Below are 72,089 nucleotides of genomic sequence, written 5' to 3'. Positions count from 1 at the left end.
TCTACTTGTACAAATGTACTTATTCATGGAGTGGGGTGTGGTTTTGTTTCTGTATCCCCATAATGCTTATTTAACCCGAGATTTGGTTACTGACCTTGTAACCGTTTAAAGGTATCCATTTACTGTTAGGAAATTACCTAGCTGGAGATAAGGTTTAGGTAAATCCACATGCTACTGACACACCTTGTTTAGATCAAAAACCAGATCCTTCTGAACAGGAAAGTCCTGACCTTTACCTTTCTTGTGCACATACCCGTTCTATGGCTAAGAAAGCCATTGAGAGTGAGCTTGTGTCAGACATAGATTTGTCTGATACTATTATCAATGAAACAGTTAATTCTGAGGCATATTATTCTGTTTCTTCAAATCTGTCTGATCAACAAACAGACTCTGACAACTTCACTGATCATTCCCTTTTCAATGACCTAGGACAATAATTGCTGTCAAGGTCACAGTTGATTCAGAAACAATAAACTGATCCTTAAATTTCGTTATTTCAAAAGGCTGTTAGTGAAGAAGAATCTTAACAGGTCCCTGTCTACTATTCTGTTAAACATTGGATTTCGGTGAAAAAACTAAGGCCACCATGCCCCATGTTCACAAAACGTTTTCAGTCTCAGCTGAGTTTGATACTGAAACTTTATTTGTCATGTTTGTTTAAATAGCATGATTAAAACTGAATTTTAAGTTAATAACTATTTTTAAGCGGTTGTTCAGTATTGATGGTCAGTCTCCATTGGAATTTAACCTTGACGTTTTAGTAAAATTGATATTAAAATTTCGAACTCGAACTCAGCTGAGACCGAAAAATGTTTTGTAAACACGGGGCCAGATGTCCCTGCTGATCATGAATGAACATTTTATTTACCAGATTGTGGTCCCAAAATCTTTTCAGGAAATTATATCCCTGGCTCATGAAACGCCTTTGTCGGGTCATTTTTGTGTAAATGAAACATACTACAAAATCTTGAATCATTTTTGTTGGCCTAATCTAAAATCTGATGTGTCCCAATTTTGTAGGTCTTGTCACACATGTCAATTTGTAGGCAGAAATAAATTGACAAAAGCGTGTGAACTGGCACTTCATATTTACAATCTGCTCAAAGCAAAATGAAATCAACATATTATAAATGTGCTGAAGAAAGAAATTTTAAACCAGGTGATAAGAATTTTTGCACTTTAACCTATGCCTGGTAAACCATTACAAGCTAGATATTATGGTCCATTGTTGACAAGAAGTCAAGTAATCTTAATTACATCATTGAAATACCTGGGAGGCGCATGCAAAAGCAGTTGTGTCATATAGATACGTTAAAAGCACACATTGATAGAGATAATCCAGCATCTAGTTAGTGAGAAAATTGAAAATTCAAATGAATGTGATTTTGAACAAAATAACAGCACTGTCCATGGTCAAATAAAACTTCAGATTTCAAACATTCTTCAACACCTGAATGAAAAACACCTGGATGAAAACCTTTCACATTTTAAGCCTTCTTAAGATTTATAACTCTAATTCAAAGATTGGTCTTTTGTATTTGCATCCAATCATTCCGTTCATTTGCAAATCAGTTTGACTGTGTGACAACATTAAAGAATACTTTTGTTAACCATACAAAATTTTGTAAGCAACTAAAATGCGATAAGAGAAAGTCATTCAGTTTTGTCAGTAAGACCGGAATTGTGATTGCAATGGCAACGGACAAAGTAAAACTGCTCAAAAATAGGGCTTCTTCAGAAGTCAAGAAGGACTGAGATATATCAGGTGCGTTAAAATATATATTTCGGCTAGCACTTAAGTAATTATAAGAATATCAATTGGGGTATGGCAAAATGTCCTTAAAATTACCGCGCAAAAACGAGTGTAGAATAACTTTTCCATGCGCTGGACGCTGTTGCTACATGGATCAATGTTTGAATCCCAGATGATGCACAGACATATTTCTCTATTATTGACTGGTGAGACAAAGAGACAGAACATGGCGCTGACGAAAGCTTATGTTGTAAGGAACTGTGAATAATTGTATCCAGATCCTAATTATAGAAAATGTACCTTATTTGGGGCATTAGTTTATTCATCCTTATTTTTTTTTGTATTTTGCTGCCATTTTTGTGGGTATATTTAAATCTAAATACATTTACATAATAAACATATTTTCATTTCTCGGGCAATTAAATTTTGTGTATTAAAATGTGTATTAGAGTATTATCATTTCTGATGCAAATAATAGCATAGGCTTTCCATTATAGTTATCGCAAAAATTTCCTCCGAATTTTCTATGAGAAAGTACATCAATTCCAGTATGCAGCTAAGCTCAGAATGATGTAGGGAAGATCCATTTCTATCCACAGTTAAAAAGTGTTTTGTTTGACCCACATGTGAATGTCTGTTATGCATAATACGTAACTGTAGAATCATTAATGATAAAAGAAGAAACAAGGTCGGCTTTCCACCAGACAAACGTTAAGCATCCTTGCCAATAGCAAATCCTTAATCTGTAAATCTAAATACATGCATGTTTTGACTGATAATGTTATCCCTTAAACTAAATACATGCTTTCTCCCATCTAAGATCATTTAAATTCAAACTGTAACAAACTTTAAATGCATATTTTCAATGCAAATAATTATATCATTAAAAATCACATGCTATTTTATAAACTTCTATCAATTACACAGAATTCTTCAAATTACATATAGAGCTAAACACCCCGGTCGCATTAAAGAAAATTTAACAATAAAAATACAATCAGTATTTTTTTCTAAAGGAACGGTACCACAACTTAACTAAAACCTGTAATCATAGATTTGATGGCGCAGTAAAAATGTAAATTCTGGAAATATCTAACTGTAAGTTGGAAGGTGTGCGTGGGGTAGAAACAATAAACAATCATGTTTAGAATTTACGGCAAAACTGAAAATAATTATGTGAATCAACTCACATGGCTTCTGATAGGTTAAAAATGCATAGAGAATTCCGAGGTTACAATAAAAAGTGGTTCCCCATTGGTTTAATATCTGTTGTATGTGCTTTTTTCCCCATAAATTGTAGATTTTACCAATGATTAACGGACAAAATAAAAATTAATGTTGCAATTTGAGGAAGACAAATGCATGTCTTATGAATTGAGAATTTTCATGATTGATAAATGTTATTGCTGAACTTGGGATCACCGGCTTTCGGGGCTGGGAGGGGGGGGGGTCTCAGAATTGACAGCCAACCGGTATATTTATTGATTTCTTGCTGTTTTCTGGTACGTCTTTGACATTTCTTTTATCCAAAACTTTTAAGAAAGGGCCTAAACCCAAGACATTACAGTGTAGACCTATGGAAAAATTTGTTTCCCTTGGACCTTCAGCTCGCACATCACCTTTCGTGACAAAGCGAAAAATATACAGATAACGCGTATGGAGAATGCTAATTATGCTGATCACATTTCCGCTTTTACAGATAAAACTAAAAATAAGTATTACATCAAAAGTTCTCCTAAAAAAGTATTTCCCTCTCCTATATGCGTTCACAGTCAATGAGGAACAATCTTATTTTTGGTGGTATTTCTGAATCGCCGAATGAGAAACCTCCAGACGCAGAAAACAAATTGCGCAAACATATGGTGGATAACTTGGGGCTTGCTCAAGATTTTGTTGACTCCCTAAGAATAGAGAGAGCACACAGAATGGGTAATAATCATACAGACCCATCGAAACAGTGGAATAGGAGGATAGTGTGCAAGTTCGCATACTTCAAAGATCGAGAGGTTGTTAGGAAACAACATTCAAGGCTTGATGGTACAAATTTTTACATGCATGAGCAGATTCCGCCAGAGGTCGTAGCGAAGCGTCGTAAATTGTTACCAAAATTACGTGCAGCAAGAGCAAGTAGTCAAACAGCTTGGATTTCTTACGACACACTGTTTATCAATGGGAAACCTGTAAATGATGACTAGGACATACCGGGGAATGGACCTAATATTTTAGTGTGGAACTGTAACGGGTTAACAGAAAGAAAACTTAACGATTCTGAGTTTATTGCTAAGCTTGCTGCAAATCAAATTATAATTTTGTCTGAAACATGGACTGATAAAGATTCCAACCTTAATTTAGATAATTATACATGTTTCAATTTTTATAGAAAATTCAAACACAGGAAGGCCAAACGTAACAGTGGAGACATGGTTATATACATTAAAAACGATATCAAGCCAGGCGTGTCCATTATGAAAAACCATTTTGATACAATAATATGGCTTAAACTTGATAAAGACTTTTTTAATTTTGCAGAGGATATGTTTTTAGCCGGGGTTTATATGTGGGGAGACGATTCCCCTGCTGCAAATTTAATTGATGCTGATCTGTTTAATCTACTCGAGCAAGACGTTTTTCATTATGAGCAATTGGGTAGTGTTTTACTTGCAGGAGACTGGAACTGTCGTGTGGGCAATAAATCTGATTTTATCAATTGTGACAAAAATATTGCTGATATTGACGGTGATGATTATTTTCCTGATGAACCCCTATATTGAACCTCAAGTGATAATTTATGTAACGCTCGAGGTGTGAGGTTATTAGATTTTTGTAAAGCTACATCTTTAAGATTAGCTAACGGACGATTAGGGGAGGATTTCTCAATTGGAGCTTATACTTATTACAGCCGGCAGGCATGTAGTACAATAGATTATTTGTTATTAAAAGAAAACGACTTTAACATGGTACAGTCTTTTACGATAAACCAATTTGACATTTTTAGTGACCATGCTTCATTACAATTTTCCGTGTTTGGTGTTAATCCGCCTTGCGGTGATTTAAACAATAAATCACATCATGTATATTATAAATGAAATGATAATTATAGAAGTTTATTTAGAAGAGCACTGTTGGGAAAATTAAATGATTTTAACAATATAATCAATGTTAACATAAATAATGTACAAGAAAAGCGTTCTATTGATGATTTGGTTGTAAATGTTTCTCAGTTAATCTGTGATGCAGCAGATCCTTTTTTCAAAAGAATATCCAGTAAACGTCGTTCGCAAATCTATGACAGCTCCTGGTTTGATAACGAATGCTTTGAAGCAAAACAGTTTTATAAGGAGAAGTTGCATATTTTTTATGTAAACAAAACATTTAAAAATAGAGCTTCTTTGTGTGATTCTAAGAAACTGTATACAACGATTTTGAAAAGAAAGAAGCGAGCCTTTATATACAAGAAATCGCAAGAACTAACAAGCTTAAAAAACCGTAAGCCGCGGGATTTTTGGCGCCATTTTAAAAAACGACACCAAATGACTGGAAGTGATATTTCGTGTGAAGAATTTCAAAAATATTTTTCTGAAATGTTTAACAATATTAAATCAACAGTGATTGATGAGGTAGAATCATTCAACCAAAATGGTGATTTCAATACAGAAAACCCTACTTTTGAAGATTTGAATATTCCAATTACAAATGAGGAGGTGAGAGCATCAGTCCGACGTTTAAATCGCAATAAGGCGTCTTCTCCTAGTGATAATCTGTTAAATGAATATTTCATTGAGTCTATTGATATATTAGTAGGACATATTACAGATTTATTCAACATTGTTTTTGATTCAGGGTATTTTCCTGAACTTTGGACACAAGGTTTTATTGTTCCGCTACATAAAAAGGGAGATGATAAAAATGTAAATAATTACAGAGGTATCACTTTACTCAGCAATTTTGGGAAATTATTTACCAGTATTCTTACGTCAAGAGTAGAAAAATGGTTTGAGGATAACAATTTTTTGTCAGATGCACAGTTTGGTTTTCGAAAGGGATGTAGCACAGTAGATGCAATTTTTGTTTTACACAATTTGATTGTACAAACGTTAACAGAGAAGCATAGACTTCCGTGTGCTTTTATTGATCTCAAAAAGGCATTTGATTCTGTGTACAGAAATGCCCTCTGGTTCAAATTATTTAATATGGGCCTTGATGGGAAAATACTAAGTATATTCAAAGCTATGTAATCAGTTGTGAAATCATGTGTTAAACATTGTAATTCCTACTCTGACATTTTTAATATATCAACTGGTTTAAGACAAGGACAAAATAATTTCTCCAGCACTATTCGCCTTATTTTTAGAAGACCTAGAATTGTTTTTACAAAATAGGTCAGACTGTGGTCTTACCCTTTATGAACTGTGTATTATTATTTTACTATTTGCGGATGATATGGTAATTGTTGGCAGATCCCATGAAGATTTACAACAGTCTTTAAATACATTATATGAATATTGTAATATGTGGGGGCTTGAAGTTAATACTGCAAAAACAAAAATTATTGTATTTCGTAAAAGGGGACCCGTCAGAGCGAGTGAAAAATGGTTTTATAATGGTGAACCTATTGAAGTTGTCAACGACTTCAATTACTTAGGCGTGGTTTTTAACTATACTGGATCTTTCGTCCTTAATAACCAATGCTTAGTAGGAAAAGGTTTAAAAGCTATGAACGTGTTATTAAGTAATATGAATAAATTTCATTTAGATCCTTACATAGCATTGCAGTTGTTTGATTCATTTGTTGGTTCAATATTGAATTATGCTTGTCCAGTGTGGGGTTTTACAAAGTCAAAAGACCTAGAAAGAGTTCACCTAAAGTTTTGTAAAACACTTTTGGGTGTTAAACAAAGTGCAAGCAATGCTGCTGTTTATGGTGAATTGGGTAGACACCCACTTTATATTAATAGGTATGTACAAATTGTTAAGTACTGGTTTAAGATATTGCAAACCGACAATGTTATATTAAGGGAAATATATCTAAATGCATTAGATAATAGTTCACGTAGTGTAATAAATTGGGCGCTAGATGTAAAAAATCTACTGAATGATTTTGGATTTTCTGACATTTGGGAGCACCCGTTTAATGTCAATAACAATACATTTATACCTGTTTTTAAGCAAAGAGTTATAGATTGTTTTAAACAAAAATGGTTTTCAGATTTAGAATCTAACCAAGTATTGAACACTTTGTATAAGTATATTAAACCACAATTTTGCATGGAATACTATCTTAGAACTATTGTTTGTAAATCTATCCGTAAGAATATTAGTAGAATACGAATATCAGCACATAGTCTACGCATAGAAACTGGTAGATACGGGCGTAATAGAATACATCGCCGTGAAAGACTTTGTCAGTTATGTAACTTAGAGGAGGTGGAAGATGAATATCACTTTATTTTAGTATGTTCTAGTTACAATGAACTTCGCCGAAAATTTATCCAACGTTATTATTATACCAGACCAAGTATGTACAAATTAGTTGAATTGTTACAGTCAAACAATAAATCTGTTCTTGTTAATTTAGGCAAATTTATTGGTTTAGCCGACAAACAGAGAAACGAATCGCTCCAGTTGGTACTGTGAAACGTTTGCCGAGTTGTCAACCATGGGGAAACTACACCTACGGTGGACACCGCCGTAGGGTAGGGGACACTCATGTGTTGCTCACTGCGCAACACAGGGTGTGCTGCCATGAAGATGGTCTGAATGCGATCCTCTCCTGGCGGCTTGGCACATCTGCATATGTGGTACATACGGTTCGTTTTACATTCTACTCAATTCATATGTCAATTAATTATTTCGACCGATATACTATTTATGTTTGATTCATCCTTAGTGTAATTGACTTTACAGTCAGTCTTATAAATGCATGTATAAGATATTTGTAATAAATTGGCCAGTGTGTTATATTGTACTGTACAACTTGTAAAATATTTACAACGTATGATAGCATGTCGTGCAGTTATAATAGAACAACATCTGTTAAATGTGAACGTCTATTCTCCATTTACAAACTGTGATTACAATTTGCTATATGTTTCTTTTCTTTACTTTTTTTCTTTACGTAAACATTGTATGTGTTAATCACGTGACCATGAAATAATTATATAAAATTGTATGTATGTAACGAGATACAATGTATGTATAAGTTACTGAAATAAATTATGTTCATGTTCATGTAAAATTGTTTTCACAGATAAAAAAGGAAAACCATATGATGACATGCTCTACACCATTTTCGAAACACCAGAGATAACACGTACTGATGATAATGATAACTACGAGGACGCTTATGATGATTATATTCGGGAAATTGTAAACAATGAATCAGACAATGTAAGATATTTTTCTGATGCCACGACAAAGACATTACCTGAAGGAAATATACAAATTGAAGACTCGTTAAATTGCCAGTCTATATAAACTGTATATGAACATATCTGCTGGAAATCATTTCTAAATAAATACGGTCTGAAACAAACGTTTTTTATTTTTTTAAGGTACTTTATGATGGAAAATATCCAGTGGCTAATATATCGCTGATACTGTCTTTGGATACCATGAGATTTTATGGACTGTCCATTGTCCAAAACCTCTGGAATGTATTAAGATTTTGGAAAACGCTTTCAAAGCCTATTGCAATTAGAGAAACCATTAGCGAACAGCATGGATCCTGACCAGAGTGCGCGCGCAGGCTGGTCTGGATCCATGCTGGTCGCAAAGCCACTCTGTTGGTTTCCTCATGACGCGGCTCATTTTATTTTCTGGAAATCTGTCTTTCTTTTTTTCTTAGATAATTTAAAAGAAAAATCAACAATTTCTTTGACGGTTATCTCATGGCGCGGCTCAAATCTACAATAAATACAATTAAAATTCGTAAAATATGTTACATGTACGTGAAATAATATAAGAATAAAATCAATGCCGATAACATTGCGTTATACTGAATTAAAATAAAATGTTCTACGGTAATTTGGAATTTCGTAAGCTAACGTAAACACCCGAAAATATCTGGCGAAGATTAATGAGGGCCAGGTAAATGCTTATTGATAACTGACTGAAAATTATTATACACGATATCTAATTGTGAATGTAGCTCTACAAACACAGTAATTTCATATATTTAGTCAAGTTTATTTCATAACATTCGACATTCGAATTAATATTTTAAAAGAAGCTAGGATTTTATCATAGTACGCAGTGGTAGGGTTAAGGTACCCTTCCCGGAAATTCCTTACAATGACAATAATTGTTTCATTTTAAAATGAAGCGTATATTCTTATTAAAGGCAAGTAACAAAATCTAGGTTTTATATAGAGCGTATACAGCATATATTTTACTACATACTTTCATGCATCTGCATGTAGGTTTAAGTGCAATTTTTTATAATTGATCATATTTTTCATAACATTCAATGGTACCGAGCCATTTTTAGCTCTATTCATATGCGTAAGATTCGCAACCGCGCAATTTTTGCGCCAGTGAAAGAGCAAACATTTGTCATAAAATATTCATTGCAAACGGAGATACATAAATACAAATATACATGCGGTGTTATTTCATTGGTCTTCACAAAACGGAACAAACGATGCACTGCTTGATACAATAACTTAGTCCACTGAGCTATAACGTTACTGTGAAATCAAACTAGATGATCTAGCTTATATACCTTTTATGCTGGTTTATTGATTTAAGACCCACCTACTTTTTCCTCCCAAATCATTCTTATAATTCTGGTATGATACTGCTATACTACAAAAAGTCAGGTGGACAATTTAGCCCTTGCCTTGATAAATGTGTTTTCACAACTTTATCAGCAAAAAACTCTGCACTATAGCTTTTAAAACACAGAAAAATAACTTTTTTACGTGTGATCTAAACTTGATTTGATACATCCAGTACTGTGCATACTGCTACATAAAATTAATAAACAAAATAATGTCACTTTCAATTTGTAACCTAATGCTTTTATTTCTCAAATAAATTTTGCAGGCAAATCATGAATAATTACCAAAGAATACAGTTATTCTGTGGCGCGTTTTTAAGATACACGTCATTAATCCATTACACTAATGGAAAAATCTTATGCCATAGTTTGTCATTATGAGTGATCTATACAAAACATGTATCACAAAGTCAAAAATACTATATGAAACCGGCTCTAAATTAAAAAAAATACAGTAAGTACTAATTGAATGGCATAAGATAACGGCCTTTTTATGTTGCGTACTTTTGTACACGCGCCATTTTATAGGGCGTACATCGCTTACTTTGGCACAAAGCTCCCCTAAAACATGAATTTACGCCATGATATATATGTTTAATTGTAACTTGTCATACTATTCTCGCGTTAATCAGGTGAAAAGTCAAAGGAATGATTCTGAGAGACAGAAAATGAACCTGAAAATGTGCGTCCAAGTCTGAAACCGACTTCACACGTCAGTTTACTCGAATGTTTGAAGAAACTAGAGAATAATTGGCCAAAACCACATTACCATGGGGAGCGTGAATGATCTGCTGCTCGTACTGAATATATCGCTGCTTTAGACACGTTGAACTTCAATGAAAATAAGTAGTTTTTCTGACTCCATACAGGATGTTGACAAAATCAACAGGAAATGCCGGTAATGGAACGTACAATATACCGTGTATGTAGCGTACCCGCGGTAAACGCGACGTATACGTTGGACACGGTGCTATGTGGCAGACGTGTTTTCTTTGCTATTGAATCTTACCATAATAACTGTGTTATATGTGTTGGGATTGCGCTGAAAATTGGATATAATGGATATGAATGTACTTTGCATATGTGTGTGCTTCTATGTTGCAGTAGTTTCAGTGATTCAGTGGATTATAAACTTACACAATTTATCATGTAAAATGAAAACGCATAGAAGTAAACGAGGTGATAAAAGCAAAATAATTCCTAAGCAAAATGGTGTCAACTTTAAAAAATTGATATACCCTAAGAAATGCAATCAGTATGAAAATATACGCGAGCATGTATCTTGCATTACGCTGAACTGTAGATCTGCTGTGAACAAAGATGATTGTGTGGGCCAATACCTCAGGGATGAGAGAATAGATTTCGCTCTTCTGACTGAAACTTGGTACTCGGACGAGAAACATCATCAGTTTGAAACTTCCGACTTGAACCAGAATGGATATAAATTAAGCGTAACTAATAGAAAAAATCAAAAAGGCGGTGGTGTTGCGATCACATGCAGAAACACGATTAATATGCGAAGGGTAACTCACGGCACTGTTCGAAACTTTGAATATGGTATTTGGAAGCTCGTTTTCAAAAAATTAACCATACACGTAGTGGGTGTGTATAGACCTCCAGCCCTATCGACTTGTAACCAGTTCGTTGCTGATTTTTTTATTTCATCAAAAATATTTTACCACATTATGACAATTTACTTATAATGGGAGATTTCAACTTGCATATAAATAAATGACAACAGTTCCATTACAAACTTCAAGGACTCCCTAGTAACAATGGGCCTGGAACAACACGTTGATTTCAGTACTCATACAGGAGGACATAGCTTGGATCTAGTCATAACTGAGTCACTTAATGGTGTTCATGTAGAGAAATGTGAACTTTGACCATTTTTATCTGACCACTGTGTTGTTAAGGTTCTCTTAGATGTTAAAAAAGAGATTATTACTAGACATTGTCGGCCTAAGCTGATGCGGACAATGAACTGTGAATGTGCTGTAAATCCTGGGGGTATTCTCAAGACATGATTGTATTTCGTTCACTGTAGCTGACTTTGGTTACGCCAGACCGTGATTCAAGTATTATATAAACATAGAGATAATTTACAAAACTTTCATAAATTATGTTTCCCATTTCATTGGTTAAATCTTGTTTCTGCCTTCGTCTGTCTGTCCGTCTACATATAGCTTGATCGAGCTTCTCAAAATCCTCTGCTAGGATTAAGAAATGATATATATGAAGCCTTGTAGTGCGTATCCTCGGATTTTTTGTGGAGTTATGATCCCTTAAAAGTATTTTTTTGAATAATATTTGTCCGAATTGCTTAATAATTGGTAGGATTTCAATACAATTTCATAGGAATGATCCGCGCCAATTCTAGCTGAGCATGTATTACGGGGTTCATATTTAAATGATCTTGTACTGTGTAATGGCTCTTTGATTATCATACATAGAGTCTATGAAGAGATTATTTTCTGTAATTCATCTCCAATCCTTCTGCCCAGATTTCACTGAAGCTTTACGGGAGTGATTGAAATATTATTTTTCCGGAGTTATGTCCATTATTCCGATGATTTTATTGAATACAATTTTTTCGGACTACTTCTCCTAGTATACTATTTGTGTGATTTTACTGAAACGTCTTAGGAATGATAGTTACAGGCCTAATTATTCATAAATTATGATTTTACGTTAATTGGGAGAGTTTGCAAATAAACAAAATCTATTTAAGATATGTTTTGTGTAAAATATTAATGATTGCATTTCAGTAATTGTTCAACAGTATAACTGTTGTTTTAAACAACAATATACACACAAATTAGCAAAAACTAAACGACAACATTCCTAAAAGGTAACACTCATTTGGGAATTTTAAATTTAGAATTGGGAAAAAATATACTTTTTTTGCTTTGGGATTACCTCCTTTAACCGGAGGTAGTATATTGGAGAAAAAGCCCTGTTTTAGAGATTTTGTCAACGCATTATTTTAAAATTCTAGTCCATATTTCAATGATAGTAGGAAGTGATTGGTATAAAGCCTTGTTTAGCATATCATTGGCACGTCCTCTCGAAATATTATTTCCTGAGTTATTACCCTTAAAATCATTTTTGAATAAAATGAGTAGCAAACCTAGGTACGGGTCCTGCCGTTTAACAATTTTTCACTGATATTAGGTAGGGGGCCAATAGCGTCTACCATGCATCCCCCTGGACTTTTTTTCATAGGTACCAAATTGTTCGGCAGGACCAACCCTTTCGAAATAAAAAATGTTCCCATGAAAAAACTCTTTCCCATTATATAAGATTTCACTGTTTCCATGGCAACCGTTCATTTTTGGAAAATACGACCATATTCAAGATAATCAGTCATCTCTTGGTCAGTTTGGGTGATAAAACAATAAAAATGGTGTCAAAATGGAGCTAAGATATTGCCTTTAAACGGCAATAGTTGTATGTTAATTAACTAATTTGCATATTCATGAATATTAATGAAAATGTTACAAAATGACTAAATTTTATTAGAAAATAATATTTTGTTAAGTTTTAAATCAATTTAAATGCACCAGACTGTTTTGATCTGATCTGAAAGTCTCTCAGTGCTTTCTTAAATAGTATTTTGTAACACTGATAGTAACTTTTTTACTCCAAAATAGGTATGCTAAGCTAATTTGCATAATATTAACCATAACCACAACCAACATCTCAGGAAACAAGATACCAATAAAATTTAATAAAATGATATGATTAAGTGTTATCAATGAAATAACAATTATGTGAGCTATATTGTTTGGAAATGAAATTAGAACACCTTTTTGGAGAAGGAATCGGTATGTAACATACTTTACACATGCTGCGTTACCAATTCAATAACCATGTTTTGTTACATCAATTATTTAGAAAATATAGGTGAGACAGCTTGGATCTGGTCTTAATGTCTCCCAGGGTTTTCTAGAATAGTATTTTATTACTGTAAAGATAAATAAGTTTTCTACATTAGGTATTTTAGCAAATTTAGCAAATTAATCTATGTTGAAACAGACATCTCTGAAATCGAGATATGACTAAAACTAAACAACATGATGAACTAAACTGTGATCAATAAACGTGTGTTATTTGAGCTGCAGCACATGGAAATATAATGTAAATAGTTATTTGAAGGAGGAATCTGTTTGTAACATACTTAACACATGTTACGTTACCATTCCAGTAAACTTTTTTTATTGTATTGTTATTTTCTCAGAAAATGTAGAGGAATATTTAGTGATCAAGTTGTTAAATACTTCTACAAAATAGTACAGCTCCATACTTTCCAAGCAATGAGATTTTTTCCATAATGGCGCTAAAAAAACTACGTTATCACTGTTCTTTGCTGTATTTAGAAATTTATATGAAGAAATCTGAACCATTGATTTCAATATTATAATATCATGGATTTGTGAAATCTTTAAAGTATTAATTCTAACATTCTTTCTTCACTTTTGTCAACAAAGACAATATCTAAAACATTCATTACACATTCAATGTTCCTTTTTTCATTTCGAATTAATACATCTGTCAGTTTAATTATACTAATATCTGTTTCTTAAATATGTTGTTCTTTTATTTGATGGTTTCAATATTGTTGTCAATACTTACATTTTACATTGATTATATATCTTTATGTTATATTCTATATATATTAAACATGTATACGTCCATGCTAACATTCATACACTGATAATAGGGTTTAATTCGAAAAAGCAGTCAAGAATGTGAATATAAAATAAAAACCAAATTGTTAGGAAAACAATCGCATAATGCTATTTAAAACTGACAGAAAGGTACTAAGTGCTGTATGAACGACACTAATGAGTCTGAAAACATTTTTCATTAGACTTTAAGAAGATCGTTTTAAAGCAAAGATCGCAACCAAGCAAATAGATAGCAAACTCAGTTGGATCATGGCTGTTTATGATAGGTAATGCCTCGTAGCACTGGCTTAAGAGGAATTCTATTTTAGTAAGTAGGGTCCAAAAGGACCAGAAAATCAAACAACACTGAAAGCGAGAACGAGGATGTTATTTTTTACAACCATCATATGGCACTTAAAGAGTATTTAAGGGATAGCAAATTGTTTAAGCTCATCCTTTTGAAGCATAACAACACAATCGAGCAAAATAATAGCTGACTTGATTTGATTATGTCTGTTCGTTAGATGTAGTGAAATGTGGAACTGCCCTCATACCCCTAGCACTAGCTTAAAAAGTGTTCTGTTATAGTGAAATTTTATGGGTTACTTAAAATTTGAACTTAAAAGCAAATGAAATGTCTGAAAAATATGGAATGCATAAATTATGAGGCAGTAGTGTTACAAGAATCAAATTCTGCACGTCTTGATCAAGACGTTACTTACGATGTTTTCACTTTAATGTTACCTAATATAGCATATTAAATTTGCTCTCTTGTTGGTTATCTGTTATGAATAATATTTTTTCTTATAGCATATCACTCATGAATTAGAAAGCAAATGACAAAAGAAGACCATAGGCTCTCAAAATCACTTTATTTTCATGAATGAAATTTGATTACACTTTGATTCTGAAGCAATTTGTATCATACTCTTGAGTTTCTTGCTACAGTTTGAACTTTTGACAAAGAAAGGTAATGCCTTTGTCATAACCTTTAGTACGTAACTTAATTGATAATCAAACTTTTTTGTTATGACTGATGCATAGTTACTCTTAAGCTTAGTAGTGTTTCTCTTAATGTAACGGTATATCAAGGAATATTTCAACACGATGTCTTTATTTAATCGTCACGGAGAGCAAAGGCCTCATCCAGATATCTGACTCCGGCCCTATGATTCATCCTATAAAGCTAGGGTTGGTTTTGTATATGTTCTTTTAATGCTAATTTTCTAAAATTCAAAAAGTATTTTTTTATAAAATATGACTTTTACTAACAGGAGGAATGAAAATATCAGCTGTATAATCATAATATTATGGATGCACAGATGAATATTATTGCATGTTTTATTGAAATTACATCTAGAATTAGAGTTACATGGATGGTGCATTATATTTTAGGCTATTTCTGAAATAACAGAAGAAAACCTTCTTAAAACTAACAGCTAACAGTTTAAATAAATCAGTATGCGACAATTTAGGCTTCAGCTTCTTTTTAAATATATTTTTAAAAAGCAATGTTTGTGGTTACGTATTTTAAAGTGTGTAACGGAAAACATATCACACTCTCTGACAAGTAAAGAAGTACATTGTATTATTATAGTAAACAAAAATTAATATTAACCATCTTTATGGAATATTTTCTGAATAATGAATGCAATACAACAAGGTTGTTGAAATGGTAACGTTACATGTGTAATTATGTTACACTTTTATTCTTCCTTCAATAAAGTGGTAATTCTATGTCTAAAAACATTATAGACCACATAAAAATTGGTTTTTTAGAATTGATTATATCATTTTATTTAGTTTTAGGGGTTTCAGAATTGTATTCGTTGTTTGTTACACTGGTCCATGTTATGCAAATTAGCTGAGCACATCCAGTTTTGAGTAAACAAATGTGTCACAAAAGTAACAAAATAATATATTACAAGACACTGAGAGACTTTAAGACCAGAACAGAGCTGATTAGTACATTTAAATTGATTTGAAACTTAGAACATGTTTTTCTTAAACAAATCTTTGTTATTTTTTAACATTCTCATTAATATTCATGAATATGCAAATTAGTTAATTAATATAAAAATGCTGCAATTTAAATGCCACTGTCTTAGCTCCATTTTGACACTATTTTTATTGTTTAATCTCTAAAACTGACCAAGATATGACTGATTATCCTCAATATGGTCGTATTTTCTAAAAATGAACGGTTGCTATGGAAAAGTGAAATCTTGTATAGTGGGAAAGAGCTTTTCGTGGGAACATTTTTATTTCGAAAGGGTTGGTCCTGCTGAACAATTTGGTACCTATGAAAATGAGTCTAGGGGGGATGCATAGTAGACCTCATTGGCCACCGTACTATATATGATCCGTTGATTTTTACACTAAAGTTCACATAACACCGTTCATACGTTTCAATGTATATGTTGCTGTAAGTTAACATTAACTTCCCCGTTTTATTTTCGAAAAAAAAAATTTTCTCATCAAGGGAGAAACATCTTTTTCCTATAACAAATATCAAGTGACGTTTAGGACTTTTTGTTGAAATATCTCTCAAAAATGATTATAGATCCGCCCAGGGCGATGACTAGCACTTTAATGTATAAGGGATTGTAAATGATGTAAAAAAGACAATAATTTGTTTAGGATTGCGTATTTTAGGCACATAATTTTAGTACTGAAAATGAAATGCACGGGTTTTACCAGTTTCATCCATTAGGCGTACAAATAGTGATAGTTTAAAAACACACTAACTTAAAGTGAACATCAGATGATCAAACTGTAATTACATGATTTCCGGTCAGTCTAATTTCAATATGCACTGTCGTGAATATCACGATTAGTGAAATTTATGATTCTTTGCTTTTCTCCTTTTTGTGTTTATTCTTTGTATTGCTCCAAATAATTGTTATGTAAGATGTTTACTGTGACATACTCTATTTATACACTTGGCGGGAAAATTGTTCTTAAGTATAACTCCAAATTTCGTGACATTTACTTTTCCTGCGTTTTATGTTTTGGCGGGAAATTATAGTATAAAAATGTTCTTTGTAACATGCTTTTGGTCAGTTTAAAAGTTGTAGTTTTGGGATGTTAAAGTATCAGAAAAAGTTATAAAATATTGGATTAAAAATTGTTAAAAGTAAAAGTGTTGGAATTTAAAATTGTGTTTATTTTCCGTCAATTCCGATGTGGCAAAAATAAAAGGTTTTAAGGAAAAGCTACCACATGCAGAGTTAATGGGTGTGACTTATCACTGTGTTAAAGCAATTTAAAAATTGTCTATTCGTTACATTTTAACATTTTCCATGAATAAACAGCAACAGTCATCTCATAATTTTCATAAATGTAACATATGCTCAAAATTGAAAGAACTACTGACCATTTTCAGTCAGTCTTATTTCATCCAAACAGACCATATAACCTGGTTCAAAACACTGTTTGCAAAAAGAAACATACATATAGACAATTGTTTCTAAATCAATATCGGGCTTTCTTTTTAATTTCAAATATTACAGTATAAGCAATAAGCAATCAATGAAATTAAAAGTTTTGAGACACACAATGTTTAGAATTATAGTAGCAGTGACGATTTGATAGAAAGCATTGCGTCTGATATCATTCGTCCACCACCTCTTATTCATTTGAAGAGTTTGGCAGTTACTTGCTGAGAACGGGTTAACTTGTACCAGTACACAATCCAGAAACCCTTTTTAGGCTAACTGTCTGCCGTTACATAACTGAAATACTGTTAAAACGGCGCTTACCAAAACAAACAAATAAATGAATAAATGTGTTTTGAAACGCTCCCTGGACAGTCCGCATTCGATGTTCACAGTCAGACTTCACATAAACCGACAATGTCTACTAGTAGGAGCGTGACATTTAGAAACTTTAAAAATTTGAACGAATCAGAATTTTCCAACGCCCTAAGTACAATAAACGTTGATTCACAGAATATAGACTAGTTTGTGGAAAGAGTTTGAATCGGAAATAGAGGATGTCCTGAATAAGCACGCTCCCCTAAAAGAAAAAGATATAATTTAGAGAGCACCCAAACCTTGGTTCAATGAAAAGATGCAACATCTAAAGCAACAAGTTAGAAAGTCTGAGCGTACATGGAGGTGTTATGGTAAAACAGATCAGTTTGAGTCGCATAAAAAAATAAGGAATGAATACAATTTTGAAATCAAACGTCAAAAGAGAAACACACTCAGTGAAAAGTTTGATAACGCTAAAGGGGATTCTAAGACTCTGTATGGATTGGTATCTGAGCTAACTGGTACCAAATCTGAAAACCCACTGCCTCAAGGAGAGTCTAATAATTCACTGACCGAAAGATTTGCTGAATATTTTCATGGCAAAAATCTCAAAAATACGTCAGTCCGTAAGTTAATACCAAAACTTTGAACCTCAAGTAAAGGATATACAAAGTTTCCTGAATTGACTCAAGATAAAGTGAAAAATCTCATCAATGAACTGAATACTACGTCTTCAGAGTTAGATATTTTGCCAACACGTATTCTGAAATCACATGTAGATGAACTTCTCTCTAGTATCACTAAATTAGTGAATCTCTCATTACAACAAGGTGGTATCCCTGTGAAATACAAATAAGCAGTTGTTAGACCCTTGCTCAAAAAGGCCGGTCTTGAACTAGAGCTTTCCAATTATCGTCCTGTAAGTAATTTATCATGTTTTTCAAAACTTATTGAGAAAGCTGTTCTTTACAGATTAAACAAACATGTAAATCAAAACAGTCTTTTGCCTAAGAACCAGTCTGCATACAGGAAATACCATTCATGTGAATCTGCGCTACTTCGGCTAGTCAATGACCTTCTAAGTGGTATGGAGAAAAAGGAAGTCACTGCCCTTATTGCGATTGACTTAAGTGCAGCATTTGACACTGTCGACCACAACGTTCTTCTAGATGTCCTAAAAGCACAATATGGCGTCTGTGATACAGCTCTTCAATGGGTAGACTCTTATTTAAGGCCTCGTACTTGTAAGATTAATATCAACAATGCATATTCACCAGACCGTCATCTTGAATGCAGTGTGCCCCTGCCATGGTCTTTGGCTGTATCTCACCTATGCAGGAACTCTTTTTAATGTCATTCCATATCCGTATCAGTCTACGGTTTTGTTGAGGATCATATAGCAAATAAAAGCTTTAGTCCTACATCTGTTTCCGTAGAATCACAAGCGATCGGAGACTTTGAAAGGTGAGCAGTTATAATCAATGACTGGATGAATAGAAACAAACTGAAAATGAACACTTCTAAAACTGAATTTATTATGTTAGGTAGCAGACCTCAATTGAACAAATGTTTTACAATTTCCATTAACATTGCTGGTGATGTTGTGAACGTGAAAGCACAATTAGATATCTCGGTGCATTTCTTGAACTTTAAAGATCATGTAAATCGTATATGTCGCACAGCCATGTTGAATTACCTATGAATTAAGAACATCCGAAAGTACTTAACAAAAGCAGTCACTGAAATTGTAGTTTTGTCTCTAGTTATTTCACATCTTGATTATTGCAACGTCATACTGTTTGTTGCAGCTAACTGTGAAGTGCGTTAGATGCAACGTATTCAAAACATGTGCGCAAAACTTGTTCTTAACAGGAGGAAATTTGACAGTTCTAAACAAGCATTGTACCACTTACATTGGTTGCCAATTAAAGCAAGAATTGAGTTCAAGATACTCTCTTTCATGTATAGCTATCACACTGGCAGAGCACCTCTGTACTTACCAGAATTGCTTACAGAGTATATTCCTAGTAGAGAAGGTTTGAGATCGTCCGAAAATTGTGAATGTCGTTATGTTGTTCCATACAAAATGTGCAAAACATTCAAAGATAGAAGTTTCTATACTATTGGTCCAAAACTTTGGAATGAACTGCCGTTAGAACTACGCAAAAGTAATTCACTTGACACATTCAAAAAATGTCTTAAGACACTGTATTTCAGAGATTTCGCGGCATTGTTTTAAAATTTTGATAACTGTTTATCATGCGAAAACAGCAGATGATAGTTCTTAAGTTTTTGTAAAAGGTTTAACATTTCAACATTTATATATCCAAGGTTTGTTTAATAATCGCACTTATTGGTAAGGCTTTATGGGTAGGGCAGTGTGTAGTATTTCTTTCTTAAATAGTATATGATGGCACCATCAACCGGGGAGTTTGAACCTCTGTTTGCAGCCCGTCTGATCCTACTAGATGCTTTTAGCACTGGTATTGGCAATAAGGGGTAAAATGACCTCAAGGGGAGGGTGCGATCAGGACTGCTTTTACAATAAGGCTGTTGTTATTATTATTGTCACTATTAATATTGTTATAATAACTATTATTATCATTATTGTACAACGCCATTGAATATATCATGGTATGAAATAGGCGTTTAATCAAATTATTCAGTTTTAGTTTCATTGGTTGTCTTATTATACAAGAAAACTTTCAGAAATGTCTCTTTGATCCTACCCTCATGCAAAATAAAGGCAAAAATCATAGGGTCAGATAAATTTTGCTTTATCAGATCAATGACTTGATAAAGCTTGGTAGACTTCTTTTTGGATATTTTCCTAAAACGATGCCATATTGTTTTTGAGAATAACTGCAAAAAAAAAACATATTTATGTGATTATTTTTATTAACGCACTTTTATTAGGTACGTGAGACCATGGTATAAATGTATAGTATATGCATACCGTTTTTGCAATTACTACAAAATGTTTTTATAACGGAAACGCTTGAAGAAACGGAAAGCGATTCATGTTAGCATTTGTTCAGGATTTTAGCTTTCTGCAATTCGATCTAGGAATATATTGCATCTGGAATGGAGTTTTATTGAATAAATCCATCAGGAATACGGGTTGCCTATTTGTTCTGTCAAGCAGCGTTATGGTGTGTGTACAAGTCACGTCTAACGTTTGCTTGTTGAGGATGGGTTATCCGGCATGCAACTGAACTTCGAACAAATTTTCACTTGGCAGCAAATTAAAATTATTTATTTATGTTCAGCAGAATAGAGAGGTCGGGCACAAAGCTGAACATGGTTAGCATTTGTTTTTCAGCCCTTATTTTATATTTTTGACATAAAAGACTCTATTTGTGTAATGTTTTGGCGTATTAATTTTCAGATTTCTATGCAAGACAGAGTCGGATCAAGTTGGTTGTAAAGTTTGAATCTAATAAAAAACAATGATTTTAGATCAGAAGTAAGAAATTGAAATTTATTAAGTTCAACTTTTGAAGCAAAGTAAAGACCTTAATTTTGGCAGGAATTGGACTGCTCAGGTTGCAAATTTGCGATTCAATGCATATGTTTTTGATCAGATAAGACAATACAACAAAGCTAAAGCATGACTAAACTGGTGGCTAATTGCTTCAAACGAAGAAACTATTCACAAGTACTGAACACTTTGTTTCATCCAAATCAAAGTATTCTGTATGATATCTACAAAGTTTACATGAACACTATACATGGCAAACATTTAGTGTGCAACCACATCCGCAAGGGGAAGAATCCCAGTATTCCAGAAGGTAACAAACGTCCTTGAGGAACTCCAAACGAGACTTTGATTTTTGACTTTCTGAAAAGGTAAAGTGATTACATAAACTACAGTATCTATATTGCAACTGATTAAGACGAAGTTAGAAAACTTGCTGAAGAAAATATCAGATCATATATCAACATTATCTGAACGATTGTTTATGTTGACCGGCTGGGAAAAATGAAAACAGTATAAGGAGGAAGCTTGTGAAGGATTTTATACGATACTTTTTTAACAGTTTCTTCTATAGTTGTGTTATTGCAGCATATATATTCATAGGTTCATTAAATGATAAGAAATTCTTTACAGCAGTACTACCACAAGAAGACAATATATTTCAGATTATTCTCCCAACCCTTTCTTATCGTACATTTTTCAATTTTAGATATTGTCGGTGTACGTAACTAGTAAAAAGGGCAAAGTTAAACCGTCTTTCACATCTTCTTTACCCAAAGAAAGGAAAACTTGCAAGCGCTTATCTTGAGCTCATATTTTTAAATGCTGATGAAAGAAAATTACTTACTGTTTTATCATTTCTTTTAAAAAATGGTTGATATCATTTGTCAGACAAACACAAGTACACTTTCCCATGATTGGATAAGATTTAACTGAATCAACCTTAAAGACACTGATTCTGGTATGCCTGGTATGTGGCCTATGGAGATGATAAGGTCTGCGTATTGGCGATAAGGGCCAATACACAAGTCAGGACCATTGGTAGACTTGCTTCTGTTTATCATAATAAGCTACTGTATAGCTACTGTGCAGTAAATAAATTGCAGGTGATATTTCTCACCTTTATAGCAAATCAGTTCTCACCTTTATAACGAGTTTAGAAAGCTTGATTGAATTAGGGCTAAATAAACAAAGTGATAAGATACAACTGTATTTTATCATATTTTTAATAAAGTAAGTCTTTTAACAATTACATCTCATTATTGCTGTTTTTTATTATCAAAAATATTAAAAGTGCATTCAGGCACATAGCTTTTAGAAGTAATAAATTATTGTGTATTTTGAACAATGATATATCTTTATTGCTGGATTTTATTATACATAAAAGAAAGTTAACATTATTTAGATAACACAAGAGGAATTAAGCATTTTTAATATATAACATCCTTCTGTCTATATACCTTCTTTATCCATTAAAAATGCAACTGAACGCTTCTTTAATTTCTAATAAAATCCAGCAATTATCTTTTTTTTTTCGTTTTTATTTTGTTACTTTTGATAAAAAGATCATAATCATTGAATAAACAAACTTGTAATTTCTCTTATTAAGTTTTGAATAATTATTTTATAGTGAGAAATGCTTTGCTATAAGAGTTATAATTTAATTGGCCAGGACATTACTCAACATGACTGAGCAATCAAAATTAGTATCTTATCAATTAAAATAATTTTGTGTACATGCTGAAAAAAGACTAAAAAAAACAACAGCATTTCAATTAATAAAATGCAAAACACAGGAAATAACCAGTTTACCTGTAGGCAATAAAATTTATGATTCTCTGACAATAATTAGACTACATGTCAAGTCTACAGGGGTTTTATGGACCCTTATCAGACTGGACCAGACAGGATCTTGTATATTGGGGATTAAAAAGTCTGGTATTTGGGGGGGGGGGGGGGGGGGAGGTCACTTATATAGGAGATTTTCTTTGCCTTTAAATAGTTCAGTCTTTTCTATTCCGAAACTGTCAAACTTCATATAAGTATATAACCTTAAGCCTGCTGGCAGCAAGTGATTCCGCCCTTGCGACTAGTGCAGACAATGATCAGCCTGCACGTTCGCTATTCAGTCAGTCCAATTTCAGTGAACGCCCTTTGAATAATAGATGGTATTTCCAGAATCGAATGATATATATTAAAATATTAAATGTGCATTCAAAATGATTTTCCTCCTGACAAATTTGTCTAAATAATGACAAAAATTTGTTTTAAATAATGAAAACTCTGAGCGTCCTTACAGGCATGATTGTAAACAGAATTTAGATCACCATAATGTGGTTGTGTACACACACTTTCGTTTAGATTTATTCTGTAAATTAAGAGTTATTGCCCTTTAATTGTATAAAAATCCACATATTTGTACATAACAAACTTACCATTTGTTAGAATTTCATTAAATTTCTTTTATTCTTTTCCATGAACATTCATTGTAAACATGTGAAGTTGTGTACCCGCACCTGGTCACCCCCTTACCTTGATCACACCCCCTCCCCCTCTGATCCCCCTACCCCCACACCCAACCCCCCCCCCCCTCAAAAAAATTCATTCCTTATTTTAGATTTTTTACAAACTTCATATACATGTTAACCACTATGAGGTTATGGGGCCAATTAAGTTTAAGTCAGATTGCCCAAGTAACACCAGAGTTATGGCCCTTAGAAGTTTCTAGTGTTAACTATATAGGGTACTATAGATATGGCAATTTCAGTATCATAACTTTTGATATATTTAACCTTGAACTATGAAACTTGAACATAATTTAGAGCACTATAATATGGTTGTACACACACAATTTCGTATGGATTCCTTCTGTAACTTTAGAGTTATTGCCCTTTAATTGTCTAAAAATCTACATATTTTTACATAACAAACTTACCATTTGGCAGAATTTTATTAAATTTCTTTCATTCTTTTCCATGAACATTTATTATTAACATGTGAAGTTGTGCACCCACACCTGGTCATCCACTTGCCTTTGTTACATCCCCTCCCCCTCCCCCTACCCCACCCCTCCAAAAAAATGTGTTTTTTTTTCATTCTTTATTTTAGATTTTTTTCAAAAATTCCATGAATATTTATCAACATGAAAGTTGTACCATTCCCCCACCTCACACCTCCAACCAGTCATGCCCACCACTGATCATGCATCCTCTACACCCCCTAAAAAATAAATATATACATATATTTATATGTATACATATATACATTTCCATTCCTTTTTTTAAAATGTTCAAACCTAACAACTTGCCCTCAGCCATGTTTAAGATATCTTACTTGAATGTGTTCTCTTAAGGACATATGTTCTTTTATGTACAAATGTACATGTAAACCCTTACTCTGCTAAATTTCTATAATGGACTGGTCCATCATTCAATCTGAGCAATACCATTTATTACCCGAAGGGATAGTTACTGAAAATCTGAATAGGGAACAGTGCAGACAATAATCAGACAGCACGGATGTGCAGGCTGATCTTGGTCTGCACTGGTTGCAAAGGCAGAAATATTCGCCGCCAGCAAGCTAAAGGTTAAACAGCAACACCTGCTGCCAAACCACTCAAAGACAATATTTCGTTCTAGTTAAACTTCAAGCTCACATTTCAATTAACTGCATTTAATTTTAAAAGCTAAGCTTATTACAGTAGGCATATTCCATTCAAAATAAATTCTTTAGTCAGGATCAATGTATCATACATTTATTCTGTACTCTTTAACTAAACAGTTGTTTTCTGTTAAATTGATTTTGACTAATGAAATTATTTGCTTCTTAGTAACATCCTTAAAAGGTCCATTACTAAGGGAAAGTGAGTTGGCAATTTTTTTCATAGCCAGTGCATAGACTTCTGCAAGACACTAAATAATGAAGATTGGCAGGTCAAAATTTACAGAAGGTCTTTGGAACTCAAAGAAATGTATGTGTATTATGTTGAAATTTCAATGAATCGACAGAATGACCCCCCAGGTCTTTTTAACTTTCTTCATACTTCATAGAAAAATAACTGTACATATACTGCGATTTATTTCGAATTTCTACATACCAACTTTCATTTTCCAATAAAATGAAATAGTTTCTGTGCTTTTTATAAGAAATTAAAATGTTCACTTTCCGTAGTATTGGACCTTTAATAAATAACAGATTGTAGGAGCGCAATTGGTTTTGCTAGGTCCATTACATCTCAATCATACAGAGTCTTGTTATTTGTGAATACAGTATTAAATGCAGTGTGGCTTTAAAATGTATGGGAATACAACTAGCTGAAAAATGTTAAGACTTGATATCCCTGTCCTACATGTTATTACGAGTAATTCATCGAGCGGACTTAAATCGGTTATGCAGCTACAGAAAAATAAAGGCCATTTCAGAACGCAGTAATAGAGTATTGATCATTAAATTTAATCAAATTTCTCTTGACACTTGCCATCATGTAATCGAGGTTAAGACATTTATATATTCCGAGATGGTCTGATACTTGGATGTTTCATTTCAGTAACTCTGGATAACGCCCTCGTGGCTCATTTTTTAAATGTCAGTATACCACAATATTCTGAGAAATACATGAAATATTCTGTTAAATCCCTTCTATATATGTCGGGATAAGAGTTATATGATCCAGGGAAGTGACGTCGCCTTTAGTATCTTGAACAATGAAATGGATCCAATGGCTAAGGTGACTATGTCTTAGACTAACGATATAGAATGTCTTTTGTTAAAACGTATAGCTGGCAAGAAATTTCCTATGGCTATCTTGTCTAAATTATTCAGCTTATGTCCTCTTAATGAAAGCTGTAACTCAATATATTTGCTCCGACTCATGGATGCTCAGCGCCTATATGCTGTCACATGTAGCATTCAACTCCTATATAGGTATAACCGCAATGTCTTGGCTGTACTTCGCCAACATCACTGAACCTCATCTATAAGCTGAAACTCTCCTACTATCTCAGTAGGTTACCACACTCTGGGTCTCTGTCTCAGCTTTCAGATGCTCATCCAATACTTGCTAATGTCTATAGTGTTCAACTTATCGTAAGGTAAATATCCTATGTGCTGGTCCTGTAGCTTGAAGCCTTGATGAAATTCTGTGACTCTAATTTGGTCTATGGACTTCAAACGGCTTCTTTTTAATACTTTATCCGCCCTGACAGTGTAGTTGCAATAACTTCCTTATCAAGGAACTAGAATAAATTATTTAAATAAGTTGAATCATCGATGTGTCTTCTTCTATCGCTGGATACTGAATGATCTCTCTGTCACCCATCTACCTATTTATACCTTAGCAGACGTGAGCTACGATTGGTGCTATTTATAGAACTTGTATTTGATTGGTTCAGATTCCTACATAGCATTTTACAAAGAGTATTTGCTCTATCAAATAGCTGGTTTCTTTAACTGTTGTACATAAATAATGTGCGATGCTGGGATACAGCTAACACTGTAATTAGCATAAATCGTCAATTAATGACTAAAATCCTATTATTTACAGTAATTCAATTATAATCATAGCAATGGTAGCATGATAAGGGAGTCAAGCAATATCTGTGCTTATGTGTTACGTTTTCAATATATCAAATATACAAATTACTCTGACAATATGTTTTATGGCATACTTCTATTACTAGAATTCCATCGACAATTTCATTTGAAGCGATTAATCCGCATAACTGGAATATGACAAAAAATGAATGTTTTGATCAATTAAAATAAAATTAAACAATAACTGAAAACATATTTTTACTAACTTTTACACATTCGATTGTAAGAAAGCATTAAAATAACGTCTGAAATCGTCCACATGTAACAAGAGATGTTACGAAAAAGCACCGTTCCCATCCCGTCCAAAATGCTTTATGCAATCAAAATACTTCAGCAGTTGTAATTATGCCAAGTATTTACGCAATATTTTGTTGTTTATTGACGTTTTGACTGCAACGCAGTCGGAATATGCGTCATTTCTTCGATGCTTAACGCTGACATCGTACATGCTCCATCTTCGATTTCAGAATATGATTATATATATGATGATATTTGCAAATATGATTTTAGTGGTCTGATATTTTGTACTCGAATATCAAATAAACATATATGCTGAATGCAAGCAAGAGCGATCGGGTTTACTTACAACATGGTTAAAATAGTAATGTTGTAGGTTCGCTTTGATTGTGCTTTTTCATGGACAAAAGTGAACATGCATGATACAGTCCACGCTCTCTAGCCCCGCTTGAGCAGAACAATTTCACTTTCAACTACCCAAACAAAAATCTAAAGACATCCTTTCTGCATATGAAATCTGCAAATGAAATTTTAAAATTAGATATCATAAAAAAGACTGATGACAAATGTCTGTAAACCTAAACTAAATAATTTCATAACCTTTACTTTGATTTTATGAATGATAAATTCCCAAATGTAAGTTGTTTGTTGATCTATTAGAAGTATTGTAATTAATAGGTAATTATGTGCTTTAAGTACGAAAAATATCGCTGGTTTACTGTTTGCGTTTATCTGTAAGACAACACATAAATGTACCTGTTGACGTGCAGAAAACTTCGCTCCTTGTACGTGCTTAATGATTAAATGATACTACAAATGTATGTTTTGCAACAAAAATGTAATAAAATAGAAGATCGAGTATCAAAATTTGAATTTATATCTGTCATAAACTATTGTAATTTTTCTGAAGTGTTGACATTGTTGTATACTGCATTTCCATACTTGAAAAATGATCCTGTGACATTTCATTCCTAAAAAATGCATTTAAGATATCATAAATCACATTTAATGGTAGGTACTAACATGAAACAGATTTTACGCCGCTTCGAGGTCTGGTTATTCTTGTATTTTAACAATTTCCAATTAATTTCGACTTCCCCTGCATACATTGATATACCCAATATGAAAATGACGTCCAAGAAGGGACCAATTTCGCCATATTCATTTAACGCCTGTTGAGGATATCAATCAAAGAATATCAATTTCTATTTCCCTGTGTAATTTACCGCTTTTCTATTTTCAGCTAGAGACAAGAACTCATTTGATATGCTTTTATTGTACGATATCTAATTAAATTTTAATTTTGTTAATATTTTTTCTCTCCATTTTTTTCTAGAAATACACAGAATGTTTTCCATTATATTTCATTTATCTGACGAAGTGAAATAAACGGATATTGAGTTACTTGGAATCAAAACTCTTATGAAGCCCGTGTCTTTGACATAATGATAACAGATATTACTGAGTTCTAAATAAAGCCAAATTCATTTTCAGCTAATCAAGAACACCTCTCCATACATTACTTGTTTCTCCAAAATACGGATGTTTATATATAGGTTTAGGCTGATTACTACCAGATAAAATGTAAGCCTCCCCTGGTCTATCACAAGTAGTCCAAACATAAATAGTACTAATCTGTTTTCCTTTCCTTATGTTTTTTTCTCAACAGCAACGTGCTTACTTTTACCCTTCCGTGTTTCAGTATGTATCACTTTGCATTCTATTGAAATCGGCATGTTCCTATCGCATGCTAGGTAAAAATGGAATGAATTTAATGTCTCGAAAAGAGAAATTGAATGCATCATAAGCAGTAAAATTAGCGGGTTGTATTTAACGAACTTAGTTTTCTTATATAACAGTTAACACCCCTTTTCTTTTGATTTTCTAAAGTAGCGATCTAGTTCTTTATGGGAATATAAGTCTCTGAAAATTTGATATGCTAGAAAATGTCGAAAAACCGTTATGAAGTAAGTGGATTTTATATGAAATAAAGAGCAGCTGGATTTAGTTGCGCTCAGCCTATTTTAACTGTAGTCGCCTAATAAGGTAGATAAAGTTTATAAAGTTTTTTTATCTACTTGAGCTGTGAAGAAAATATGGAAGACCGCGACAATGTAACAATTTAAAACGTAAACAGATCTGGACTTTCGAACACAAAAACAACAATGTCTTAAAACAGAATAGTTGTGTAAGTTCAAGACATTATATGCAGGTATAAAATACAATACACATCTTTTATACGCAATACACAGCGTGTCATCAACCAAGAGACGTATTTTAAAATCATTTAGCTGGATTGAAGTAATTTGGCGAGGTAGTTACTGTTATCGTCAGAGAAATTAAAATCTGGTTTCACGGACTGAATAAGAAGGCAATAACAGGTGTTAAATAAAAATAAAAATCAGTTATAAATTTCGCGGCAATGTTATTGTATAAATCTGATTTATTTATACATTTTTACGAGCAGAATTACGAAATTAGTGTCAACGTAGCCATTTCAAAGATATATTTTGTAGCAAAACTTCGGAATGAACGTCTGACGGCGCATCCGGGATAATTTCCAAGATTTTTTAAATCGTGGTCGTAAATTGATTTTGCCAAATGAGTCATAAATTTTCATTTTATTAATAATGCTAGACTTTATTGCCTTTCGTTCGTCGTACATTTTCGCGAGCACAATATCCCGGATAAGTTTTGTCATTTAGAGAAAAATACAATTAGAATGTTGAAAATGTTTTCCGTACATGGGCAAGTGTAAAAGTCTATGAGTTTACTGCGGTTACTGACACGTAATGTGGTGATTTTGTTCAATATCATTTAAGCACTAGGCATCAAATCATAGATAGGTCAATGTAGTTATTCACAGACACACATATGTTTTGTCGTAAATGCTATCATGAGTTTACACTTGCGTCCGGCTTGACACGCACACTTTCAAATTCTTAGGTATATCATTTTCTTAATTAAAACCTAATGCGGTGTTTCTAATACTGCAAAGAAAATCATTGAAATTAAATATTTGAATGCAAGTTGCCCGGACTAAACAAAATAGACCAAATAAACACAGTCAATAAACACCACCAAAACCATATTCCACAATCGACACACCTTCAAAACTAAGTTTCAAATATACGTTTAAATGAGCTAGTAGATCGCTAATTAACATAAAATGTGTTATTTAACAACACGCCAATGCAGCACATAATGTAAAATAGGCAGTTTAATGGGACGCATGATAGATAACTTAACAGGGCGCCCAATGGAATACGTTTCATCTAACAGATACAATTCCTTACAACAGTTGAAACTATTCAGTTTTGGCAAATCGTTTATGTGACTCAGTTGTAGCCTGGATTTGCAGTGATGTACAGTATATTTATACTGTGCAAGTCATGATACAAATTCACTGGTCATATAACTTTTTTATGTTCGTTTTGATTCAGTTTTTAACGAATCATTTGATGAATCAGCTAACAGAAATTCAATATTTGTGAAATATTGATAGATAAAGAGAAGCATACATTAGTTTATTATATATTGCACACTGTACAGTATGCCATTTAAATGAACATTCCCAAAACTTTAATGTTATGTTAAATATGTAATTCTCTGCATAGTTAAAAACATTCAGTCGTAAGTAGTTTTAGCTGGAAAATATTTTGAATACTAGATATTGTAATCTATATGTACTCTGTTTCATAATGAAACATTGCATGTAAGTTTAATGTAACTAAAATTTTGATTTGCCACACTATTTTAGGTAGTGGATATTTATGTTAATACCTGCTTGAATATAAAATACTTCTACATGATTGCATAGAAAGTTTGCGAATCTCTCTTTTTCTAAGCTGTAGGTTATTTTAGATTTTGGAATGCATTTAATACATACACCTTATTATATGCAAATCTTATTAATGTTTTAGAGACTTAAGACTGTGTGAGATTCCTATATCTAGCTTAGTACTGTCCGTCTAGCTGAAATGCTGTACAACACTCCTCTTTTTAGCTAATCCGATTTTTAGGGACAAAAATATTTGAATTTATCACAAATCAAACGCACTAAAACCACACAAAAAACTGTTTGACAGTATTTCTAAGGAATTTTTATGCTGTTCATTAGAAAAAAATTGTTTTGGTAAGTTTTATGCTTATTTGTGGTGTTTGGAAATTTCGAAGAACTTTAACAATTAAAATCGTATTAAAATGATACAATATGATTTATTGGAGTTCAATTCAACATAATTTCTAAATTTCTACTTTCGGCAATGGTATCTCTGTCTGTGAAATAACTTTAAATTCGTTCTCTCAAAAATTCCTCTAAAAAATCATAACCGCGTAAATGTCAACTTATTTGTTATCTAAAGTATAGTCATAATTCTTTTGCTGATAATTAACTGTTTGTTTTTTATTTTATTTTCGACCATCGATACACTTTATAGCCGTAGCATAAGCCTTTTCCCACGTGGTTAGTATTTAGTCTGAATAGAACATATACAAAGTCTGATTTACATTTGTCTGATCAGGAAGATATGACGTTTTCGTGAATAGCCATTTCATATTAAAATACTAACCCATTGGATTAAATGAAGATTTGCGAATTTACTGTATTGAAATTTTATTATTGAAAGATATGATTGGATACGGATTGTTAAAACAAAAGTATATCCTCATGGTTTGTATTTCAATTTATTTCAAGTTATACGTTAGTGCATAGCTATGGAAATATTATTTGATCATTTCAGAATAGTTTGAATGGTTATACTGAAGGCTTCATACACTGAAACAAACTATACTAAATATTTCTAATTATACGTTTAATTGTCAAGGATTTAGATTATTAAAACTTAAATATCTAATATATACGATGCATTGAATATTAAACACTAGTTCGATTCGTAAGAGATTTTGCAAGTTTTTCTTTCTTTCTTTGCCCAAATACGAATTCTAAACGTACAAAAGCAAAATAACTCTTTATATTATATGAGTAAAGTATGTGCATTTAAATTGATAGCTAGCTGTTATTGTTAATTAGCTAACGTGTAAGTTTTACAATAAAACTGAAAATGTTACATTTGCCTTGCAAAAGTATGACATAAACCGTAGCTGAAAACAGGTGTGGAAAATATTAATTGTCAACGTTGAAAGCTGAAGTTGCTTATATTTTTTCCAATCTGTCTAAAGGTTCGACATTTGGAAAAGACAAGTTTTCAAATATTTCATTACTATTTTAATAATCATAAATTGAAATCAATGTCCGATGTTCAGATATCATCAATAATATGGGATAAGCAGTCAGGACAATTCCATTAATAGAATACCTTATGAGAGCATATCTATAAATAGACAATCCCAACGACACGTGCTGTATAACTTCATACAAATCTCTACTGTGAAGATTATCAAACTTCGGGTTTCGGCTCCCGAACGGATTCCGTTATGTTGACTTTTATAATAAACAAATCAAAAGGCCATACTTCTTTGAAAATTCTTCATATAGCACCTGAAAGATATTGCCAACTTAGATTGAACGTTACTATTCCGATGGAATTTAGATTTATTCATGCCAACAGAAAAGCGAATTCGTTATTACGGTTTAGTGTAATTAAGAATCTTAAAGCATTTTAACTTCAAACTACATCTTGTACTATTTAATGCTGTTAAATGTATAAATGATATATTTCATATTCATTTACATCTTTTTAAATACATTTAAAACAATTGACATATTAAAATATATTAACAATATGTACAATTACTGTATGACTTTTTAATAAGATGGCTAAATTACCATTTATTATGATTTTAGAAATCCCCTAAAATTACGGCAGCCCCCTAACCTTTTAACGTTGAAGTGAAAATGCATGTTTGAATAAAAGAATCACAATCGTAAGTTTAAAATGTTTGATAAAGAAAACACTCAAGATTTTCTTTTTCTCCGAAATAAAGATGAAAATTAGGAAAGCTTAGGGAAAGTATAGAGTTGTTTATTACAGATTTTAACAATGTTTTTTTCTGTAAAACAAAAAATATGAGAATAGAGTATTACCACCGTAACATGATACAGTAAGATAAAATCAATTTTATCATTGATTCGTATTTTTTTCGTGGATTGTTGTGAATTTCAGTTAGCCAGATCCAGATTTAGTTTTCAGGTTTTCAGCGAAAATGGCTCTTAACAATGCTCTTGTATTGTTTATCAAACTTGTATAACCACTAAAAATAATAAATTACGTTATTTTAATGGCCGATTCCTTAATCAATAGCCGATTACAGTCATAAACAAAACCCCAAATATTTTATTCTTTCTGCATGAAGTGCACAAGTTTATGTTTACGTTTGCAATTTATTGGAAGATTAATGGATTGATTGAAAAATATGTTTTATTTAAGTTCAAACATTATTAAACCCATGACAAGCGAAGGATTTTCAAAAATAGCCTTTTCATTTTCATGCGATTTTATATCTTTAAAGAAAAATAATCCTCTTATTCGAAAAGTGGTACAACATTAATAAAAATTCGAAGTTCCGCCTACTATGGATCACCAACATTCGAGGAGGCGACTGTCAAAATGCAATGACTGTTCACATCAAAAAGAACTAAGTCTAGCAAAAGAAGACATTTAAAGCAAACCGTTCCCTTTCCTCTTTTAGTACTTTTATATTCATTTTACTTTTTTGCACTATGTTTTGTATTTGGAGGTTTTACCATTGTCCGGTACCACAATACTGAGAAGTTCACTTAAGTCATTTGTTTGAAAAAAATGTTTGGTTAGTTACTCAAATTTTCCTAGTTTTCCTCACTCCTGCGTTCATCGAATCTTACAGTTGCGATAAAGTTCAATCATTCATTTCATCAAAAAACTGAAGACACATATCCACCGTAATGATCTTATACACCCGATCGAACACCCCGTGTTCGTACACCCGAAGAATACTTTTGCAGATAATTCTACCAAACGAAATCGAAAACTGTCTATGAAACAGAAGGTGCGTTTTGAAAGGATTATGTAACCAAAGTTACTTGTCAGTACAATGAGGAACAATAGCTTGTTACTTCCTTGAAAAGTTGTATGATAAAGCGCAAGGATAACCAAATATTACATTGGTCCCTGTCAGTTGGATTCCTCTGACTTTTTCGTTATATCCTTTACCCAAGATGTTGCGGTTGGTCAAAAAATATATGCTTTTTATATGTAGGTTTCTAAATAAAAATGATATATCAAACCTAAATTTACAAGACGGCCACTAAAAGAAAACCTGTCCTTGATCATTTTCCAATATAATGAAATTTAATATTGCTTTTGAAAATTACAAAGAAGTCAACGATAAAAACAGAGGAAGGACCAATCTACTTCATGGACATAATCAGGGGAAGTAACTGACTAATGTTCCCCATTGAACGGGTCGTCTTAACTAAAAGTCATAACAAAAGCCAATAAACGACCTAGCTATACATAAATTTTAATGTAATCATTAAATGTAAAAAAGAAGTCTTGTATATATTTCGAAATGGTTTCGGAAAATCTCAAAATGCACTGAATCAACACGTTCAAGAGTGTTGCTTATCATAAATTTAGATCCGCTGTTATCAATTTATTACTCGTTGAATAGTGTAAATGTTTGTGCCGACTGCGTAAATCATAGTCGATAGCAGTATAAGAAACGAAATATCCCCGTTGAAATCTATAAATGCAAAGACATCAGAAGCTAGAAAAAAATACGTATTATCAATCAACATGCTTTGCAGAATACATGTTACATCTAATGTCAAAAAAAAATCTTAAACTGAAATAAGAACTGTTACAACAAATCCATGTAAATTAGATAGATCTTCACCAGACTTGGTCTTTGTCATTTTTAAAAAACACATTTCGGAAAAGTATACACATTGTTCTGTCCCATTAAGATTTATAAATCTTTAATAAAGGAAACATTGAAATATAACAAGGTATCATTTTAGTAATTTCAAAGTGATAGATTTCAAATATATTTCAACTAGTATGAGCAGGCAGAACAGATGAAATTTGGTTATAATAATACAAAAAAGAATGAAAGTAAGAATAGATTTACATGAAAAATACAAGTTACTTTCAAACTTATAAACCAGATTTTACATTAACAAAGTTAACTGTATGTGCGCGTGTATGTGTGTGTGTGTGCGGGTGGTGTGCACGTCTGCGTGCTGTGGGTTTCGTTTTGGGGAGGCTGCGTTTTTGGTGCGTGGCATTCCCTGTTTGATATTTGTCTTTGTTTTTTTAGCCAGATGAAACAGAACATTAATTTAAACTAAAATAAAGCCTTTCCTTTATTCAGCATTATAAATGAATGTTTAATGAGCGGAACATGCTCTGATTTTTTTCTTTCATTTAGGTATTGGTCGGTATGGTCATTTTAGTTTTCGTTTTGGTAAACCACAATGCGGAGATTACTAAGACAGCAGACGGAAGGCATATCGTTAGTGGCCTGAAGAAGCCGCCCATACAACATGCTATAGACAGTGTGTGGAACAATTACATTCTTACGGGAAAAATAACTTATACAAGTGGTCGTCACTTGACAGAAGAAAATCTTGAAATTATTAAAGTTCATAGTGTAAACCAATGCAAAAGTCGTAGATATCTTGTATACACATGTGATCGTTCAAGTTTATGTGGTGGCTGGGGTGATCGTCAGAAAGGCATTGTATCATCCTTTCTATTGGCATTACTGACAAATAGAACTTTCATCATGAATGTGACACATCCTTGCAAACTAGAAAACTTTCTGCTGTCCAGTGTTTACAATTGGTCAAAATGTGGAAATTATCTTAGAACTCTTCCAAAGCAGAACTTCGTTGCGTTCAATTATGTGGTAGGTAATAGAAAATTTTTGAAGCAAATTCAGAGCGTTGATTTTGATAGGAATTGGACATCACAAGTTGTAATTTTACGATTTAATGCATATGTTATTGACCAAATAAGACAACACAAGCAAACTGAAACACGGTTGAATTGGTTACTGAATACTTCGAACGAAGAAGCTATTCACAGAGTACTGCACACTTTATTGAAACCAAATCAAAAAATCTTGGATGATGCTTTGAAGCTGAAAACGGACAGGATACATGACAAACATTTAGTATGTAGCCATATTCGCAAAGGGCAGAATCCCAGTATTCCAGAAGATAACAAACTTCCTAGAGGAAGTCCAAATGAAACTTTGATATTTAACTTTTTGAAAAGATATAGTGATGACAGAAAATATGCAATTTATATTGCAACTGATTCGGACGAAGTACGAAGACTTGCTGAAGCAAATATCAAATCATATATCAACATGAATCGCAAAATTGTCCATGTTGACCGTCTAGGAAATCTGAAAAAGTCTAAGGAAGAAGCGTGTGAAGGATTTTATACTGTTCTTTTTGAACAGTTTATTCTATCGCTCTGTGACACACTGATCTTAACTCGAAGCAATTTCGGTGGAATTGCAGCATATATACGTGGCATTTCCGACAACCTCTTTTTGTATAACCAGAAAACTGATGAAATACTTCAGTCAAACTTAACATTTATGCAAAATATATTCAAATTCATTTAAATTTGGACAAGTTTGTACTTATTCTGTTTCCCCTATAGCTCTATGTTACTGTTTTACATTGAAAACTATAAGATGACATTTCTTCGGAATGTGTGTGTTAATGTGGACTTGTTTTACTGTATTTTATTTGAAGTTCACACTTTTACTATTTATCGAAACTGAACAATCAATAATATGTTACATATGAATATATAGATAGTTGTAACATTTTCCTATATATTTTCATATAGCACATTATTTAAGAAATAATAAATTCCAAACAGTGGCTTATGGTAGAATAACCCGTGTTTCGAGTTCTTATGCGTAGGAATATATCATGAAGGTCGTAGGGAACCTGTTATTTCGGTTCTTACACGACATACAAGTATCAACAGTGTTAGAAAAAATGGTAACTACTTTTTACGACCGTGTTACGCACCTGGATTGGATGACGTCATTGCACGCGCGTGGGTTATTGTACAATAACTCAAGATTGATTTTGATCTACATGTGTGTAGGTTATTTGTTGGTCGTGTTAGAATTTAAAATATAAAAAGAGAAGAAACAAGAAATATCCTTAAAAATGATGGTCGGCGAATGGTAATAAGGAAAGAAGTTTATGAATTTTTCATCTAACATTCATCTTTCATCTAACATTTTTCAAATTGCAAAATTAAACACCGCACTTTAACAATTTAAATGGTTCTCTTTTAATTTTTCGCAAAGGTTTCGTAGGGCTGCAATTTTGTTTCGTTTATCCTTAGACGAATAATTACAGCAGTAGTTTGATGAAGATTCATGAAGCGGTTCATGAGAAAAGGTCATTAAACGTGTTTATATTTTTAACTAAATTGGTCCCTATCCCCTTTTGTAACAAAATAGAAGGAGACCTTACGATATTGTTTCACATCGAGTTTGATAAAAATCCATTACATTTTAGTGGTTAATGCGAAGAAAGGCATATCTACTTTTAGCTATAGTGGTCCCTAATAGGGCCCAAGTTCCTATATAAATAAATTTGGAAGAGGACCTTATAATGATGCTCCAGACCAAGTATGACAAAGATCCACCAAGCTGTTCATGAGACGCTGTATAAAGGCATTTCTAGTTTTAGCTCTAGCAGCCCCTAAAAGGGGTTAAATGTCCCAGCTGAACAAAGTTGGCTGCGGGCCTAATAAAGATGCTACAAATCAAGTTTGATTAGAATACATGAGAAAAAATCATTTAAAGGATTTTTTTATTTATTATTTTTATTTATTTCTAAAATAGGCCAACTGATCCCGCTTTAACAAATGCATATTCGCTATTCATGAATCTTTGGACAATGACGTCACACCTATAAAAAAGTGAAGGTCAAGCAAAACATACAATTGTAATTATTTCTGTTTCATAAGCAAAGTTTGACCGTAGTCATATCACATAGATAAACTGTATGCAGCGTACCTTCATTTCAGTGTAATGAGATTCAATCATTATATAGCATATATATAATAAAACAGATTTCAACTGAGTTCAATATTTGCATACCATACTAAAGATATAATATTCATATATAATAAATCAGTTAAATAATTTATAACAAAGCAAACAAGTACTCATTTTAATATGCAATCTGAATAAGCCACAAAAGCAAGAAACCTTTTCATATACAGACGACAATTGTAACAAGGAAAATCTTTTAAAAAGCACTTCTCTACATAAATGACTCTTATCACACCCTTATTCATGTGATACGCAGACCGTATTCAGCTCTTTCTTTAATTTGATATATGTTGGTATTTAAACAGGTTTTTATCATATTTATTAAACTTACTTATCATTTTGAGATATATCAATATTCTTGCTAAATATACTGAGCCAAAGTTAGCTTTAAAACTGTGAACAGCGTCGTTTATGATAAACGCTTTGTCTACATTTCACTCGGCGTAGCACAATCAACAGAGTGAAAGAAATTGACACTCTCGTCCAATCAGGAAGAGTGTTGCATAAATCTTCCATTTTGATAAATTATCTATAATGTGTTATCAAGTAGTTTGATTTGCAAACTGAAGTCACGTGGCATAGGTAACGAAAACGAATTTAGACGGCGTCGCCGAAAAAACATGAAAGTATGTTTCTTGTTTTGGTGTTGGCAAGTGTCGGACTGAACAAATAAGGGGATGTAAGAAATCATATATGTGCTTAAGTTATTACTGACCATTATTTGTAAAATTACGCATCACGTGATTGCATTAAATTGCATATTCTAGAGCACTGTGTGTTTTTTTTAAGATATCAAGGTTTTTATTGCAAGGTTCAGTAGATATACATGAGCTTCTGCTTGGAGGCATCTCCGGTTCATCTGGGTTCCATCCCCAAAGCAATATGATCATCGAAGTTTAAAGGTCACATGTAAAAACTGACATTTACACATATTTGTGCGGTAAGATCACAAAGTTTCTCTACTGCAGAAATCAGCTAAACAACGATTTGGTATTTTTCAAATTTTTATCAACAATATTAAATACACTTTCTTTCAAATTTAGGAAACCCTTAGCAATCTTATTGTAAACTTCAAAAATATGTATGGTCTCAAGATATAGAGAATATTAGGTTACTGTCGGATAAATTTAAATTTATTAGGTGAGTTGAAGAAAATATATTAGGCGAGGCTGCTGCCGAGCCATATATATTTTCGTAGACGAGACTAATAAATTTAAATTTTTCAGACAGTAATCTAATATTCTATTTATCCTACGTGCTCAGAATATTGGGGCAAAAGTCGTTGGAAAGACCAACAGCGTGCAGACTTGACGTCATATATAACGTTTGCAAGTGCAATAAAATTTGCGGATGAAATAGAAAAAATGCAATAACTTTTTTGTTTCTGGATAAAAACTTTTGATATTACCACTTATTTTCTTAGTTAGAACATTTCCAATACAATGATAACGGTTTCATTGAAAAATTCGGAAAAAATATGTTTTCAAAATTTCCGGCTGAAGTGCCGTAAAAGTGAAAAATAGCAATAACTTTTTTGTTTCTGGATAAAAACCTATAATTTGACCACTCATTTTCTAAATTCAAACATTTCCAATACAATAGTATCGGTTTCAGTTTAAAATTTTGATAAAATATGTGATTTCAAAATTTCCCGCAAAAGTGATATTTTGACACTAATTGAATAAAGCAAAGTTTATTAGGCAGGCCGATATTGTGCTATATCTTGTATAAGGGTAGGATAAAAATTCCTATTCATCTTATAGAGGATAATTGTTGGTTTCGGTGTAATATCACGTTATAATTTCACCGAGTGGGCACCAAAAGTGATATTTTCACGAGTGGCGCAGCCACGAGGGAAAATAACAACTTTTTGAGTTCACGAGTGAAATTACCGTGATATTACATCGATACCAACAATTTTTCTGTTTATTTTATGTCTAAAACTCTACTTTTGTTGTGTTTATTTCAATAAAATGTCGAAATTTGCGGGAAATTTTATCAGGAAGCATCGCAAAGATGACGTCATTTTAACGACGTCATCGTCATATTGTTTCGGCTTTCAGTACGCTCGGTAAACGTTTTGACGTTAATCCGGGTATCAGATTTGATAATTTTCACTGAGTGGCCAGTGAGTTTATCAGGATATAATTCACCGTTATATTTCGATAAACCACCGAAAAACATAAAATAAACTACCTTATCTCATTTCTTAAAGGTAACAAAATAGAAATGTTTCTAACGAGTGAATTCTATTACGGAGTAGGGGTTATTGACATTGTAACTAGGAAATAGTACTCTTTTATTTTATCTTAAGTAATGAAATACTGTATTCTATCAGTTAAATATATTCATATCTCATCACTCACACTGTGAAAATACGAAATCTATATTTTCACACTGTGGGAGATATAGCTCCGCCCCCGCATACATTGTGTATGAATTTTTAATTATTTGCTTAAAACAGGGTGAAAATTGTGGTCGCACTTTGCTCTTTATAGTATATTTCTCGATTCAAATTAAGTCAAAACGTTATGCAGCACAAAATAAAATAAAATGGAACTTTCTGCTGTGTGCGTCTTTATAACGTCACAGCGCGTCTGACGTCATGTATGTTTACGCGCGTCTGTTTCCCGCGCTGAGGTTAAAAATTGTTGCTAAATGCACATCTCAACGTAATTGAGCAAAAAATAAAAAGAAAATTTGTTTGTTTTTCGTGAATATGGAATATATCTCACCTTGAGGTGAGAAAATGTTTACAAATATTTGAAATTTTCTCACTTCTCAGTGAGATATATTCAATATTCACTCTAAACAAACAAATATCCTCTATCTATTCTTGCAAACTAGACGGGGATTTCCGGTATTTTCACCGGTGCTAGAAAACTCAGTTTTACACCCCGGGATGTAAGATGACTCTCGAAATGTTAATGATGTATTACAAACTAAATATATGTAGAAGATATTTTAGTTATTTATAATTTATTTTTCAAAACGGAATAAAACGGGATAGAAATACCTATTAAGTAGTTTATTTTTGTCCCTTATTGTATATTTCTCGATTCAATAATAACGTGTTTATTAAAGAAACATAACGTTCCGCTGCAAGTGATAGAAAAAATATAGTCATAAAAACAAGTTTATCACTTTTTTGACGTCGCGGGAGTGCAATAAAGCCATTAAATAAAAATGATAATACACTAGTGTAATAAAGCTTTGACGTCGACGTCATTTATAGTTTAGGCGACGTCGGTCAAATTGTCTTGTTTATATGGTAAAAGAAAGTCGATTTCTTTTATGTTTCGACAAGAAAAGTTAACATGTGATAAAACGAATATTACATTTGTGACTCTCCACATTGGATTTATTAAACTCGTTGAATAAAATTGATAAAATGCTCGGCAGAGCCTCGCATTTTATTATTTTATTCAACTCGTTTAATAAATTCAATATGAAAAGACACTCATGCAATATCCTCTATATATCTACTTGCAGTAATGTGTACAATGTCCATCTTTATAGTGCTGCCTCACTGGAATATTGCGCGGTAAACATGGGGTATGATACCCCAACCATTCATACTATACTGACATCGAGCTGACCAGTCCTAGCATTAACCCTTAATGCTGAGCGCGAAGTGAGGATGCTACTAGTACCATTTTTATGGGTTTTTTATGACGCGGCCGGGGATCAAATCTACGACCTCCCGCACTCGACGCGAGCGCTATGCCACTAGGCTGCCGATGTTATGTAATTTAACACTCTCTTTTATGTGGAGTACGAAGACGACGTGATTTGTGGTATCAAATATGATTTAAGAAACTCTCTTTTATTGCAGTAGAGCTATTTACATAAATACAAGTATCGTTTACAATCCAAATGTTCACTTTTGACCTTTCTCAGTTAAAAGAGTATGTTGTAAAAATTTGAGACTTTTTTTTCGTTTTATTGCATTAACCTACCCTTACCTATTATCTTTCATATACGTTTGGTAAAATTGTATCATAAGCATATATTCCAAGTTTCTTTCAAAGTTAATTTCATTAATTTGGCTGATAAGATCACTTTTATCAAACAGATTCATCACAGGTTAAAGATCACAAATATTTGTCAAAAGTCACAGTAAATGATATACAAGATTCATAAAGAAATGGTTAAATTTCTTACTAAAGAGATAATTATACATTATTTTTTATATAAAATGTTACCATTTATATAGTGAACAATATTTTTGATTTATTGAACCACAATTCAGATATGTTGAGATTTATTATACCTGACTGATTTTCATATATTTTCCCATTCTATGGTACTCATGTAATAAGAAATATGGAGTATAAAGTTCATGCCTTAAAATGCTTACACTGGGCTACAATTTATTTCCTTTAGCATAGTCATACACAATGAATCAAAGTAACAATTGTAAACGAATATAATATGATAAGGGAGGTAGTTCAGAAATATTCACGATTTCTTCATACGTTTTTGTGCTATACACTCCCGATTATTACCAAATGTATTGCATAAATAAGAAAAAAAGGTATTTGTTAACTAAAGATGTCTAATTCCTTAATTTGATATTTGAAAAATAACATTTTATTACACTTAATTTATAAAAACACTAAATGTATGCATAAGTTTATGCGTTTAAAACAGTATTGCTGGTTAGATTTATTAGGTTAAAATCTTATACAGTTGTAAAGGCGTATGTTTGGACGAATTGTTATCACATGATTGTTTTAACAACTTGTTTTTAATATAGCCAAGTGAAAAACATTTATGATAATACTGTAAATATTCACTGAAAACCGACGCAAGCCCTTCATATATTTTCTAGATATACTATTACAAGGAAGATCCGAAATGTTGGTATATATAAAAAGCGAACATGAACACGTTCAACTGTAACCTTCTGTTCTGGTGGTAGTACGCTGTACTTTGCATATTTAAATAAAGTAACTGTACGAGGTTACATTACTTCTTATTAAGTGCTATTAACAATCATATGAAATTGGTGACCCAGTGCCATCACACCGAGGCACACCGAGGCAGCTGCTTAGATGGTTTGTTTTAAAGCAAATTTTTATTTTTTGTTGTTTTTTTTTTTTTTTTGCTTTTTCTATAATATTTATAATGTCTGATTTCGCTCCTGACAAAACAGATACATTTTGTACAAATATCTAACCTGATTTGTCTTCTGTTTTTGTCTGTTTTTATATAAGTGCGATAGAGATGTACTAGGTCTAGCAGATCTAGTCTATATATTCTTCTACAGTATTCAGTTGACGAAGCAATTTATTTTGTAAATTCTTTATTTAAATCCTCTTCGTGGATATTATTTTTGTTATATATAATAATTCTTTGTTTATATTAGGATTTCTGTGTACTGAAAATTTATTTTGATGTGTCCCTATAAAAAATGTCCAAATCGTATATATTTTGAAGGAAAATATACCTAGACTTCATTTTTATATTGACTTACGAAAGAGACAGTGGGTTTGGTTTCTTGTGTGGTGGCAGAGTCAATGGTAACTCCTTAACATAGTTTCACATTTCCCTCAAAGCATTTCTCATATAAGAATTAAAATTTTGTATTGTTGCTTGTAAATCACATAACGTTTACTAAATATTCTATGTCTAAACTGGCTAAAAAACAAACAAAAACACTACCACTTTCTTGTAAGACTCAACAATTTCAGAGCCCTCTACCTATTCTCCGATTTATCAGTCTAGTATAGTCAACATATCAATCTGAATTGCTCGGCTTTATTTGTCTGAAATAACTTGAAATGCATAGTTTTGCCTTATTGTCTCTAAGAGGGTCCCGAACCTTACCTCTTTTTGCGCATGCGTACCATTTAACCAGAGTTTCTCAGATATGTTTTGTCAGATGCGGCTTAAATTTTATCCTGTTTATTTTCAAAATTTCCGGTGGAGGAACCCAAATCCCCTTCCCTATTAGTACTCAAGTTATGCATTTGGGTAATGGCACCATTTTTACCTGATTCTCTCAGATTGTTTGATAGAATATGTCTTAAGATGTATAAATTTATCTCTTATTAATCCAAAATATCTTTTGAAGGACCTTGGAAACCCATTTTACATGTATTCAAATTATGCAGGCGACTAGTGAATACATTTTTACCTTATTTGCTCAGCTTTTTTTGAAGATGGCTTAAAATGCACAGCTACGTCTTGTATAATTTCACAATTTCTTAGGAAGGGTCACGAACCAAACTTTCTGCGTCCACTCCAATTATGCAGGCGAGAAGTGTGTCTGTTTCACTCTGATGTGCCCAGATATTCGTCTGAAATCGCTTAAAATGCATGCAGAGCTTTGTATGGTATTATGTCAACAACTTTCAAGGAGATTCGCCCTCGATCTCAACTTGTACTCCAATATTGCAGGCGAGTTGTGGGTGTGTACCTTTAAAAACTGTTACGTTCAGATCTTTTATAATTGAAATAATTGTACCATTTTGTCTTTGCAGAGTTTCAAATTTTTTTCCGGGTATGATCAAACAAAATAGAAAAAGTAGGAACTTCACAGGTCAAAAACGAAAATGTTGCAGGCTCGGTTTGATTGAGCTTGTTCATGGACGGTAGTGGAAATGCATGCTACCGTCCACGCCCTCTAGCCCCGGGTTGAGCAGAACTCAACATTTACGCATGCTAAAAGTACAAAAAACAATTAAAAGACATCCGCAGATGTATTCAAACGGCGGTGAACATGGAACCTTCATTGATACAGGGGTTGCGGCGTTAAATTCCATAAAAAGCGGCGTTTGGTCCCCAGATAAAGTCCAGTTACAAGATTTACTACAATATTCATTCTTATTTCATGTTTAATCAGATAAATACAAACAAAATAAAAACGATACGCTAACTGTTATACCACATATACTTTGGGCTCTGATAATTATATTCCAATGGATTTACAGTAGTGCACCTGATTCGCATTTTAAGCTATGTTATTACAGGTATAATTCACGATGTTCCGTTTGGACAATTTAGACGTATGGGACTACGCATTTCTAACCGGAAGGCGATGGTACCATGGTGAAACCGCGATGGTACCATGGTGAAACCACGATGGTACGATGATGATAACGCGATGGCACGATGGTGAAAACGCGATGGTACGATGGTGAAAATGCTATGTCACGATGGAACGATGATGAAAACGCGATGGTACGATGATGAAAAAGCGATGGTACGAAGATGAAAACGCGATATTACATCGACATTTCACCATCGTACCGTCGCGTTTTCACCATCGTGCCATCGCGTTATCATCATCGTACCATCGTGGTTTCACCATCGTACCATCGCGTTTTCACCATCGTACCAACGCCTTCCGGTTAGAAATGGTAGTCCCGTACACTTGTATTTTTGTCAACAATAGACGAATGTATCTCAATGTATTTTGTGAGAGGAAATTTACAATTTAGATATTGCTGTTTTGCAAAATGTTTTACAAAATGTTCAGTGCTCAGTTGATTAAAACTGTAAAATCTTCAAGGCCACGTCATTTGTATTTTATGTATACATGAAAGTAAATAAAAAGCTTGGTGTAATAGTCACATGCTATTATTCAAACTCAGCTTATACTTGTTATGATGTTGAAGGTACATAGTGCAATGTGAAAACGATATTGTATCAACCTGTATTTTACGACACATAACTGTACCACTGCGCATGACCACCGGAGGGCGATGGTACGATGGTGAAAATGCGATGGTACGATGGTGATAATGCGATGGTACGATGGTGATAATGCGATGGTACGATGATGAAAACGCGATGACACGATGGTAAAAACGCGATGATACGATGATACGATGGAGAAAACGCGGTGGTACGATGATGAAAACGCGATATTACATCGACATTTCACCATCGTACCATCGCACCATCCCGATTTCATCATCGTGTCATCGTGTCATCGCGTTTTCACCATCGTACCATTATTGTTCCATCGTGATGTTAATTCGGCTTTAGAAACTTCATTTATCATATTATAAGACATGTCCAGTAGGGATGAATTTGTTACATACATATATCTATTAACATTTATTTATTACCTTTAAATTGTTCTGCTGAATTTAGAAAAAAATCTTGATTTTCATTTAAAAATAAGTTTATCTCAGACTGAAAAAAAATGTTATAGCCAAGATTATAGCAAAGATTTTATTACACATTAAACGACCCTTGTGTAACAGGGGAACTTGTTACGAATAATATTTCACACTTTGACATTTATGACTGTATGGGATTTCCTCCAGCCTTCATAGGCATTTGCTTACCCTTCTCAAGTATTTACTTTGGTGTATTTCATTTTATTTGAACAAGAGTCATAATTTTCGGCAGTTAGGCAATATTTACGTTATTAAGTCTTTTGACTGCAATTAAGACATTTACGGTTACACAAATACTTCGTTAGGCAAAATGGAAAGGTATCCCCTCGAATCCGTACTTTATAAGACCCAGGAGCTAGTTAATATTTTACTTTGTTTTTGTAGTTGTTGTTGTTATATGTGTTCTTTTTCATTACTCGTTAATGACAGTATGTTAAGAACGTGGGTAATGCATGAGCAATGAAATCCTGTTTATTTGGCATAACCATCAAAGATCATTCTGCTGTCTTCATCATTTATGAACATGAAACGCTTGCTCAACACGTGAAAGACTGTCATGACGTCACTCCTTTGTTTCCACAGCACACTGGTTTGAATATTGGACTTCATTTAAATAGTGAGTTGTACTATTTTTTCACATGCTGAACTCTGGCATGTTTGAGTAAAAATACGAATACCAAACGAATATAAAAGGTTATTTTCTATCAGCTTTCGCTACACCACAGGAGCCTGAAATTCTACCTATAATGCTCCAAAATGGCTAAATATAAAAATGACCCTTCCTATACTACATCGAATTAACTGCGAGGCTGTGAAACAGGTACATGTATGTGACGTCACGCAATGGTTTCGGCGATGAACGAAATGGTATTGAAAATGATGATTTTGTGTTAGTTAAAAGGAAGACAGTTTACAGTAAGTAGTGTTTCTAGTAGATTTTTTGGTCCTCTTCAAAATAAGACCGCTCGTATAGAGATGCTTTGCTGTTTTTCGAAATTTCTTGTTTACACAAAGTGGGCGGGGTACGGTTTTGTTTCATTCCTGTTCTTTTTTATATATATATAGGAGGGGTCATTTTTATATTTAGCCATTTTGGAGCATTATAGATAGAATTTCAGGCTCCTGTGGCTACACTTAAACCTGGTAAGGAATGGGTAATCGGTAATCTCTTTTTTCCAATAGTATGACTTTGTAATACATCAAAATCCACCCAGCTTTATCATAGTGCTGTAGTTTGCTTTGAACCAAAACAGAACTTGAGTGATGTGTTATCTATTTTAATTTTGTGTGACGTTTATTGTGTCTGAGGTATATAAGTACAGAATTTCAAGTTACAATTTCACTAGATGGAGTACAAATATATTTTTGCATTTCTTAGATTGAAAATTAACCACGAAAATGGACGGATTTAAAAGAATCCTGCTGGTTAGTATTTTGTTGTTTTATCACGTGATTTGATGTACTTTTAATTTTTTGTTACATTTTACGATAGTAAGGAAAATAACGTAAGTATCCTCTTTAAAATTTATATGTACGCAGTTTGTTCCCTCCATTTCTATTGGGTCTGATGGGATTATCAACTTTTTTCAAAGATGTAACATAAACTCCAATGTTTTTATCAATAAACAAAGCCTTTGAAGTATGTATCAGTACTATTACCTATATCAGCACATCCTAACTTATCAAAGGACTGCAAAACTCTGTTATTCCAGTTTTTACATCTAGAACCTTTTTTCGTTATACAATACATAAAAATTCTATAATTGATTCTAGTTAAAGACACTAATCATGTAACTTATAGATATGTTTGTTGTTCACTCAACGATATTTGAGCCGCACCATGGGAAAATCAACATAGTGGGTTTGCGACCAGCATGGATCCAGACCAGCCTGCGCATCCGCGCAGTCTGGTCAAGATCCATGCTGTTCGCTTTCAAAGTCTATTGCAATTAGAGAAACTGTTAGCGAACAGCATGGATCCTGACCAGACTGCGCGGATGCGCAGGCTGGTCTGGATCCATGCTGGTCGCAAACTCACTATGTTGGTTTTCTCACGGCGCGGCTCATTTATATTCCTTATGGAAAGCACACATTTTAGTAAGGCACATTGCAATTGAAATACGAAGTTGTACTTACACACTAGAGTCTGTAACATCTCAGTTTGGACCACAACTTTGGGCTGGTATGAAATAATGGAGCGGAATCAAAGGATATGAAGCATTGTATTTTTGAATTATTGCGGTCACCCATGTAATTTTCAAAGATTTTTGCAATAATCGTCTGGATTTCTCCTGGGATTGAATTTTATTTTCACTACGGAAATTCAATGAGATTTACGGGTTGTTTAACGTGACTGTATTGTTCTGGGACATTTTACACTTTTTAACACCTTTTTTATTTTTGTTGATACAACAAACAAAGAATTCGAAAAATAGAGATAAAAACAGAACTTGCTTTACTATTTAAATGGCATTATGAACCTTTAACATGACTGGTCATAGTTTAGAGTTTTGAACTAATGTAATACTACTATATTTTCATTTTAAAAGTTAAATTAGAATTTACACGTTTATATTTTTTGTTAGACAATATGAAATTGCATTTAAACCGCATTGATGGATTTCTGCAAATATAGTTAGACAATTATTAGCTCTTAAGTAGAATTCTAATAGAAGAATTGGATATGTTAAGTTATAATAACACCGCTAATTTAAGAAATACGTCAGCTGGAAAATATATATATATATATATATATATATATATATATATATATATATATATATATATATATATATATATATATATATATATATATATATATGATAATCAAATCATCTGTTCAAACATTTGATAAATATCTCAGAATATGCAATTCTTATAAAATAGGCAAAATGGTGTCCACATGTTCCCTATTAACTCGTACTTATGTCTAAATATTTAGTATAGAAGAGTAAAGAATATTTTGAATCCTTTGAATTTTTAAAAATAATACAAAGACACTAGGGCATTGCTCCGGGTTAACGACCTTACAATGATAGAAATACTAATAATTCGAGCACGATGAAATTTATTAAGTTTAATGGAATTTAATCTCAGTATTGTATTTTTTTTAAGTTATAATGAATTCTCAGTTAATGCTGGATCAATCAAAGAGCAGGGTTTGTACTGAAGTTCACATGATTAACCTAACAGATACAAGTAAACCTAAAAAACACAATGTAAACAGACGTACAGTGGGACCCCACCTTGGAACGGTCTGTAGTGAAAACACCATTTCGGAGTTTAAATATTGCAATCGCCCTATTATTTAAGAAATAATGCATGGACAAAATCTTGTTTTTAATATATGGAAAGAGGTTCCCCGCCGCTGAAAGTTTACGAAAGCGTACCCAGCGTGATTCTCCAAGTTAACGTTTTTTTGTAATCAATTTGCAGCAGAAAAAAATGATCTTTTTGGGAAATTTAAACTTTGACGTCATCGCACATTAAGGGTACCCCTTTAAGACGGGGTATTTTAACAAATCAATTTTTTTAAAATATTGTTTGATAATTTACATCCAACCCTGCAAAAAAAGATGTTGAGAACAAAGGTTTCTACCTTTTTCTGTTTTAGGGGCCGTTTTCCTAATAATACACATTGTCAAGAGACCACCCATTACAAAAGCCTTTCTTTACAATTAAGTGCTGTTTTTTTGGCGATTCGAATGAAACCCAATGGATTTAAAAGAATTAATTTTAAAATGCTTTGCTTAGGTAAAATTAATGACTTAACTCTGTACTTTCAAAATTCGGGGTTTTGTTGTGTGTCCCCTTTGGCTCTTTTTACTAAGTAAGAAAATCAACACATTCAGATCAATAAGGTAACTGTTACATTCCTGTACATCAGAATATGGGTATTTTTAAAGAATGCAATTTTTTTTAGGTTGGATGCGGTTCTGATGTGATTACTCAATTTTATTTTGTCTACAGAAAAAGGGGAAAAAAAATGTGGTCGGATCGTTAGTTTTTTAAGGTTTTGAAGAGCACTTCCATTAAATGAAAAATATGGGAATATCGAAGTTTTAAGATCGAAAAGGGTTTCCCCTAAAAAATTAGCAAAAAAAATAAGTACCCGGAAATTTATTATGTGTTGTTGAAAGATAGGATAAAAGCAAAACGATCCAAATTAAAAATGGGACTGCCCGAACGCGTCAGCGCTGAGGCCCGTCCGTTTTTTTAATTTGGGATTTTTTTTGGGGCTTTTTTCTTATTAAAAAAACTTGTTTTTTGGGCAAAACCAAAAAGAAAATACGTAACCTTGACGTTAAATTTTTTTAAATTAATTGGGTTTTTTATTCACTTTACCGCATTTAAAAACAGTTGCTATAGTTAAAAATACCGAAAAAAACCCTAGATATTTTACGCCGTTTTTTTCAAAATGCAAAGCTTTTTGTCTCGGGTTCTCGCCTTGAAAATTTTTGGGAAAATTTCTTTCCCCGGATTCCGTGATGCTATAATTGTGTTTTCCATGTACGGAAAAAGCAGTATTTTTTTCAAAAGTGGTTGGGGGGAAAGAAATTTTTGACATTTTAAAACAAAAAAAAACGGATTTTTTTTAATTCATGCAAGGGAAAATGATTAGTTCTTTTTTTTTAAAGTTGGAAAGGGAAAAACTTGTTTTTCCCAAAATTAAAATTTACGGGTATGGGAATTGGATAATGTTTCACTAAGCGTAGTTGGAATCGGACGCTGGGGAAAATGATTTGCTGCTGTGCACTAAATGAAAAAAGGGGTTGTTGTTTACACGCGGCATAACTGTTGTTTTTTTTAGTTCAATGACAGTTTTTGTTTGGGTTGTACAGAATAGCCCGAAATCTTCAAATTTAGTGCAAAAAGACTTATACAGAAAAACAATTTTAAATTATTTCGGATCACTATGAATCAAACCCAATTTGTGATTTATTTTCGTTCCTTTAAACCTTTTAATACCGGACTTAACGCCGGTGGAAGCTAAAAAACAAAAAACTTGCTTTCATAGAATTTTATTATGCACTCGAAGTACTCTTTTTTAAAGTTTTTATCACTGGATGTTTTTTGTGGTCCAACTGGGGTTTTACTAAAAAAATATATTTGATATCATTCACTTTGAATTTATTAATTTTTTTCACAAAAATTCAGTATTTCTAAAAAATAGAGAAAGGAAAAACGGTACAAAATTTAAAAGATATTTCGGCAAAAAATAAGGTTCATGTAGACATGTGCCTTAATTAAGTTTTTTTTCTTTTCCAATAGGCGGGCTCACAGATGAAAAAATGTGAAAAAAAATGTTTAAAACTGGATCAAACCAAAAAATGAAGGCAACTTTTTTCTTAGGGGGGTGCTAAAAAAGTTTTTTTTTTGAAGGTTTAAAACATCCGTTATTTTTACTTTTTTTTTTAAATACGAATGAAATACTCAAAAAAACATAAACTGTAACGTCAATCCCGCAACAAAAACATGAGCTCCCCATGGAAAACCTCCTTTTGAAAAGGGGAAAAAAATTCTACCAAAACAAAGGCAACAAATTTTTTTTTTTTTCGCTTTTTCAATAAAATTCTTAATAAATAGGCAGTTTGAAAGAAATTTCTTTACTTTTTTCAAAAAATTTTTGTTTTATGTCGAAAGCCGATCGGACAATGTAACCACCCTGGAAAACGCACTTTTGGGGGTTTTTTCTCACGCGCGGCCAAATCTTTTTCGGGGGTTTTACATGAACATTCAAAACGATAAGCTTTTTGTTTAGTTTTTTCTATGTCAGATGTATGGAAAAATTCAGAAAAATGGATTGGAATAAAAAAAGGCTAGTTTCGGGATTAAGCTTCATTAACTTTCAAAAACGTAAATGTTTTTACTATTATTTTTATGTTTCCCGAAAAACGGAAAAATGTTGACACTTTGTCCGTCCTTCCGCCGCCCGCCCATTCCGTAGTATAACTTAAAAAATATTAACCTTTTTTAAAAATTTTTACAAATCATAGAGGGCCTTGAGACAAAGAGGAGGTTCAGGCCCAAAACTCACCTCCTAGTTTTTGAATTTCTCCCTTTATTATCAAATAAGGGTTGTCCGGAGCATTACTGAAAGAAGCATTCTTTAAAAATTTACAAAATCTAAAGGCCCATTGCAGTGGGGCCTAAAAGATTTCATGTTTTGGTAAAATAAAACTGTTTTTTAAACGGGAAGACATATTTTGCCAATTTTGAAACTGGAAACGTGAAAAATATTAAGGAAGTTTTTCTCTAGGAAGTTGTTTTTTGGGGAGTAAGACTACTTTTGATGATGAAAAAATATTAAAATGCATTTTTAACTTTTTGCGTTTTTTTCCTTAAATATTATACATTAGATCATACATAAAACTTTTGTTTTGTATTTAATTTTCCTTTTTAATATCAGTAGCGGGTTGGGGAAGTATCAAATTTACTAAAATAGCATTTTTCGCAATTAGCTTCTTTTTCGCATTAAATAAAAAAAAGAACCAAAAAAAAACACGCTGTTTTTGGATTTCTGTTTCTTTCGGCAAGAGGGAGTTAAACTGAGCTTGTTTCCAAACACTGAAACTATAAAAAAAAAAAATTTTATTTCCCCGATGCATTTATTTAAACTCCCCTATTAATCTTATTTGCAAAAAAACACAAATGTCTAAATGCAGAAATTTGTTTTTTTTCTCAGTAAATCAAACATCAAAAGGGTGAATTTTTTTTTTTTTTTGCCGATCTGAAAACGAGGGGAGTCGCTTGAATTTTTCATAAATTCTCTCACTCAGTATATACAAAAACGTCTTAGAAATTACTATTACATTTTAAATTTTTTAAAATGTAATTGTACACATTTTTGAAAAGGTTTCGTTTTTTAATTGTCTTATGAAGGGTTTATCACAAAATGAGTAAACAACCCCCAAAAATATGAATTAAATTTAAAATTTAAAATTTTAATTATTAATACAACAGTAATACACTTAATAGTCGGAAGGTACATAGATTTTTAAAATTATGCTAAAGGGGTTGCTTAAAATTTTTTGAATTTAAAGTAAAGTTTCTGTTTTTGTAGTAAAGATGAGGATGACGAAAACTAGAAAATTTTTAAATTTTTTTTTGTGTGAGTTTTTTTAATTTAGGAGTAAAAAAGTGATCGTCAATAACCAAAATTTCAAAAGAAAAAAAGTAAAAACCCAGGAAAAAGAAAAAGGGGCAAGCACCGGGGGCCAAAACCGCGCGGTAAACAAAAAAGTTTTCGTAGAGAGGTTTCGGCGGGAGCCAGACTTTAAAACGTAGAAGGGATCACTAATTAAAGAGGTAATAAAGATAAAACAATTTCCCTAACTCTGAATGTTTTTTACACATCATCAAAACGGTGATACACGTGAAAAAAAACGTTATGTACCATTTTTTTGTTTTTCCTTAACCTTCTTTGACCATGTTCCCCGCAGCTCTCACCCCAAAAAACAAGCCCCTGCCCTTAGGGGAAAAAAAGTTTTTTCCTTCTTTAACATATCATTTAAGGGTTTTAAAAAAAGATAAGGAAGTTTAAAAGTAAAGGGGAGGTAAATTATTTGAATTTTTTTTGAAAGGCTTCCCTACCAATTTTTCCTTTAAAGATAAGCGCTTTTGTTTTCTTTGTTTTTCGATATTTAAATTTATCTCTGTCTGCTTTTCTTATAAAAAATGGCGTCAGTTATGGCCCTTGCCTGGATGCACCCTTCATTAAATCTTCCATGTACAATTGTCTTTTTTCCCTTTAAAAATTTAAAAAAAAAATTATATATGAGCCGTGCCAAAGAGAAAACCAACAAGGGGTTGCGCCAAAAGGACCCAGAAAACCCTGTGCATCCACAAGGGGTCAGGACCCCCATGCTGTTCGCTTTTAAAGCCTTTTGGGAAAGGGAAATGTTAGCGAAAGCATGGATCCTGACCAACTGTGGGGAAGCGATGCTCTTTTTTTGATCCTACTGGTCAAAAAAACCAAAAATTTGGGTTTTTCCTCAGGGCACGGTGTAAAATTTGACTACGGGCCCTTTTTTTTATTTATTGAAAATGGGTATTGCTCATCTTTTTGAAAATTTTTGAGTTTTGGGGTTTTAAATGCCCGATTTCACGCTGAAAACCTCCATGTTTTTCGTTTTTTAAAAACAAAATTTTCCATGTAAATTTCTTAAAATTCTGTTCATTTATAAGAAGTTAAAATTTTTTTATAAACTTCATATTAAAGTTTTTCCCCCAAAAACCCTATAAGGGCCTCAAATTGCAATTTAAATTCGCCCCAAAAGTAGTTAGTTTCCCCGGGCTTTTCGTAAACCCCTGAAAATTACAAAGTGGAGCTCACGGTTTAAACCCGGAAATCCCATGAAATTTAGTATTTGGGCGGAAATTTACCCTTTAAATAGTGGAAAAGATATCCCTTGCGCACACCCCCTTCGACTTTTTTGACGAATCTATGTCTGAATTTTTTCTTGCTAAAAATTTTGCTCGATCGAGCTTCTTCGCCAACATTTTTCCGGGTTATGTAAAACCCCGGAAAGTACATCCCCGAGGTTACTTGCTTTCTCCCCTTGGATGTGTTATTCCCAGCGCAGAGCTTTCGCCCATGGTTGTCCGTAAACCAAAAAGCGAGATTTTTGTTATCCCCTGAAGTCAGCTCAGGGATGCAATCACTCCACCATGGGGAGCCAACAGGGGCACGTTTTCCGTTAAAGGGACTGAATTTAGAGATTGTTTTTTTTTGTGCTATTAAAAGTTCAAAATTTACATTAAAGCCCTTGTCACGCGTTAAAAATGGATTAAGAACTTTTTGTATTTTGAGAACTAAAACTTTCTTTTTTTTTTCTTTCTTATAATCAGTTTTTTTTTTTTTTCTATTATTCATTGAAATAATATCTTTTGTAAAAAAATTTGTAAATATTGTAAAGGGTTTTTTTTTTCTGGGGTTGCTGTCGCCGGTACGGCCTTTTCCCTGTCACAATGGTGCGGTGGGATTTTTCGACCAGACACGTAGCTATTCGAACTTATTAACACCCATTTAACTGCAAAATTAATTTGTAAAGATTCCTCTTGTTTGTTCTATTTGCACTTTTTAAAGTTTTATTCTTTTTTCAGAGTGAAGGCTTATCAGAAAGACAAAAAGATCCGAAACTTCAGCAACCCACTTAGTGGTACAGATGATAGCAGTTGTTTACGCACTTGGTTTTCGGGGTATTTGTTCTTTTATTTTTTTTTTGGGGGTTTTTGTTTTACTCTTGATTAAGCCTCATATTTGTGCGGGAAATGACCGCCCCTTTACAAAGGGGAGTTATCCCCACCACTCTTACTTTTGCGTCGCCCTAATTCCCCAGTTCATTAGGTATTGTGTGCTGTTACTACAGATACGTATTTTTTTTTTTTCATTTTTGTGTGTTGCAAATTGTTTCTTGATTTACTTTAACCCACTCTTAGTTTTGTGCTACACTGTTGTGTTTACATTCTTTATCTTAGGATAAAGCCGTTTATTTTTTTTTGTTTTTTTTTACACTAAAATGTTAACACAGTTAAAAGTTGATTTATATTTTTTTAAGGTAGGGTATTGTTACAGCCTACTTTTACTGTACTTTGTTGATTGTTGCCTATGAAACCCTTTATTGACACTAGTATGTTGCCAAATTAGTGTATTATTATTTTTTTGAGGAGTTTTGTGTAGTATATACGTATGTTAGTCTTTGTTTTGCTTCAGTGGTAATGTTAGAGCCTTGTGTAAACTAGTGTAGTCAGTATTCCTCACGATTGTTTAATAGTGTCCAGGTTGTTTTTGTCGTTGTACTGAAAGGTTTTATGTTAACGTGTGTAAAATGCTAGTGTGTAGAGTTAACGAAAGGGGGAAAAGGTTAGGTTAGAAGGAGAGGGTTACGTAACTTTTTAAGGGGAGCATAGGGGAAAGTGAGGAAAGACATAGTAATTAAGGGGAGAGAAAGATAGGTTAGAAGCAAGAAAAAAGATTTGAGTTAGAAACAGGGGGTTCGAAAGAAAAGATGAAAAAGAAAAAAAAAAAGTTTTTAAGCAAGAATTAAGAGTAGAAACAGAGGGAAAGAGAGAGGAAAGGGTTTGAAGCAGATAGGGAAAGTTTTTAGTTAGAAGTTTGGTTGCAGAAGGAAAGATAGAATTGAACGACTAGTGCTTAAGGTGAGAAAGGAAAGGTTAGAGTTAGAACGTAAGTTAGAGCTAAAAAAATTAGAATACGAAAGTAAGTTAGAACTGATAAAATTAAAATGGAAAAGGAGAAGTTAATGTTAGCTAGGAAGTTAAAACAGAAAAGGAGGAACAGAAGAGGAATTAAAACAGAGCATAAAATTTAAGACAGACTTTGAAAAATGATAAAAAAGGTAAAGGTTAAGATGCTCCTTTGTGAAAAATTTTTTTCCAGGACGTAGAATTTACGAAACGCCTGTTGCGCGGTTGGGGTAAAGAATAGGCACTTAACTTACGCCTTTTAAAGGGGGCGGGGAAGAGGGTTTTTGATAGGCTTCCGTTGGAAGATAGGAAGGATTATGATAAATGAAAGCCCCTTTGCTTTCGGGCAGTTCGAACTCACTGACGATGGTATAGAAAAAGTTTAGAACTGAAGGCCGGATAAATGAGACCTTTGTGTTTTCTAGCCCGAATAAGTAAATTTTAAGGTTGCTTAGATTTGGGAAGGTAGAGAAAAAGTACGAAGGGTTGTTAGATTTTATTTTTAGGGGCCCAATTTTTAAAGTTGTAAAAGAGACATCCCGAATTTTGAGTAGTAAGAAGTTAGTTAAAGTAAGGATGTAGCAGAAGAGCAGATTTTTTTGCAAAGACTCGTGGAGGGCCCCAAATTGTCGTGAACGAACCAATAAGGACCCGGGCTATTTCCATATGATATACCTCGGACAAATATCCTGTATGTATGTAGGGACTGTAAAAGAGGGGTTTGCAATGTTGCTAATAGAGGTGAGGTTTTCAACCCCCTTGGGGTATGAAGTGTTATAAGTGTGGTGAATAGGGCATAGTTCTATTACTGTAGGAGTGGAAAGTACGGCGGGAACGTGCTAATCAGCGCGAGTTTTAAAAGTAGGCAGGAAAAGGAAAGTATAAGGGGAGAATGAAAATAAGGGAAAATAGAAAGTAGGGTAGAGGCCGTGACCCATTAGGGGTAAGTAGAGGGAAGAAATGAGTAGAGATAGGGGTAAAATCAAGTGGGGCAGGGGAGTGAAATAGCAAAAATAGAACTAAGTGATGTTGAGGGGTTAGTATGCTTAGTGTAAGACATGTCCCACAAAACCGGGTTTTTAATGGTGGGTGTAATCGCAGCGGAAAAGGTTGTACTGTGTGATGTGAAACGGGGCTTGTAGAAGCAAGTCAGTTTTTAGAGAAAAAACCCCCGATGTAAGTACTGTGGAGTGAACATAGGCTGATAGCTAGAATAGATATTTATTTTCCGTATTTTAAGGGTAAGTAAGGGCGTTTTTTTAGTAACCTACCAAAGTGTTAAAATTGTAAAGTAGAGGGGGGCTGTAGAACCCAGTTTGTAGTTTAGCGTCAGCAGTAGAAACTAGGGGAAGCCAAAGTAAGAAACAAGTAAAGCTTAAAGTTCCGTCTCGATTTAGATTATCGAGAGGAATTCTTAGAAAAAACAACAGAAAGATAGCCTTAGATTTTGTGTAGAAAAAGGGAGGAAGGTACGATTAAAGTGGAGGAAAAGGCAGTTAGGTTTGAGATAAGGAATAATTGTTTTTTAGAAGTTTTCCGCCCCGAATTTTGACAAAAGAGCAGTTGATTGTACCCAAATGTCTTTGAGAAATGTAATGAAAATTGCACATGATTCATTTTGTCAGGGCCCTTTAGGTTAAGGGAAAATAGTTAGGGATTAGGGGGAATTTTTCTGGCCCGGGGTAATGGCAGAGGTTAGGGGTACTGTCAGCCCTGTGTATTTGTCAACGTATTAGCTAAGGGTAGAGTAAGTTAAAAATTCCGTTTGGAAAAATGCCTTTGATTGATACTCCCCTTTTAAAAAGTTGCCGTTTGATATCGTTGGGGGCCCATCGAAAAAAATGCTGTTGGGAAAAAAAGGACATTTGATATGGTAGAAAAATGCTCTGATATCCGGAAGCCATAGCATACTGTATTGAAATGAGAGGTAGCAGAGGCTTATAGATATGTTCAGTAAATTAGGAAATGCCCGAGGGAAAAGCTTACCGTTGTGGATCCGTTTACGTAGAACTTAGGGAGAAAATAAATGGTTATTGTCATTAAGGCAGTTCTCCCCCCGTATCACCCTTGGTTAAAGGTTTAGTTAAAAAGTTTAACGGAGTTTGAAACAAATGTTTAAGCGTTGTGTAGTGAGAGCCCCCAGAGATTGGGTAGGTATTTGAAAGCTTGTTTTGCTTACCGTGAAGTTCCCCAAAAAGTTTGGGGTTTTCCCTTTTAGTTACTTTACGGGAGAAAATCCGTGGACCGATAACTGTGAAAGGGGTTATGGGCTGGTAAGACGGGATTGATGAGGTTAAAACCACTTACCCCGTATTTAGGGTTTGCAGAAAAGTTGGGGATACGTGTAAGATGTCAGAAGTTAGAAAAATAGTGCTAGATACAAGAAGTATTACAAAGGAAAGGGTAGAGATAGGAGGTTTAAGGCAGGTAGTAAGGACTTGTATTTTTACCCCACGAAACAAAAAAAGTTTTTTTAATTGGGAAAGGGGCCTTTCGTAGTAGGAGGATAAATAGACTAGATTAAAGGGAAATGAGACGGAAAGTTTAAAAAGTTTTATGCAAACATGCTGAAACGTACTGTGAAAGGAAAGGTGATAGTAAGTCATACCAATAAGGGATTTTTAATAAGGGTTGGAGCGCATTGTGAGGAGGGTCAGAGAGATTAGACAGATTAGTCCTAAAAGTGGATGATTTTCGAGTAGAGTAAAAGGTATAGTTTTTTTTGTCCCATAAAGAGGTACAGAAAACGTACAAAGATGTAAGAAAAAACTGAGTTACCGTAGAAGAAACAGGAAATTGATTTTTTTTTGACAATTTTTAAAGGTATTTACAGATTTATTTTGATGCTATTCTATTGAATTTTTAAGTTTATCCAATGTCGGTGCCATTTTCAGTTCCGCTCACAGATTTGAGGAAAAGGGTCGCCAAATCTTTTAGAGTGGGGTGAAAGTCAGAAAAGGCTTTTCGATTTGAAGGCAGCTTAATGGGTCCGCCTATTTTGAAGTTTTCCCGATTTAACAGACTTTTTAAAATTGGGGAGAATCTTAGGTAGCTTAGGTCATATTTCTTCGGGAAAATGATGGGAGGGAAATACTGTAGCTTGCTAGTGAAAATTGCTACCAGGGACAAAAGTCTCTTTATTTGGGAAAGGGTGTTTTGCGTTGATGGGCATAGTAAGTTTCACCCGGGGGATTTGTTCGGGGAAAGACTTTTTTATTAGAGCGATCATGCGTCACTTTTTGAATAAAGCGAAACTTAGACTCCAGGGTGATGAATGGGCTTTTTCATTGCAGCCAATAGGATCAGTATCAGAGCAATTTCCTGGGAGGAAAAAGTAGGGGCAGTTATTAAGTAAGTGAGACAGGTGGCTAAATTTTTTATGGTGTAAAATAGTGCAGCTGTTTTTTTTTTTTGTTGTTTTTTTGCTATGTGCAGTAGCCAATTTGTTTTTTATTTAAGAAAAATTTAAATTTTCTTTTTAAGGGGGGGCTGTGTCACAAATTGAATACGGGCCTTATTTTATATTATTGTAAATGAGGTATTTCTCATCTTTTTGTAAATTTTTGATTATTAGGGAAAATTTAGATTTCACCAGAAATACTCTCATGTTTTTCTGTATTTCATAACTTAAATTTCCATGAAATTTTATTTAAATTCGTTCGTAAAAAGAAAGTTGATTTTTTTAAAATTTAGTAATTTAAGTTTTTTTTCCCCAAAACCCCCATAATGGGCCTCAAAGTCAATTTAAATTCGCGCCAAAATAGTTAATTTCCGGGTTATCGTGAATCCCCCTGAAAAGACAATAGTCGGACTCAGGCTTAACCGTGAAACCCATGAAATTTTGTATTTGGCGGGAAAATTATCCTTTAAAAAAGATGGTAGATAAGCCTGCGCACACCCCCTTCGCTTTATAACGAACTATGCTGAAATTTTTTTTCTTGCTAGAAATTTATGCTCTCGAGCTTCTTCCGCCAGACGATTTTTCCTTTGGGGATGTCATAACCCGGAAGTACAATTCCCCAGGTCATTTCCCTTACCCCTGGGTATTTCCCCCAGGGCAAGGCTTTCGCCAGGTTGTGGCCCCCCTTCCCGCCCCCCCCGCCCCCCAGATTTTTTTTTCCCCGAAACGCCAGGGATGCAAACACCTAACCATAGGGAGCCAACAGGAATCAACTATTCACGGTTTTTAAAAGGGACGAATTTAGAATTTTGTTTTGTTTTGCTACTTTTAATTCACAATTACATTTAAAAACCCGTGTACGTCAGATTAGAATGGCATAAGAACTTTTGTATTAGAGTACGAACCTTTTCTTTTTTTTTTTTTTTTATAATCAGTTTTTTTTTCTTTTTCTATCTATTCATTGTAAAAATCACTTATGAAAAATTTGTAAAATTGTAAAGGGTGTTGATTTTTTTGAGGGTTGCTGTCGCCGGTACGGCCTTTCTGTCCCCACGGCTCATTATATATGTATTCATTGTCTTTAATATTAAATGAAAAATTTAATTTTGTCTGTTATAATACCAAAAAAGAACACTTCCGTTAACAATGGCAAATACAATTATTTATTTATTTATTTAAAACCTTTGCAATGGTTGGAGAAGTTGACTAGCTCATTATCAAGTGGCTGTCCCGATATTGACAGATGCATAGTTTCAGTCATAGGGTTACATATGTAACTTGTATTACGAAGTTTCTTTCTCCATTCAACAATCTCTCTCTCAAGGTTTGGGTGATAGATATAATGAGGGTCCTTCTCTTTTACATCTAAACTGGCATTCAGGTGGCTTCTAACCTGTTGTAATTAATGAATATTATTTATAAATATACATTTGTATATTGTGTAACGTTATATTTCAAAAAACTTTTTCTATCAGATAGACGAGCTGAATACATTAACAGGAGCCCAAGCACGGTTACATTTAACATCAATTACTGGGCAGGACATTGTACATACTACCAAAGGATACAAGGGCTACAGAGGACGCAATGGTAAAATAACATTTTTTTTCATTCAGTGGTAATAAGTGTAAAATAAAGGATGTAAAATTTATAACATTTAAAGGTGATGTCCATATAAATATCTTACGTTATTTCAGTTATGTTTATGACACCAGATGCTGCTACAAAATTTTATGTTGGTTTTCTCATGGCACGGCTCATTCTTTTTAGGAGTTTGTACAGCAACACAAACAGAAAATGAAGAGGAGCCGACAGCAGCACCAACATGCTCAAAGTATCCTTCACCGCCAGCAAGGAGGAAGAGAGACAATACCATAAATGCAAGAAAGTGCAAAAATACAAACGGGGAAGAAGACTATTTTTGCAAAGTGTGTGGTGCAAAATATGAGAATACGACTAAGCGAGTCGTATGGGTTGGGTGTTCGCACAGCTCTTGTGATTACTGGGCTGAGGCAAAATGTCTTGGCTTTTTTTGCAAGTCTGAGGCGCAGTTGAAGGGCATAAATTTTTACTGCCCAGCTCACAGGTCTGCACATTAGTGCATTAATGAGTAATATTCATACATAATATTTAATTTGTTCATATATGTTGGTGTATGACTTATAATAATACTTATTAATTTGATAAATACTTGCTAACTTTTGTTTTTTTCAATACCCTTACCTTGTCAATTTTGTCGTAGCTGCGACATACATTCAACCATCTTTTCTCGGTAGCTACACCAGGTGGCATCAACATTTTCAACCGTCTGTTGACTGCTTCTAGGACAAAGTCCCCACCCTCACCTTTACTTGGGTCTCCGCTTACTGTGAATGACTCATTTTTCTGTATAAATTGTTTAATTTCAGGAGGTGAAAGACACCGGGTTCTTAAGTCAAGATATTCAATCAATTGGTAATTTACTTGGTTCAGTCCATAGAAGAGTGCAGAGGTCTTGCACCTGCTATCATCATTGCATCGCTGTTATACGTCTTACAGCTGATCGGAAGAGAAACAGGCCAAACATATATGTAAAAACTACTTCAGCTAGGAATTTATAGTTCGGATTTTTCACTTGCTGTAGCCAATAATAATAATTTTGTACTGAAGGGCGACAGCGGTTTTCTTCACAAGACTGAATGTAAATCATTAATAATTCTTTTGCTGTACCGAACAGAAAAATATTCAAAATCTGCCAGGACTTGTGGTGATCTGTAGCTTTACTACAGCAAGTCTGGGCCCAAAGCGAAGTATATCCTAACATTTTGGCAATATCACTAAGGCAAACGTCCCATAGAAGTTTGAACATACTTTTAGTCATATTTATCTCATAATGTCCTAGCCCTGGTTGTAATAGTATATATTGTAAGTGTTGATGTTGTTTAATTAACCTGTCAGATAAAATATACGGGAGTCCATCACAACCAACAATACACCACTTTCTGTCATCTCCAACTTTAACATTTTCTATTAAGTTTTCTAATACAGTTTTAACAGCATCCATTGAGCAGGGGTTTTTCATGCATGGCTCTCCTACTGAAAGTTTAGTACGACTATCGTCATGATAATGGGGAAGAAAGCTATATGGATCTTTGGATGTGCATTTATCATTATCATGCAGATCGACGTTTCCACAGGATTTCTCTTCAATAACGCATTGTAACATTTCTGAGATAAAATTATCTCTATAAGTACCGAATTTATCACATAAATTGTCAATAGTCTGAGACACCATTTCAACACCATGATTGTCATTGTGAATGTACAGCCATTTATTAGGGGCTAAATCGTCGACAAATTGCAAATTTGATTGCACTGACGGATGAATATGGACAACAGATGTTATGACATTCACGTTCACTTTAGAGTTATATCTTACACGCCAGTTCCGGGATAATATTTGAGAATTGTCAAAATATGTAATAATGTCATTTCTAGGATCAGGACACTCAATTTTATTGGTACTAAGTTCCTGGAACCATGTTCTTACACAATAATACGATCCTGCTGGTGTTACCGCTGATAACAGCTGAGAAATAGTTTTACTTCCCGATATAAAATATGAAGTAAGGTTTAGTGCAAACAGAAGAGGTGTTACCAAATGACTATTACAAACGGACATAAGGCATTCAATAGCAGCTAGCAACGATATTTTTCCTTTCAAACTATCATTCATTCCTGTTATACCTTTTAAGAAACTTAAAAGGACATTGTTCTTGTCATTCAAACAATTGTGTATTGTAAAATTGTCAATTTTTTCTTTATAAGAAGTAAAGTTATTGTCAACATAACATTTAAAATCAGTCTGTTGGGAATGTCCCAGCACTTCGGCTAATTTTATAAGTTCATTTTCTGTATAAATACCAGTTTTAACACCATCTAAAACCTTTTCAAAATGATTGCATTTTGATCTTTTAGGCGCACAAGTACCGGCTTCTATTTCAGGCTGTTCAGCGCTGCGGACAGAAAAATGGGCAGCACATGCAGTGCACAAATACCGCGCTCTTTCAGGGAGCAAACCTTTTTCTATCATGTGCTTCACAACATCATTTTTATAAGGCCTTTTTCTCAAGTCCTTGAGAAACACATCACTAGAATTACTTAATTCAGCAGTAATTTCAGAATGTGAAACACATCCGCACTTCTTCTCGAAACTCATCTTTGTTTACATATGTATACGTGGACGGATATCCGATAGTATAACGGACACAAAGACAAAATCTACCCCAACTATACTTTTCACCTAAGCAATACGATTACATTAAAAAAAAAAATAGTACGTTTTATTAATTACATCTATATTAACATTAATAGCGTCTTAAGTACATAGAAACATACGTTTTAATCACAATTCACTAACTATGTCAATTATTTATCTCTTGCTTTCTCTATTATTATATTACATGAGTAAATAATAGAAAACACGTACAGAAAACACATTTATACACGTTTTATTTAATTTTCATTTATTTTATTGTAACAATTGAGCGTTTAATTTTCGCGCGCTTTTGTAACAGCAGCAGCAGGAATATAAGCGACCTTCCAGCCTCGCTTTCATTTGCGGAAGTTGCAAGTCCATGTATATGAAAAGTTATTGGTAAATTTGGGTTATTTTCTTCTTCATTTTCGAACATATCTTAATGTTATACTTAAGCATACTTTAATCGCATTAAATTTCACCTTCAGCAACAAACGCATCGGCGAAATTATGTGAAAATTTAGCAAAATAAAAATGACGATAGATGTACACCATTCGGATATGCCGTAAACTGCGCGGAAACACAGTTGCTTAAATATTCGGTGTTTTAACCGTTTCTTTTCAACAGAATTTAGCTATATATCGCTATATTAGCGATTTATAGCTATTTTAGTGATATTTGATACCTTCCCCAACCTGTACTGTGTTATTATATTGGACTGCTTTCATTTGATTATAATATTTCTATATGGAATTTCACTACATGTATTGATAAATATTGGACTACACGAAAACATTAATTCTGTATATAAATCGTTTTCCTCGTGCAGTCCAATATTAAATACACAGTCCAATATCAAAATAATATTGGACTCCACGTGGAAAATACTGTACTAAGTCCCATTGAAAGCAGTCCAATATTAAAAATACAGTACAGCGAGAACAAAGGAGTGACGTCATGACAATGTTTTAACACATATTCTGTGCTTTTTTATCCGTAAATATCCAGTTTCAAAAATCAATGGTTTAGAAAACTCCTTTGACGAAACTAATAAAGATATGTTTTTCACAATAATTTAAAACTGGAAAACAATGATCTACAGCCAGAATCTATAGATATGAGTGAGGTAAAAAGCATGTCACATCAGACCAGACCATATTTTGCTTTTAAATGAAATCTTATATTTCCTTGTAAATAACTAACAAATATATTTTACCTCATAAAGCTGCTTTACCCTTTTCCCATGTCGCGAAATTCAAAATGATAGGTTTAGGCTAAATTTGCGGTAATATTCATATTTCATGTATATATAAAATGAAAAATAACAACTTAAATGGTGATCTGAAATGAAAGATTATAATTGAACAATCCTACACATAACACGAGCTAGTACAGAGGGTTTCTGTATGACATAAAAGGGACTCTTCTTCGACATTTAAAATTAAAATGTAAAAGGCAGTATATTTTGCCAACCTTTTATCAGTTTTAACATTAAATGATGTAAACACACAAACACATCTAAAGAACCATAGCTACGAATTTGAAATAGTTTTTAATATTTTTAAAACAGTTTGAACAATTCAGAGTAATAAAAACTATGATTGCCTATAATTAAAAACTTTTTCGCAACTTGTTTAATCATACGGTTATGTCTGAATTTTAGATGGAAGTGAAGATGATGGGAAACACAACTTCAAACGAACAGAAGTTTCACATCACTGAAAACACATCTTCAAGCAATCGAACGTTTCAAATTCTCTGGTATAATCCCCCTGCTTTTATACGAGTTTATCGCAAAGACGTCATGTATTGTGGATTTGCCAAATGCGAGTACCGCAATTGCAATATGACCTTTAACAAACTAGAAGCAAATAATAGCCAAGCAGTTATATTTGATGGTCAGAACATGCCAAGAAAACTTGATTTTACTCGTCCAAATGGTCAAGTTTGGATTTTTGAAGCTCACGAATCTCCTTTTTCATACGGAGCAAATGGTAATTGGTGGTATAGAAATAAAGAATACTCATTTAACTGGACAATGACCTACAACAAGGATAACACAGACATATTTCTACCTTATGGAGAAATACTTAGACACAAACGTGCGATGAGAAAGGACTTTAAATCCATCGCTAAAAATAAAAATCGAACACTATTAATGATAGCATCACATTGCCATACGCATTCGAAACGACAGGAATATGTTAACATTTTACGGAAGTATATTGATGTAGAGGTTTTGGGACATTGCGGTGAAAAGTGGACCTGTGGAGCGCGCTATAAACATGACGAAAACTGTTTTCAGCTTCTAAATACAACTTTCAGATTTTATCTAGCATTTGAGAATGCTTTATGCCATCAATATTTTACAGAAAAGTTCTACGAAAACTTCAATTATGATTTAATTATGTTGACACGTGGTGGTAGCCCTGGAGAAGCAAAGCAACATTTTCCTGTAGGAACACACATAGCAACAGATGACTTTAAGACTGTCAAGGATCTTGGAAACTTCTTAAAGAACCTTAGTGTTGATGAATATGCTGATCTTCTACAGAAAAAGAGTCAATACTATTCTCCAGGGTATTTGAAGGTCTATCAAAGAGCGATGTGTAATATATGTGAAAGAATGAATTTCATGAACAAATATAGAAAAACTATAAAAGATATTCAAAAGTGGGCATTTGGAACTCGCCCTTGCCTGCAATCGAAAGATGTTACAGATATTAAGTAATTATTATGTTCCTTTCTTTTTGAAGATTATTTATAGGTTATTATATTTGTTTCTAGAAATATGCACGAGTTCTGAAGCGGAAATATTGCGCGACTTTAGGAACGTAATATTATTCCGCGAATGAACGAATATATCGTCGTTAAAAAACTTTTAAACGTGACGACATGCATGAAAATAACGTCACAAATAAGGTCACGCACCCGATATGATACTGGAATGTCAATAAAATGTTTATGTTTCAGGTTCCTCTGTAGATTAACGGGGTGTATAATTGAGCTTGTGATAAAATATGTATTGCATACTAGTAATAGTGGTTATTCTTATTTCTTTCACAAAAATATTTGAAAAAAAAAACAAATAAAATAGTCCGTATTGACGTAGACTTGCATTTGTTTACCTTCATTTGTTATACCTTTATTAATTCATTTTTATTTTTAATATTTGAAGCTTCAAATCTTATTACTTATAACAAGTATGCATTGCTTAATGATGAGGACTTTTCGAAATATCTGATGTTTTTCTTATTTAATACAGGGATATTTTTAACGTCTACCAAATAAAAAAAAAAACATTTCAGGTAAATAGTTTAAAACTCGGACATTAATTAATTGACGTTCTCCTTACATGTTTAACTGCGACAAAAATGTATTCATATTTCTTTTAAGTCTTATTTCTATTGTCTGAGAGCAGAAATTGACACAGTTTTTACAGAACAGACTCACAAAGCTTGGAAAAAGTACATTTTAAACTATGAATAAAGTCGTTTGAAATTCGGGTGTATATATATTTACTTGTGCCTGTGTCAAGAGTTGCGAACGTTGACCTTTGACCTTTCTATGTACCATCGAAGAGTTTCTTTGACATTTGAGCTATTCTGAACTTTGTACCTCGTCCCGTATCAACAGTTTTACTTACATATCTTACCTGAAATGGTTTGGTGGAAGTTGATAAATTGTGCATGTATTTTCCTTAGTTGGTTCTCAAAGAATTCCATTCCATGCAGGTTCTAGATAGTTTGAAGTGTTTGCCTATGAACTTATTTTATTTTATGTACAATGTTTAAATATGAATGCGATTTTAGATATGTTTTCTTAGTGATTATCATGTAATTTAAGGTCTGCACAATTTTACGTAATAGAAGGCAGTGCTTGAATTAAGATGCGGTAAACGTTTTATTTGCATGTCTGTACATGTTACCGTCAGAAAATAAAGAATTTGTTATTATCATCATTTTTATTATCATTATCATTATTATTATTATTATTATTATTATTATTATTAAAGTGAACCTACATATATAGCGAATGCTGCCTAAAGGTAGCCGGGGACAACATTTGGACCTTTTCCTTGAGCTTTTATTAGTGTGTTTTCTTAAAATTAGTATATATCGGCAAACTGTATAGCTCTGTAGTTCATACAAACATAAGAGTGAAACCTAGATCTGCAAAAAATATCAGCCATTTTTTCAGTATAAATGTTATCAAAGTAAAATATTCATTTTGAGGATTTCTGTATTTAAAACAAAGCGTAATGATAGAATGTCTGGTTGAGCACGGTGCTTCTTTTATCAATTTCATAATTATTTATAATTTTATCTCATCTGTCATTATAAAACAAAAAAGATTGGAGATGCGATCTTGGTATTATGTTAGAATCTGCCGCAAAGTATAAGTACACATATGATAAAAAAACTGCTGAGGTCATAAATATATAACATAAAGACCCGCTCAAAATTTGATGATACCCTGATACCCTTACTGTCATGGCAAGATTTTCATAATTACAATAAACCAACGCTAAATCATTTTATTTATTTTGCAACATAGTTTGAAGATTAAGTTATCATTTACATGGATATGATACGTAATACGTTTTGCACTCAACAAGTTTTGCATTCAATGTTTTACTGTATTAATGTTACACACACTGTCTTGTACATGCTAGTCTAAATCGACCAGTTTTACATACTTATGCTGCACGGCTTTAAACTGAACAAAACAACTTATTCGTCACTTGCAATTTATTACATTTTCGAAGGTTAACATACCTTTAGAACAATTTATTTTCTATTTATTTGTTGGGTTCAACTTCGCACCGACACAGTTATAGGTCATATCGCGACATTCCAGGTTTGATGAGAAAGACCCTATATGCCGCTCTGTGAATAATTGCATCACGAGCGAGCACCCGGGTAGAACCACCGATCGTCTGTAAGCCAGCTTCCTCACATGAACAATTAAACGCCTGGAGTGAGGTACGAACCCACATCGATGAGGGACAAGTGATTTGAAGTCAGCGACATTAACCAATTGGCCACGGATATAGCAGATCAGCTGATTTGTTCAGTGAACAGGCACACCTTTCAAGAAATACATGTAAGAAACATCAAACAAGAGTGGCAGACTGTCACAAAATACGCCTGTCATCGAATTTGGCCTAGTTAAAGGACCATACTCCAAGAGTGCCTGGGGCGATTCGACTAATTATCATACTTGGCCGAGATATTATGCCCATAAAAAATGTCACAAAATTCGAACTGTTTGGCTTAGAGAGCGGACATGCTTTTGTATGCCGACCGCCCGGAAACGGCCCACCCGAATTGAATACTCTCCAAAAAGATGTACTCTATTACGCTTCTAATATCTTGCAATTGCAACTAAATTACATTGCAACGTAATATCAGTGTGCAAATTTTGGTTGCTATGGTTGAATGACTTAGCAACGTGGGAATACGCTGCAGAAATCAGACACAATACAGAAAAACAATGCCTTATAATACAAATTAAAAAAAGTTGATATATTCTTAGCGTTTCACAATTTTGCAGGTATGGACTACTTATCTTATAGATGTCTTATTCCGACAATGATCAATCTGTCAAACTGAGAATTTGAAAAGGACTGTTGATAATTGTCTTATGTACAAAAAGTGATTTCGACAGCATAATGTTGAAAACTTTGATATCTTTATAGGTACAAACGTGTATCTCGTCGTATATATGCCTCCGTGGTCAACTCGAGTGTAGTCCATATCAATATATAGTATAATTTTCTGGCCTGAAAATGGTCATTTTCATGCCAGAGCTACGTTATATGCTTCAAAAGTTATGTCGAGACCGTTTTATAACATAAAAGTGAAAGTAGGTGTTTCTTGATGTCCTGATGTCTGCCTACGCAGTATAAGCGTTAACGTGTATCAATCACGTGACCACGTGACCATGGTTTCATTGCATTATGTTCCGTCCTTAATGTTTTTATTAACCAGGTTTTCAACGAAAACCTAGGTTATTAGATTGGGGTATGTCGTTGGGCGGGCGGGCGGCGGCTTCAAACTGGTGTTTCCGGTCAATAACTTTTGTTTCGGTAAAGATATTTGAATAAAACTTGGTATGTATGTAGCTTATATCAAGACAAAGGCTGGGATTGATTTTGGGGTTTCTGGGGTCAAGGTCAATGTCACTGTTACTTAAAATGAGAAAGGGTTTCCGGTCAATAACTTAACTTAGGAATGAGCTATCATGAGGAAACTTGGTGTATAGAAAACTTATATAAAGTTGTAGCTTGGGATTGATTTTGGGGTTTCTGGGATCAAGGTCAAGGTCATTGTTACTAAAAATAGGGTTAGGGTTTAGGGTTAGGGTTAGGGCTGTGCTTTAAAGTGGTGCACTGTGATTCAGTATACTTTTTTATTCTTATGAAAAGTGTTGAAAACCTGGTTTCGTGGCATTGCCGCGTTTCTTGTTTTCTTTTTAGTATTTTCGGATTGCCTGTAGACAGACCTTTAGTACAAAGGTAGTCTCGCAAGAGATGAGAGGCTAGACATGCTGATAAAGGCATATTGTAAGAAAACCCAAAACTGTATTTTTGTACATGTACATTTTTCAGCTCCCAGCTTGTTTATTTCTACTGATAACGCATGTAAACTCTCAGAAAATATTCACTTACTTACAGTATTAGTATATCTGCTTAGATTGTCAAGTCACTTCACCTGATATACAGTTTAACTCCTTATATTTACGATTTTCTACAGTGCAAAAAGCTTCTTTCATGGAGGCTGCCATTTTTGTTGTTGTTGTTGCAGACCGGAAGAGAAATATTTACGATTATGTGACATTTACTTGGTAAAGGTGTAAGGTACCTATGTAAACAGCAACAGTATACATTCTATTATTCCAGCCACACTTAGATTTAATTAGATTTAGGCCATATTTGTAGCATTTTATGATTTTCTGATGTGCCAATGTAAAATCTCTTACCGGTCTATCTGAGCGTCTGCTAACAGCCCCGCTTCAAAGTGTTTTTCCATGATTGTGATTAAACTACTTCATATTTCTTAGAGTGTTATATATCAAAATACTTGTTATGAAACAAGGAATTGTTTGAGGTTTACTTTCACTTAAGACCTTGTTTATTTAATACATTATTTGCGAGAAACCCTGGCTGAAGCTCCGTAGAGAGACTGGTGACCTGGAATTCCGGCCGGTCACCTTTCTGTGATTTCATTGGAGAACGGTGCCCGGTCTGTATTTGATTGATTTACCCGGACACACCTTCCTCACCGTCCTTCAGCCATTGGTCAGTTACATCACGTGGTCACATCCCAGGAGGCTATATATTGGCTGGCGGGGCGGACAATGGCGTCAGCACTTTGTTCGTATACGTAGTTCTTGCGTAAGAGCGCCAAATTCAAACTGCAAGTTAGGCAGTAAGTCTTTTGAAACCATCCGTCCGTCTTTCCGATATACTGTATATCTTGAGCTGTGTCCACATTATATTAATTAAGTTATACGTATTTCAATGTGAAATTGAACTGTTTATTTGTTTATTGTGCTTACTTGAAAGGAATAGACATAGAGTCTAGTTAACTTAAGCGCGTATTTCGTGCCTCATTAAATTTTGGAACTTTACTTTAAACTTTGTTATTAACTGTGTGTTTTCCCTGACATCCGCCGGCCGTTAAAATGTTATACTAGTAAATGATTGTTTATACAAAGAAAATAGAAACGTTGGCATTTAATACCTTACATTCTATAATGGCAATCGAATATCTCCGTTCAATTACACTTTTTTCGTATGC

At 33.4% G+C, this 72,089-nt stretch overlaps 2 protein-coding genes across 2 annotated transcripts; both read left to right on the top strand.

The window, feature by feature from the left end:
* Positions 1–31,718: 31,718 nt before the first annotated feature.
* LOC123527998 (uncharacterized) lies at positions 31,719–37,397 on the top strand. The gene is made up of 2 exons (XM_045307742.2): positions 31,719–31,934; positions 35,633–37,397. The coding sequence occupies exons 1-2, from the start codon at positions 31,893–31,895 to the stop codon at positions 36,839–36,841; spliced, it is 1,251 nt and encodes a 416-aa protein (XP_045163677.2). The 5' UTR covers positions 31,719–31,892; the 3' UTR covers positions 36,842–37,397.
* Positions 37,398–46,797: 9,400 nt separating this feature from the next.
* LOC123539454 (glycoprotein 3-alpha-L-fucosyltransferase A-like) lies at positions 46,798–68,229 on the top strand. Its single transcript, XM_053522798.1, has 2 exons — positions 46,798–47,053; positions 65,948–68,229. The coding sequence occupies exon 2, from the start codon at positions 65,948–65,950 to the stop codon at positions 67,013–67,015; it is 1,068 nt and encodes a 355-aa protein (XP_053378773.1). The 5' UTR covers positions 46,798–47,053; the 3' UTR covers positions 67,016–68,229.
* Positions 68,230–72,089: the final 3,860 nt, after the last annotated feature.

Source organism: Mercenaria mercenaria, chromosome 14, assembly GCF_021730395.1.
Source record: "Mercenaria mercenaria strain notata chromosome 14, MADL_Memer_1, whole genome shotgun sequence".
Classification (NCBI taxonomy): domain Eukaryota; kingdom Metazoa; phylum Mollusca; class Bivalvia; order Venerida; family Veneridae; genus Mercenaria; species Mercenaria mercenaria.
This window is presented reverse-complemented; position numbering and strand designations above follow the sequence as displayed.

What these genes read in the sequence shown, in the direction of transcription:
- LOC123527998 (XM_045307742.2), top strand. Translation starts at nt 31,893, where the DNA reads ATGATTGGATACGGATTGTTAAAACAAAAGTATATCCTCATG. An exon ending in AACAAAAGTATATCCTCATG is followed by an intron (nt 31,935 to 35,632) that starts GTTTGTATTTCA and finishes TCTTTCATTTAG; the next exon opens with GTATTGGTCGGTATGGTCAT.
- LOC123539454 (XM_053522798.1), top strand. Translation starts at nt 65,948, where the DNA reads ATGGAAGTGAAGATGATGGGAAACACAACTTCAAACGAACAGAAGTTT.